The 64,246-nt window shown below is 37.5% G+C and overlaps 2 protein-coding genes across 4 annotated transcripts; one reads left to right on the top strand and one right to left on the bottom strand.

The window, feature by feature from the left end:
- Positions 1-9,560: 9,560 nt before the first annotated feature.
- LOC104229810 (replication protein A 70 kDa DNA-binding subunit D-like) lies at positions 9,561-14,853 on the bottom strand. Its single transcript, XM_070167392.1, has 10 exons — positions 14,547-14,853; positions 13,755-14,025; positions 13,571-13,667; positions 13,360-13,484; positions 13,197-13,281; positions 12,976-13,111; positions 10,436-10,599; positions 10,240-10,360; positions 9,981-10,175; positions 9,561-9,869 (listed from the first exon to the last, which is right to left on the bottom strand). Exons 1-10 carry the CDS (start codon positions 14,745-14,747, stop codon positions 9,762-9,764), a joined length of 1,503 nt encoding a protein of 500 aa, XP_070023493.1. The 5' UTR covers positions 14,748-14,853; the 3' UTR covers positions 9,561-9,761.
- A 900-nt stretch (positions 14,854-15,753) lies between these two features.
- Positions 15,754-19,733, top strand: LOC104245639 (G-type lectin S-receptor-like serine/threonine-protein kinase At1g61500). 3 transcript variants are annotated; one of them, XM_070167792.1, is made up of 7 exons: positions 15,754-17,468; positions 17,551-17,667; positions 17,802-18,013; positions 18,225-18,435; positions 18,568-18,805; positions 18,989-19,139; positions 19,236-19,733. In XM_070167792.1, exons 1-7 carry the CDS (start codon positions 16,163-16,165, stop codon positions 19,536-19,538), a joined length of 2,538 nt encoding a protein of 845 aa, XP_070023893.1. In that variant the 5' UTR covers positions 15,754-16,162; the 3' UTR covers positions 19,539-19,733. The 3 variants fall into 3 exon arrangements, with proteins under 3 accessions (XP_070023893.1, XP_070023892.1, XP_070023894.1); XM_070167791.1 differs by having other exon boundaries at positions 19,218-19,733; XM_070167793.1 differs by having other exon boundaries at positions 19,262-19,468.
- The last annotated feature ends 44,513 nt before the right edge of the window (positions 19,734-64,246 follow it).

Here is a 64,246-nt window from a genome sequence, read left to right as displayed (position 1 = left end):
ATTCCTGCATAAATAAAATAATCCAAAATTGTGAAAATAAGTAGTGAATTTACAATTTCTATATCTTTATGAATTTATAGCGTGAATTTTTATTTTCTTGATGAATCAATAATGTAAAAAATATTAATAATGAGTTTGCAACTTCCTATAGAATAGAAAAAGAGAACATTCACAACTTTTAAAGATATTAAAATATCTCCACAACCGTAAATTTATTTGGTAACATATCATTCTAGGTATATAAGTATGTGTCATCTTTAAGGAACAAATAAAAGTGAGCGATCACTACAACATTATACATCTACAGCTACGAATTCTTTGCTACGAATAAAAAAAGTGTGGCTATTATCTAGCAATAGCCATAAAAATTGAAATTCCGTGGCTGTTCACAATTTGGTAAAATTTCTTAGCTACAAAAAGTAAATTGGCAAAGCTAGTTCCTACTTTTTGCTATAGTTGGTTAGTATCGTGACAATAACTGCGAAAATAGCTACACATTTACTGCTACATTATAAATTTGTAGCTAATTGTTAGTTTGTCACGCATTTAATTTATTGTAGCAACAACTAATATTTAGCCACAATAAATTATGTCAAATAAAATACCGAATATATTTGCTTCAAGTTATAAAAATCGTGGCAATAATTGGCTCAATAGCTACGATGAATATCATGGCAAAATAATATATCCACGAATTTATATAGCTACAATAAATATTGTAGCTAATTCTAAGTTTTGCTATGCATATGAAGTCACTGTAGCAATTGTAATCTTTTAGCCACGATACATTTGTTTGCACATAATTCCATAGCTAAAAAAAATAGTCTTGCTACAGTTTTCAAAGATTGTAGCAACTGTTGGGACATATGTGCTCAGGAAAAGCCTACACGAAACAACTCAACGAAAAATCTATTTTAGAAGCTTATTAAAAATTTTGACACGCAAAGAGTATCTAAAATTATAAAACTTCATAATAGATAATTTCTTAATTGAGTTTTTCCTTATCAAGAGACATAGATATATTTGTATCTATAAAAAGAGGACAAATATTTTACACGCCTTGCGACAATTATGAAACAAAATTATAAAGAGTAGGAAGACAAAAGTTTAGTCACTAATTCATTAGTTGGAATGAATGCAAGGGACTTTGGTTGAATTTATTAGAGTTTATAAATTTAAGTGTGAAATTTATTAAAATTCTTATAATCACATAGCTATTCCTAAATCAAGTGTCATGCATCGAGAATCTATTTCTATAAACAACTATGCTATGTTTAACAATATTTATTTATTAATTTAATAAAAAATTCGGCATAGTTTCCCCTAAGAATCCATCAACATAACACCTGGTAGAAAAGATCATTCAACTCAATCCAATACTATTGAATATTAACTCATATTCAATTAGAGTAATTCACCAATATAATAAAGTAATACATAAATTCTTTAAAATAATAAAGAACTAAACACCGTCTCTCAAATAAATAAGTAAAATTTTAACATTACTTGAGGATAAACAAATATGCATATAAGACTTCTAAATATTTTACAGTAATAAATCTTCATCATCAGTTTCAGGTTCTGATTCGATATCTTCAATAATATCATCATCTAAGGTAACATTAGTGCTAATAACGTCAAGATCATTTCTTCTCCAGTTCATAAAGTCTTCATCTTCATCAAATGTACCCGAGAACTCTTGAGCATTTTGTTGAAAAGTTTCTTCACTGAGAGCACCACCAGTAAAATAAGTAGAATGACCCTTCAAGACAATGGACCAATTGGGATGAAGATTATCCTTGACATAAAAAACTTGTTCTGCTTGAGATGCAAGAACAAATGGTTCATTTGTTGCTAACTTTCGTTTAGTATTGACACTAACAAATCCATGTTTATCTATCTTCACTCCTTTTCCAATGTGATCAACATCCAACCAATCACATTTAAATAAAACAATTCGTTTACCTTCAAGATATTAAAGTTCTCCTATTTCGGTTAGAGTACCATAATAATTTATATTTTGGCCATTCATTATTCCTCGTACTAAAACACAACTATTTTGCTTCACCCTATTTCCTTCGAGTTGTTTAGTATGAAATCTAAAATTATTTATATCATACCCTTTGAATCTTTGGACTCCATCAAAAGGACCTCTAGCCAAAGAATACAACTTGCAACTTACTTGTGAATTTCCTTTCTTGCGCATTTGTACAATCTGTATAATAATAAATAAATAAAATAATGATGCTAAAGAAGTATTACAAATAAAAATTAACAATGTAATGAAAACTTACTCGATGGAAAAACCAATCATCGAAGTTCATGTTCCTATTATTCTGCTCATACTCACTCTCGTACTTACTGTTTAAAATAACCATAATAATTGAGAAAAGGCTAACAAAATCAAGCAGAAATGTACAGTGGCATAAAGAAACATACCGTAAAAATGGTTGAACTTCTTCACAATTTCTCAAAATATAAAGATGAGCTTGTTTTCGCTCAAGCTCTTCAAGATTTCTGGATGTATCTCCTAATAAAGGATAACCCTTTGTTCAAAAATTGATAATTTACTGAACGGCTCAACCTGATCACCTTCACAAATTTTGTCCACTGGATTATTCTCTTTCCCACTTCCATGTAAATACCTTGAACAAAATATCACACTTTCTTTAACAATATATCCTTCTGCAATAGTATATAAACTAATCAATACATACTTAGAATGCTCCCGGGTCATCCAAAATCCGATCCGAGCATACGCCCAAGTCTGAAATCATCATGCGAACCTATTGGAACCGTCAAATCTCGATTCCTAGGTCGTTTACTCAAAATATTGACCAAAGTCAAACTTAGCCTTTTTAGCTAACCTTAAGGAACTACCTGTTCCGATTTCCACCCGAACCCTTCCAAATCCCGAACTAATCATCCCTGCAAGTCATATAACAATAAAATCACATAGGGGAGTCTTATTTAGGAGATCAGAGTTCTAGAAAGCAAAACGATCGGTCTGGTCCCTAAATGAGAGTTTAAATTTTAGAAATCAGACCGTAGTCGGAGCAGTGTGAAGACGACCTCGGGATGGAATATCGTTGGTTCTGTTAGCTCCATTGGGTGATTTCGAGGATATCGAGAGATCCCCAGCATAGATATCGAGGATACTAAGAGATCCTCGGGATACTGAGAGATCCCCGACACACATATTGAGGATACTAAGAGATCCTGGGGATACTGAGAGATCCCCGGTACACATATTGAGGATACTAAGAGATCCCCGGTTGCTATCTTTATGTTGAGTTGTACTCCTTTCCGTGATTATTTTGTGTCTGTTATAGTTGTTGTTGTTCTTTCTATTCTGTGTTATTTCTTACTATTGCACTTAATTATGTTGTCTTGTTCTACATTGTTATACCTTATATTTTATTTAATCTCAGTAGGGCCCTGACTTTTCTCGTCACTACCCGACCGAGGTTAGGTTTGGCACTTACTGAGTACAGCTGTGGTGTACTCATACCCTTTCTGCGCATGTTTTTTATGTGCAGATCCAGGTACTTCGACTCAGTCCTATCACCCTTGAGGCGATGCGTTTTCATAGAGACTTCGAGGTATATCTGCCGCATCTACAGACTGAAGAGTCCCTTTTCGCAGTATTAATATAGCCCTTCTGTATTTTCATTTTGATAGACATTCTAGAGTTAGAGCTTTTATGTATCTCTTAGCTTGTGATTCATGGGGTTCCGTATTTTGGGAGTGTTAGATTGAGATTTTGTATTGTTAAATGTCAGGCGGCATCTTAAACACTGTTTCTTTTTGTTATATCAGATTTTAATTATTTTCCTTTCGCAATTGTTTTCTTTTCCGCATTTGTTAGGCTTATCTAGTCGTAGATACTAGGTGTCATCACGATAGTTCATGGAGGGCGAACTGGGGTCGTGACACTTTCACAATAGACAAAATTATAATTTAAGTTACTTTCCTAATATTTAGGACTTTGAAATTAATTTAAATTTTAAATATTAAATATTTTCTTATTAATCTACAATTAACTATATTTGTGTCTTCTTGAATGAACTTGAGAATAACTTTTGAATTTTTTTTTAGAAAATTCTTAAATCATCAAGGGTTGTGTGTTTTTACTAATGTCACGACCCAAAATCCATTAAAGGGTCGTGATGGCGCCGGACATCACTGTCAGACAAGTCAATACATACTTAAAACGCTCTCGGGTCATTCAAAACCCGATCCGAACATACGCCCAAGTCTGAAATCATCATACGAACCTGCTGGAACCTTCAAATCCTGATTCCGAGGTCATTTACTCAAAAAACCAATCTTAGTCAATTCTTCCAACTTAAGGTTTCCGAAATGAGAATTCTCTTTCCAAATCGACTCCGAACTTCCCGAAATTCAATTTCGGCCACGCATACGAGTCATAATACCTGAAATGAAGCTGTTCATGGCCTCAAACCGCAAATCGACGCGCTAGAGCTCAAAACGACCGGTTGGGTCGTTACAACTAAAAGTAAAAAGAAAGCACGATCACTTGTAAAGTTGAATTGATAAAATTATAATTATATGGTTGGAAATGTCGTTCGCCTTTTTTACCCTTTAAAAATTATAATTGTAACTATATTAAAAGCACGAAGGTCCTTTGTGAAATGTCGTTTGCCTTTTTTACTCTTTAAAAATATATTATACTAGGATAATATTGTAATTTAACTATTCTCCTAATATTTAAAATTTTTAAATTAACTAAAATTTTGGTTATAATATTTTTTCATATTTGAACTATACAAAAACTACTTATATTTAAAATTTCAAAATTTATTATAAATACACCACTTCGACTCTTCTAGATCTTTTTACCTAACTAATAATCGTGCTCTAAAATTTACAAAAAAACTAATATTTAAGAATTTGGATTCAACTATAATTCCTTTAAAATGGTAAGAAGGAAATTGTCCCAACTTTTGCCGTGAGATATTTTTTCCTAAAACTTTGCTGCTCAACAAACAAAAAAAGAAAAAAGGAAATCTTTCAACAATTTCACCTTCCTTTTTGACAACCAAACGGCACCAAAGGATTCTCTAACAAAATTTTATTGTTAATTTAATTCCTTTGAAATATGTTCATTAAGCTTAGGTTTTTTTTTTGCCAAAATATCAGAATAAATTTTTAGAAAAACAAAGTATCCTAAAAATAAATAAAAAAGGAAACTATATTTCCAAAAGGAACAAAATTGCCGTCAAATAATAATTTGTTATACTTAAAAAAATATGGAGCTTCTTTTTTGTGGTTATTGATTATTAGGAGGGAAACATGAATTCTCTTTTTGAAATACGTGAATTAACAAAAACAAAAGAATTCCCTCCATATTATTTCCCTCTAAATATTTTGTGCCTAAATTAAAGCCTCCTAATTCTATTAGAGAGTAATATGCTGTTTCTTTTCTATAGAAAGATTAGAGTGCAAAAAAACCTTAAAAAAAAAGCACAAAAGAAAGCCAAAAAGTGAGGTGTAGATTTTTTATTACTTGTCTGAATCAACTTGTCATCACTAGAAGCAAATGTTCTAATTTCTTTCTATATCTCTGTTTCAATTTATGCATTATACATTTAAATTTTTGTTATTTTGTTTAATTCTGCAGACTTAGGCAAATTTTCTTGTTCTTAGATTATCGGCACATATCCCTTTTTTTACTTTTTGGTTCAACTTTGTTAAGAAATGGAATCCTAGTGATTTCTTTTTGTGCTATCTTAAATATATGAAATTTACTTCTTCTTCTTTGTTACTTTTGAAATTTTGGGGCTGTAAGTGTGTGTTGATTGGTCTATATTTGTTTCCTTTCATGTCTGTTTGATTTTTTATTTTAAAGCACTATGAAGAATTTGTTCGAAAATTCTGAATTCTTAAAGTTCACTGTTAGATACCGTGTATTAATTAAAAAGATGTGGTTATACAATGAGTACAATATTTCTGAAAGTTCAAATGATATATAAACTCTGTTACTATAGTATTTATCATGTTATAAGTATACAGTTTGAGGTTTTATTTAATTCTTAAAGTTGGCTACTAAGTACTTACAGAAAATATCATTTATATTTGTATTTATGATAATTTATTTTAGTGTCTTACAAATTCTTATTTGTAACCAGACATGGGTAAAATGATTTTTGGAAAAAAACTAATCGCTTGACTGATAATCGTGACTCGGAAACTGTTAAGAGTTCTAAGAAGCCGTCTATTGACGAAAACTTGCTCACGCAATCTGTAGAAGAACTTGTTTATCCGGGTAATTGTAATATGATTATTGTGCAATATTGAATTTGTCATTAAATCTTTTTTCTCATTATATAAATTTGTGTCTTTGTTTATTCATATTTAGCTAATTCATCTTCAATAATTTTCTCGGAAGTGGACATGATAAGGGAGAAAGAAATTAGCTATCACTATGGTGGCCATTTTGTATTCTCCCCTTCTAGAAAATATGTAGATGGTCATTTGAAGAAAACAAATATTGATGTTGATTTTATATCTTTCTTTGACCTATTGGATGACTTAAAAGAGTATTGTAACTTCAATATTTGTGAGGGAGACAAGTTCTTTTATTTGAGAGGTGATAGAATTATTAGTGATTATGATGGGGTAGTTGAATGTCATGACGATCAAAATATTAAAAACATGCTTGTTAGTTATAGAATGCATAAAGAAAGACCTATTGAGATTTATACATTGCTGAAAAATGATATTTTTATGAGTACTTCTCTTGGAGAAAATAGTTCTAGGGGTAATGAGTCTGAAGAGGTGACATAATCAGTTGTAGGAGCACACGAATCAGCAAATTCAGTAGGTAATCACTATTTTTATTGATCTTAATTACTTCTATCGATATTTTTACTTGACGTTATTTATTTAACCTTCGTAGGTTCCAACGCTGTGAAAAGAAAAACTAGAGGTCCTACATGGTGTGTGAAAATAATTAACTTACAGGAGGAACAAAAATTACCCGTGGAATTTGATGAAGATCATCAAGCTATCGGTGAGAATGCAAGCAAATTAATTTGGTTTTTGGGACAAACAGTTAGAAGTCGAACTTGTTTCTCTTTAAAGGTAAATGGTTGGAAAGAGATTGAGCCAGATAAGATCGACCATATGTGGGAAATTGTCTTGGTAAGAAAAACTAATAAACTAATAATTTATAATATTTTATAATTTCTTATGGTTTAACAATTACTAGAATATATGATTATAAACTTTGATTGTATTTTTTTTATATAGGAAAAGTTTAATTTTGATGTGTCCGAGGGAAGAAAAAGCGCAATTCTTATTAAAATGAGTGACCTCTACAGAGACTATAGGTACAAGTTGAAGAAGAAGTATTTTGATTCAAAAGTAAATTACCAACTTCGCCTATGAAACAAGCCTAAACTTGTTGCCGCAGATGAATGGAAATATTTGGTCAATCTTTGGAGTGATGCCGACTTTCAGGTATTTAAATTGTAAATTAATTTGTTTCAGCCTTTTTATTATTATGTGTTTCATATTTTGAGGATCTCAAGTTTATTTAGGAAAATTAATTATGGGCGTGTTTGAGATAACTAAAACTGTTTTACTCTGAATTATTATTTTTGTGATCCATGATTTGGATTCCAAATAAAATTAAGCTCTCTTTTTATCACTAACATTTCCTTATATAAGAGCACGATACTTTTATTGTCTTTGTATTTCATATTCGATTTGCTAGTTTTTATGAGTAAATCCAAGGGCATAGTAAGCTCTCTTTTATCACTGGCTTTTCTATAGAAACTAATGTTCTTAATTTTTTTTTTCAATTTTTATTTAGGAGAAGAGCACACAATACAAAACAAATAGATCGAAACGTTCCTTGCCTCCATACATTGGGACCAAAAGTTATGCAAGACTTAGATACGAAATGGTATGAACGTTGTAATAATATTTTTAGAACAAATTTAGAAGAACTATATTCACATATTTTATTCATTTGATGATTATGATTATTTTTCCGCAGGAGCAAAAAAATAGAAAAGCTCCTTCTCGTGTTGAAGTTTTTATGGAATCCCGCAAGAGAAAAAAAGGAAAACAAGTTGATGCTTTTCAACAAGATGTTATTGTAATGTCAATGTGTTCTCTTTTCTTTTTGTCTCCTTTTATATTACACATTTGTACTTATATTTGATTGATTTGCATTTTTTGATTGTAGGACCAATTTTACCAATTTAAAAAGCAGCAAAAGAAGGAGAAATTTCTTTAAATGATGATGATATCTTCGAAAAAGTACTCGGGGCCGAAAAAAATCGATATCTTCGTGCGTATGGCCCAAGAAAAAATATCAGTGAATATTTTGGTGGTAGACCAACAAAAGTACAACTTATAAAGCAACTAAAATTGACCAGAAAAGAGACAAATGAGCGTGTGGAAGAAGTTAAAAGGGAAGCTAAGGAACAAGTTGAAGAAATCAAGAAAGATATGAATAATCAACTAGCATGGATGAATAAATAATGGGAAGAAAAATTTCGAATGATACTTGCAGCACAAGGTATTCAACAAAAAGATATATATCTAACGGTAAGTAACTTATTAGACTTTTATTACTATCTTTTTATATTAGTAATTTAGAATATATGTGATTTCTTTTAGGTAATATTCATATTAAAAATAAAATTTAATTTTTTATATAAAAAATACTTCATTGTATCATTTAGTTTTATGCTTTTTTTTTCTATTGTTATTGCAGCCTCTGGAGGAATTATAAAAGCATCAAGGCCGACGGGCACATGAATAATGTTTTTCCTCTTGTCAAAGCTTATTGATATGTTTCAAACGATGTTTTAATATTTGGAATGATATTGTTGAACCTTTGTTAAATTTTGTTTATTAATATATTGTGTTTATTACGTAATTGAAGATCTTATGCTACAGTTGCCTATGTGTTTCACTGTCAAAATTTGATTGTATTTCTAAATAGGCTTTATATGAATTATTGTGACTAATAATGCTTGTGACAATTTTTTAATTAGTAGTAATGAATTTTTAAATTTGTAGCTAAACATATATATTGCAACATAATAAAAACGTAGCTATATATATTTTTTATTTTCATTGCAAAAATGAAGAAAAATTATTGCTATGATTTTATGCTTCATGGCAAAAGAGAATGAAATATTAGCTATGGGTTTTTCAATTTGTAGCTAAACATATACTCCTACAATAGCCACGTATCAAGAACATGGCTATTCATTTTCACTTTTCGTAGCAAATGATGAAAATCATTCGCTATAGTTTTATATATTTCATGGTTAAAAGTATGGAATATTAGCTACAATATGAAAAGGTTTATGGCAAATACTTCAATTCATAGCTACGGAGTTTTTACATTGTAGCTAAACATGAGTACTATTGCCACGAGACTAAGCTCTCGAAATAGCCACAAAATTTGAGTTTGCATAGCAAATAAATTAAATCTTTTGCTACAACACAACAATTCGTGGCTACAATATGAAGATAACTACAAATTTGTTCATCGTGGCAAAAGAATAAAATCACTTGCTATAAGTATATTTTTTGTAGCAAAAACCTTTTACCATCATCGCTACAACATAAAAATTTCCGTAGCAATAAGTATTAGTCCTTAGCCACGGATCATATAAAGTCTGTAGCTGAGTTTTAGCTACGCTACATTTTGCTACAAATGCTACAGAAAACAATATTGTGGCTAAAGTGTTTTGCCATGAAAATTTTCATATTTAGCTACAATGCTTTTCATAGCTATAAATGTGTAATGTTGTAGTGGATGTATTTACCTCGCATTCCTTCTCTCCATCAAAGACTTGGTTATTATTGAAGTCAGGGTCCTATCACAAAATAATAAATAAAAAAGTTTGAAATTATGATTCAAATTATGCAATTTATTAGAAATTAGCTTTTGAAATATGTTATGAAGTTTGTAAGCAAATACGACATACAGTTAAGTCATTTGTAGGTGTATCAAGACTATATTTCTTTATCAGTTGCTCCTCATCCGTAAGCTTCACAACACTATAAATTTCCTTTTGCAGTTGAATGTTCTCGCTCTTCACAATAACCTTAAACATGAGTTTTCTTTGGAGAACATTGTTCAGCTCTTCCGGATACAGATACATATCAACACCTCCAGTATTCTAGAATGAAAATTTCCGTTAGAATTGTTAAAAAAAGAAATATGAATATAATTAGTTGATATACCTCAAGAAATCCTTCCTTCAATTCTTTTGCGGATTTGCCAATGAGAAACATAGCTTCGCGGTCCCAGAGCAATAGGGAAACAGATCCAGTAGTATCCATTACCCTAACCTGAAGCTTGTACCTAATTCCACAGGAAACATTTGAGATATAAATGTAACCAATTGATGGAATAAGGAAATAGAGTTGCTGCTTTTACCTAATAATTGCTGAGTAATCTTCATTTTTGCATTTGGGGTTTGGGCATTGATAAATGTTTCCCAATTTATCCACCTTTTTTTGACACTTCTTGCAACTGACATAACACCATCCTTTCTCAAGTTCTAAATTTTCTATACTTGCGACAATCCAACAGGGACCTTCCTGTTTAATAAAATGATTAAATTTTAAATCGTCACGTATATAGAGAGCGTATATATGCAAAAATAATAATATATAATTTGCATACTTTATATTTCAAAAATTATGGTAGTCAACCAATATGTCATCTGAGAGATGATAATATAAAGTATGAAATTCATATATTTTAATGGACTAAGTGCTGAAGAAAAGTGGAATATGTTGTATGTTAAAGGGAAGGGGAAGATTTCACAAAATGTGGGGCAGGGAAAGAGCAATCTATACTCTCCGTTTGTGTTTCCATTGAAAAATGGTTATAACTAATAAGATGGAGAATGGTAGTCTAATTTAAAGCCAGTGTTAACAGCAAAAGAACAGATTCATTGATTGGGTAGCAACTAAAAATAGATTGCTCATATAAGAAATATTACGGCAAATGCAGATAACAGTGACGACAACATAGCTTGTTGTTTATGTGATGATCAAACAATTGAAACAATCCAGCATTTATTTGGCAAATGCGTTTGGATATACGGTATTAGTATATGACTATTGAAATGGACAGATACGCAGCTGCATTATGGTGAACCAAACAATGATCATAAATTCATATAATTTAAATTTTTCATAACGGATCTATTTAATTTATAGCAAGTTCACTACGTAAGTGAGTTCTTATAGAATATAATGTATCCAATTCAATGTTAATTAATAAATTCAATCGTTGCTTTGTTGAAGTTGATACAACTTTATGTAACTTAATACATAATTTGGCTTTTGTTGACTGAAGTTTCAGTAAGATGAGATTTGGCGTCTTTGTGTACTATATAGTATTATATAGTAAGAGGCATAAAAAATGGCAAGCAAAGGGCTCGACATGGCAGGGGAGGCTGTTCAGACTGCCTGGACTGTATTTAATAAATGAAAAACCTAAAAGTTTGTTTAATCGCGCGACGCAAATTAATTCTGATGCTAAAGCTGCTACGACTAAGAATGGCAAGAGCTCAACATACTGACAGCGAGGGGTTATTTTGTTGGACAATGTGTGAATTCAGGCCCTATTGTAGAGCTCAGGCTTTGTGATTGCTGTAAGAAGCTCAGTGTTGGAATTGCAGGAACCTATGGCCTTTTTAGGGGAGGAAGTTCTGTTTTTGACAAATTTGAGATCTCAGTCTTTGGCACGAATGTAATCTAAGGCTTTGCCACTGTTGGGATCTCAGCTTTCCGGATCGTTGCTCGTATGAAAGTTGATACAACTTTATGTAACTTAGTACATAATTTGGCTTTTGTTGACTGAAGTTTCAGTAAGATCAGATTTGGCGTCTTTGTGTACCATCAAGTATTATATAGTAAGAGGCATAAAAAATGGCAACTCATTGTCAGCATTCTGCATGACAATAATCCTTCTGCATTCTGGTTGAGGAACTGCCATTTGGCAGTCCATGTGCGCCACCCTAAAGATCGTATTGTACATTGAAAGTAAGATATTGGGGGTAGTTTGTTATCCTACATACTAATATATGTCTTTACATTTTCTTACCAGGTCATTTTAATTATGGACGCAAACTTGTGGTACATAATAGATGAAAATATTGAACACAATAGAAACTCATTGTCAGGCTTTGGTTTGTTTGGTAAATCAGGTTTTGGCATTGCTGGGATCTCAACCTTTGGCATAGCAGCAAGCTTGGGCTTTAGCACAGCTGGGATATAAGGTTTTGCCAAAGTTGGTAAGTCAGGTATTGGGATAGCTGACAGCTCAGGCATCGGCACAATTGGTACTTCAGGCGTTGGCATAACAGGAATTTCAGGCTTTGGTATGGGTAGAAGCTATGGATTCGGCACAGTTGTGATCTCAGGGTTTGTCAAGCTTGGAACTTTTTGTGTACCATATAGTAATATATAGTAAGAGGCAGAAAAATGGCAACCAAAGGGCTCGACATGACAACAGACGCTGTTCAGACTACCTACACTGTCTTTAAAAGATGAAAGACTCTTAAATCTAAAATTTGTTTGATCGCGCCACCCAAATTAATTCGACTACTAAAGCTGGTAGTCTTAAGAATGCAAAGAGATCAACAAACTGATAAGAGTGGTTAGTGATATTTCCCTTGTGTGCATTAATATGAAGAAAGAAACTACAATCTGGGCCAACGATTACATTGAACAAACATAAGTGACATGTGTTCCATCCAATATTATAACAACTAACATTATTTCAACTCTACATATTTATGCAAATGGAGTACCAATCATATAAAAAGTCTTTATTTTATAAATGTATAATGGCATTTTAATGCAGTAAAATAGGATAACCAATGGCTTAATATCAGAAGAAAACAAATAGAAAAGATGGTCTTCTGAAAAATCAAAGAAAGAAGATAAAAAGAGTGAACTCACTTGCATCGACTGGACTAATTGGGAAATTGTTTTAACTTCAGCAATGCCCTTCTGTAACTCATCCGAAACAGAGAAACTTTGTTGAGAGATGGTTTGAGTAAGCCTCTCAGAGCAACTATCTCGAACAGAAAGTAATCTATATGTATAAATAAGGATTACAGTTAGAAATATACATCAAAAGATAAATATGAGTGTAGATACATTATTAAAATATATTTAACCGTGTTTTAAACTCTTCAGGTTGAGGAAAAGTAGGATTAATCCACAACTTTGATGTATTCCAAGTGTTGCGCACAGAATATGAATCTGAAAAAAAATAATTATATGTAACATGTGATGAATAACTTTCAAAAAGTTAAGTGAAATTTAATAGTTGCATGTTACCTTGAAATTTATGCGCTTTTATGAGCTGCATAACAACAATAATAGGCTGGTTGTTAGAACTTAAAAGGTGAAGTATAACTTGATCAACAAATTCCTCCCAGAATGTAGCAGATAACTTGTTCCTCCTGTGAAATAGAAGTAGTGTATAATGTTTAGTATATGTATTTATGAAAAATATGTATTTAATAGATGGTTGTCTGTTTATTCTTACTCATCATCTTCTAGTTCGATATCCATATACTTCCTAGTAATTTCACCTTGTTTTTGCGTTTGTACCTCACTAAAATTGACAATTTCTCCGATAACATCTAAAGAATATTAAAGATGTAAAAATAATTAGCATCAATCTATTAAAAAAATATGTAAAAATTAATTAAAATAAACACAAATATTACCAAATAATTCACTCTCGTTGACATCAACTTTATTTATCAATTGATGATATGGTCGCAGCTCAAAGATATTCATTGGAAAAAGTGGATCAATTGTTTCAGCCACTGTTGTCCGTTGAATAAACGTCAGCATCAATCTATGTTTTGTGGTGTTGAACCTCTCCTTGTTTTGGCAGGCGATAAAGTTCGCCATAAGATATAATCCAAGCTCATTAATTTTTTTGTTGAAAATATGCAAAACAGACTTGCCAATAGAAGCATGTATACGATCGCCCTATAAAGAAATTACAATAAAGGAAAGATATTACAAATCTGTATAGTTTAGTATTTATATTAGCTTTAGTTTTAAACAGTAGAGTTAAACAATTTAATTAGTGACACTAATTCCACAAAAAAAAACAGATTTGCAAGTCATGTAAATGTTTATAAAAAATACAAAAAAGCGGATGTGCAAGTCATGCAAATGTTTATAAAACATGCTTAAGAAAATCACCTGTTTCTAGTAATGTAGAAACAACAACTACAAATTATCCACATGTATACAGGATATAAAGCTGAGCATTGGTAATAAACTTGTTTTACAGTTCGAACTAAGCGAAATCTAAAAATCTGGAAAAGCAAAACAAATGTTTGGATATTGACATTTAAATTATTCCTATAAAAATCTGGAAAAGCAAAACAAATGTTTGGATATTGACATTTAAATCTGAAAGAGCAAAACAAATCTATGGATATTGACATTTAAATTTCGAATAGCAGAAAGGAATTAACAAGCCAATAACATAATAAAAATACCTTTTCATCTTGTAGAGCCAATTCAATTGAGAATATAGAGCCAGGATTAAAACGATCCGGTTTTTCCCACATACGGACAACACGAACTTTCAACTTCCATTGCATCTTTGATATAGTTATATCCTTGATGAAATCATTGTTAGCGGCCATCTTTTGGGTAATTCGTAATTTTTGTTGAAATCTTGGTAGAAGAACGAACATTAAAATTGAAGCAGTTGTACATGTGGAAGAAACATATATTTTGAGCTTTGAGCAGTTGATACCCAATATAGTAAATCATGGGTTTGACAGTTCAAAATAAGGTGACTTTGCAGAGAGAAAACGTGACTTTGCAGATAAAATTTAGGGTTAATTGAAGTTAAAATTTGTTTACCAAATTTTGTGGAATAAAACGATTGTGGAGCAGTTGAAGTTTTTTTTTTGTTTTACCCACGTTCAATTAATGCTTAGAAACTGACTTTTAGTGTGAGAAGTTGTAAAGCCGCCTGTTGAAGAAAGTGCAGTTGATGATATTTTACGCCTCTTTTTCGCAGAGGAAATAACTGTGCCTCTTTGTTGGTTAAAATATGGTATTTGTATTTTAATGCCGTCTTAATTCAATAAATTCAATATTCAATAAATCTCTATTAAAAAAGAAGAAGTTCGGTTCTTCATGTTCAAAGTTAAAGAGTGAAAAAAAGTTTATTTTAAAATCAGTTAATCTTTTATAAATAAAGAAATATTTAATATTTTAAATATGAAGAAATCTGGAATTGTGAAGGAGTTTTTTTTTTCAAATAATTTTATAGCTCCTATTTTTTTGGAGGACTGTCCTAAAGGGCCAAGGGGCATATTTTAATGATGCCACTTGGCGAAGTGAGAATGCTTTTTCCCTGCTTTTAATTATAGATAGATAGGAGTAATTTCTTTTTTCTTTTTAAAAGGTACTGATACTTTTATATTCCAAATCACATAAAAAAATTAAATTGGTTGATTTTCAAACCCTAACCCGACTATGCTTTTTAAGAAGGAAACGGTGTATCAGATCCGAAATCTACAGGGAGAGAGTTGTATATTGTAGAGTTGGTGTTTAGGAACTTGATGAGCTACAGGGGAGAAATTGACTACTGCTGTATTCAGATCAACCTATTTTCCTATTGTTCCTTTTTTCTTTTCTGTTTTTCTTTTTAAGTTGCCGTTTTAAAAATAACATCTTTATTCCCAAATGTGTACTTTAGTCTTAAGTCCAAAATAAGCTCAGGATAAAGTAAGACAAGTTATAGTGACTTCTGTCCGAAGTTTTTTCCCTTAGAGTCCCTCGCCCTCTTACCATATGCTTATGGCTTAATACAGGGAAAAGTTTAAATTTGACTTCAAATGCTTATTTTTATCTAAGGGGGAAAGAAAACCAATCACAGTCCAAAATGCTCTGAATAGTTTTTTGGACATCCTGGTAGACTTGATACTTCTTTTTTTATATAATATTATCAGTCACCATGTTTGAATTACTTGGCGAACTCCAGCTATGTTCGTTCTTGTTTCCAGTCCCTATTTTTGGTATTTGTTAATTGACCTGTGACTCTCTCTTTTAAGTGTCTCTTGATGTTTGTTATTATAGAAGTCTATCATTTAAGAAAATGGGATTCTGTCAAGCTTGGAAAATACTTTTGATCTCTCTTCTTTCGTACTGTATCGTCCAGTCATATTATTGCAATGCCTCAGACACCATTCTGCAATCACAAGAGCTCTTAGTAGGGGATACTTTAACCTCTGCTAGTCAGGTTTTTGAATTTGGATTCTTTAGTCCTGCCAATTCCAGTAAAACGTACCTGGGGATATGGTTTAAGAATATCCCGCCTCGTAAAGTTGTGTGGGTTGCAAACAGGGAAAGTCCACTTAATGTTTCTGATTCCACTGCAAGTCTATCGATTAGCAAAAATGGAAACTTGGTGATTCTTGATGGTGTACAGAATGTTATCTGGTCAAGCAATGTCTTTGTCCCCACTAATAACACAGTTGAAGTTGTTCTCCTGGACAGTGGGAATTTGGTGCTTAAAGATAATATCTCAGGACAATGCTTCTTTGAGAGTTTCGATTATCCTTGTGATACTTTCTTGCCTGGAATGAAAATAGGTTTCAACAGGATAACTGGGAAGAGATGGCTCTTATCTTCTTGGCACAAGGAAAATGACCCCTCACCGGGAAATTTTTCTGTTGGAATCTCGGAGCAACTTCCTTCTCAGTTTTTCATATGGAACAAATCTACTCCCTACTACAGAACCGGGGAGTGGAATGGACTGAAGTTCATTGGTCTTCCCTATATTGATTCAGCAGCCTATATAGTTCAGTTTGTCTTTCAGCAAGATTTTCAACAGGGAACTGCATACTTCACCTTTCTTCCAAATACTTCATTTCTAACTTTGGTGGAACTTCAGTCAACAGGATCTGTTCAAGTTGTTCAGTGGACCGATGGGGCTCCTGCTTGGGAAGTCTATGCTAAGATGGTACATCCACCATGTGATATATATAACACTTGTGGACCTTCAGCAATCTGCAGCAAGAATAAATATCCAACTTGCAGCTGCTTAAGAGGGTTTGTGCCACGGTCTAGTGACGAGTGGAGCAGAGGGAACTGGACAGGTGGTTGTGTGAGGCGAACTAAATTACTATGTCAGCGGAAGGGAATTAACACGTCTCCAGGGGTTGGACAGCAGGACGGTTTTTTGAAGTTTAGTGGACTGAAACTGCCTGATCTAGCTGCTATTTTTCGCCTTGATAGTGCTAGTGAATGTGAAAGGTTATGTTTGAACAATTTCTCTTGCACTGCTTATGCTTATGTGGCAGGAATTAGGTGTATGGTGTGGTCTGGAGATCTTTTAGATATGCAGGATTACTCATATTCTGGGGAAGATCTTTTCCTTCGGCTTGCTTACTCAGAATTAGGTAACTATTACATTAATTTTGTTTTACACTAACTTTATGATGTAATCCATCTACTGCAGTAGCTTATTGAAATGTCGTTCAGTTTTTCCAGGTAAGCGGAAGCTTAAAAGAGCACTAATCATATGTTCTGCAGTATTTTCCAGTCTCTTGTTGGGGATTGCTTTATATTGTTTGCTCAAGAATAAGATTTATCAAACAGGTAATGATATATGTCCCCCCAAAGTGAATAAGAAAAAAATGTTTTTGACAAATGAAACTACCTTGATGGTTTTGTTGACACAGCTATGCAACGAACGTCAAGCCTGATCTTTAATTATTTGCTTCCTTTAACAGGACAAAAAAGAAAAGGAACCATAAGCTTTCGTATAAGTGATTCATGCAACATTTCAAAAGAATATGCACTGGAAAGTTTCTGGATTGGCAATTTAAAGAAAGAAGATCCAGTTGAGCTTCCACTGATTGAATTTGAGCTAATTGCCGCTGCAACAAACAACTTCAAATTAGACAACAAACTTGGGGAAGGAGGATTTGGCCCTGTTTTCAAGGTAACTACTCTTTTCCTCAAGCACTTAACCTACTATGTGGTCAAATACACGAAAGTCCATAGCGGAACTTGCACTACAAGGGATTTGATTACTGAAATTATGTATTATCCAACTTCTTTTACCCTTTATTTTTTTTCTTTTGAGAGAGCTGGAGGGGTTTGTAAAGTAAGTTTTCTGATCATTTGACTTTTAATGGGCTGACCTTGCATAGGGAAAGCTAAAAGGTGGACAAGAAATAGCAGTGAAAAGACTTTCTAATCGAACAGGGCAAGGCATAGAAGAGTTCAAGAATGAAATCGTATTAATATCAAAACTCCAGCACAGGAATCTTGTACGACTCCTGGGATGCTGCATTGAAGGGGAAGAACTTCTTATAATTTATGAGTACATGCCAAACAGAAGCTTGGATAAATTTCTCTTTGGTATGGCTGCTCTTGTTTTCTCTCTTCTAATTCTTTTCTCCATCTTGTAGAGTCAATTAGAAAATATAGTTTCCATCATGTTTAACATGTCCAAGGGATACTTATTTAACTCTTTGTACATTTAATGATCAGATATATCACAGAAAGAACTGCTAGATTGGCCTAAACGGTTCAACATCATTCAAGGTGTTGCTAGGGGGCTACTATATCTACATCGAGATTCCTGTCTGAACATTATACACCGGGATCTGAAAGTAAGCAATATCCTTTTGGATGAAGAGATGAATCCAAAAATTTCAGACTTTGGTTTAGCAAGAACGTTTCAGAAGCAGCAGCAGCTTGTGCATACTCACCGAGTAGCTGGAACATAGTAAGCGACCTTATTTCCGTACTTCTCAATTGATAGACGTTCAGAACCGCCAATTAACATGCATTCAAGATGTAGAAGTAAAAATTGGTTATAGCCTCATCCTGCTACTCTTTTATAATTCGAATTTGCATCATAAAAACATATGTCGTTTTGATTTACTTTTGAAAGTACTAATATTTGCAGTGGATATATGTCTCCTGAATATGCTTTGAGGGGGGTATTCTCTGAGAAATCTGACGTCTTCAGCTTCGGAGTCTTGCTATTAGAAATCATAAGTGGCAAGAAAAATTCAAGTTTTCATTACGTTGAAGAGAATCTTAACCTTCTCAATTATGTTAGTACACTCTTTCTTTGATGCTCCATTACTATTTGATCAACTTCACTCATTTTTATGTATTGAACCCCATGACAGTGTGTACCAATATTGCAGGCATGGAAATTATGGAGTGAACAAAGGGGATTAGACTTTATGGATGGGACGTTAATCAACTCATTTTCTCCAGAAGAGATAACGCGATGCTTACATGTTGGCCTTCTCTGTGTTCAAGAATGTCCTAGGGATCGTCCTACCATGGCAGCCATAATTCTCATGTTAAACAGTGAAATGAAATGCTCAACTCCTAAACAACCTACATTTAAGTTTGAAACATATTTGGATCTTGCCGGTTCGGCAAAAGATAATGACAAATATTCTGTTAATGAGTTTAGTGCATCTTTGTCTCAAGGACGATAGAACATGTCAATGTACATTCTTAAATGTTGTTACTTAAGTACAAAAATCCAGTCATTAGCCTCCTGATGATGTTTAGTATCCCTCACAATTTGTAAATGAACCATTCCAGGGGATGTAATTCTTTTCTAAACCCAATTTTACAGGGTCAATCTTGTACTGGTTAACATTATTTTTTAATAAGATGACTTTGTTTTATTCTCAAGCACCATTTAGTGTAAGTTCAACATTGCGTAATCACTACTAGAAAATTGCAAAAAATAGTCTAGAAATGCTGACCGAAATCGATCGGAAAACTAGAAAAACCGACCGATTTCCGACGAGTTTAAGTCGTCGAAATTAGGCTGGTTGATAATAAATAGCGACCGAAGTCGGTCGTAATTTTTGACCGATTTCGGTCGGTTTTATTAAAAATATAAAATTACGACCGACTGATTTCGGTAATTTTTTAATTTTAATTTTAATTTATTTTACATGAAAAAACGACTAAAATTGGTCATTTTCTTAAAAAATAAATTTCGCGGGACGCCAAAATAGTTTCCCATATTTTTGCGCCAAAAAACCGACCGAAGTTGGTCGGTTTCATAAAAAAATTAAAATAAAATATTTTAAAAAACCAACCGACTTTGATGAATTTTTCGATCGATTTTTTATTGATGGAAGTCGATCGGTCGGCCGCGGTCGGTATTGGCCAAATTTCTAGTAATGTGCTGAACATAATTCCAAACAGTAGTACCAAGCTTAATATCAAGGTAGCAGTCTCATATCGTTGTTAAGATACCCTTCATATCTTTTTTTTTTGGTTCCAGATGCTTATTTTCGTCTTTTTTTAAATCATAAAACAAATCCTATTATCAAACTTCAACTAATATTCTTTTTGCGTAGAGGGTTGGGGTAAAGGGTACTGCAGCAGATTTATAGACATTCCTTGTACATACTTCCAACTGCCAACTATAAAACATGACACTATTTGGTTCATGAGCAGAGCCATATGTCTCTCTGTGGTACCCCAGCTACATTTATATAATTCAAAGAATACCCAACTCATTTTCCTCTAGGATGAATTCATTCAGCTTGCTGCACCTTTTTATTTTTGGCCCCCCTTGCTACATTTGTTTTCTAGTATTTAGTACACCCTCCGTTACTTTTACCCATATCAATAGTTAATAATTTCTCAAATTTATTGGAGTACTTGTAGTAAAATTTGGATTTCCAAAACATAGTAATTCACATAAATAAGGGTGAGTATTAAATTAAACCCTTAATTAATATTTTAAAATACATATTTGATAAGGAATTTTTACCTAGCTCTACTATATTAGAAATTTATTTACCTATTTTCTCTATGTTTTGTAGTTTTTAATAAGTATCTAGGTTTTTCTTAAAAATTATATACATTGCTCCTTAAAAGGCTCTCACCCTATTATTAGTGCCTTCAATTAAGCGATTCAATTATATCATTTCCTTTTTTTCCCTTCTCCTCCTCTCTCTTCTCTTTTTAAACATCAAACTCCCTTAACCTACGCCTAGAATCTCCATCTTCTCTCATTCCACCATTGCCGTTAACTTTATATTATTAAAAAATTGTCAATTGCAACGTTCTTTTGCTGGAAGATTGGACAACACTGAAAATAAAGAAACATTCAAATTGTTGCCAGAATTATTCCCAATGCCTTTTCATTAAAAAGTTGTGAATTCGATATTTATATTTTTAGATTCTGTGATTTATTTGGATTGGATATTCTTGCAAATGATTGAGAATATACTTAGAAGTTTATATCTCAATTTTGAGGGAGATTAGTTGAGTATAAAGTTGGTTTTATGTGAAATTTGATATTGAACTCGAAAAAGAAGAAGTTGCAGAAATTGTATGATAACTGTATCATAATTGTATTTGAATTGTATCAGATACATCAATGCCTAAAACATAATTGTATCATGCTTGTATCACATTTGTATATAATTTGTATCTGGTACATTAATACCCAAAATAATATATGATACAAAACTAATAAATTAATATACAATTGTCATATATTTGTGATACAAATTGTGAAATTGGTCACGAACTCACAACTACTCGTAACAATATACAATAAATATACAAATACCATACATTTGTAATACAATTCCTGCAATAATTATGATACATATACAATTATAATACAATCGCGATGCATTTCTGAAAAATTGTGACACAATTTATAATCTTCATTTTTTTCAATTTTCAATCATAACTCTACACTAAAAAAAATAATATAACCATATTATAATTATAATAGTATTGTATCAAATATTATTTTGGATATTAATGTATTATATACATGCCACATACAATTTTGATACAATTGTGATATAATTCTAAAATAAATATGGTACAATTATCATATAATTCAGAAAAAATTACTTATCGGTGAAGAGAACAACTGCAAATCGAAGTTCAAACCTGTAAGATTTTAGTGGAGAGATAGCAATTTGGGAAGATTCTATAGAAAAAAGTCATATAATGATTCTTATTGTTAGTGAAGCCATTGTTAATGTGGAGTAAAGCTTGAAAAAGAGACAAAACAAAAGAAAGAAAACAAGATTTTAGAGCAATATTCTGAATTTTATCTGCATTATATCGATAAGAAAGAGAGATTTTGGATGATAAATTAAAAAGAAAGAAATTGGGTTTGAAGACCTTTGAAAAAGGAAAGGAATCTGCAATGGGTGGGGGTGGGGGTGGGGGGGTTACAAAAAAAATAAGAGTAATTTTGGGTAATTATTAGAAAAGAGTGAAAACTTTTTTGAAATCCTTTGGAAAAAGAACAATCTTAAATGTAAGGGGTTTATTGGAAATAAGAGTGGGTGTCATGTAACTAGGGTTGGTAGTGGGGCGGGGCGGGTTTGGCTTAACCCGCAAGAATTTCAACTCGCCATGCCCCGCCCCGTATAGCTTTTTTTTTCAACCCTCCCTCGCCCCCCCCCCCGTTTAAATTTTGTCCTATTATTTTTTCTTTTTTATTATTTATTTTTTTAAGACAAACTGGTTTGATATTTTATTATTATTTTTTAAATGATGAGTTTAATATTATTCAAGTGCTTATGTTTTTCTTTTGTCGTCCAGTGAAATTGTACATTGTCCATGAAATAAGAGAGACTGGATTCTATTAACTAATTAGTCAGTTGCTATACGCATAATATTTTATTTTTCAGTTCGTTCTTCCTCAACTAAGAATCTTTAATTAGTAAAGAGAAGAAAACTTGCAAATAGGTACATGAGGATCAAAAGAAAATGGAGTAGTTCTACTATTTCTGAACCCATAAACCACCAGTCAGTTGATTATTTTAAGAGGACATAATTACATGAGACATAGGGTAGGGATGGAACAAAACAAATCTTAGAAATATAAACCATTCGGCCATCCCTTATAACGATTCGTAATATTAATGTTTATCGATATGAACATTGTTGAATAGCAACCATTATATATTTTTAATACCAAAAATATTAATGAAAATATAAATAATTACAAGATACAAAATAAGAATACTTTATTTGGACAAAAACCTAATGCCAATGATATGATTTAAACATGAGTTATATAAAACAGCTATAAGCTCATTATTTTGAAGTAAGTAAATAATTCTTTAATAATTTAAGAAATCTCCAATTTTACTTATCACTATTTAACAATTTATTTCAGGCCAATGAAGCAATATCATTTATTATAAATTCAAGCAATCAACTAAATCATGCCGAGATTGTGCAGCGCGATCCAACATATAAATATAAACTATGCACTGCCGAGGGTCGAACGGCACGAACCAACATATAAATATAAACTGTGCACTGCCGAGGGTCGAACAACACGAACCATAGATAAAATAAAATTGTGTAACGACCTGACCGTCGTTTTGAGCTCTAGCGCGTCGTTCGACAGTGAGGCCATGCACAACTTCACTTCAGGTATTATGACTTGTACGCGTGGTCGGAATTGAAATTGGGGAAGTTCGGAGTTGAATTGGAAAGAAAGTTCTCATTTTGAAAGCCTTAAGTTGAAAGAATTGACTAAGGTTTGATTCTTGAGTAAACGACCTTGGAATCAGGAATTGAAGGTTCCAGCAGGTTCGTATGATGATATCGGACTTGAGCGTATGTTCGGATCGGGTTTTGGATGATCCGGAAGCGTTTCGGCGCCTATTGTGAAAGTTAGTATTTTGGAAGAATTTCATAAATTTGGATTGAAGTGCATTTCAATGTTATGTCCGTTTGGAATTCCGAGTCATGGAATAGCTTCGTATGGTGATTTTGGTACTGAGAGCGCGACGGGATATGGATTTGGAGGTCCGTAGGTCATTTCGGGATCATTTGGCGAAAGTTAGAAATTTGAAGGTTTTTGAGAAGTTTGATCGAGAGTGAATTTTTTTATATCGGGGTCGAATTCCGATTCTGAAAGTTGGAGTATGTCCATAATGTCGTATATAACTTGTGTGCAAAATTTGAGGTCAATCAGACGTGATTTGATAAGTTTCGGCATCAAATGTAGAAGTTTGAAGTTCTAAAGTTTATTAAGCTCGAATTGGGGTGTGATTCATGATTTTAACGTTGTTTTATGTGATTAAAGGCCTCGAGCAGGTCCGTGTAATGTTTCAAAACTGATTGGTATAATTGGATGGGGTCCCGAGGCCCCCGAGTGGACTCCGGGTGGTTAACAGATCAAATTGGGAATTTAAGGAAGAGTTGAGGTAGCTGATATCTGGTGTAACCGCACCTGCGAGGTTTTAGCCGTAGGTGCGGAGCCACAGAAGCAGTCAAGGGAGGCACCGAAGCGAAGGCCATCGCAGGTGCGCACTGTCCATCACAAAAGCGGTCTGCGCAGATGCGGCCTTTTTGTTTGCAGGTGCGAGCTTTGGCTGGGTAGCGAGGACCGCAGGAGCGGGATTTTGACCGCACCGGCGGAGCCGCAGAAGCAACTGTTGGTCCGCAGGTGCGAAAGTTGGTTGGGCAGTGAGGTTTCTTTAAAGACGGGACTTGGCCCATTTTTCAGTTGGTGGAGGCGGTTGGAGAGCTTCAAGGAGGTATTTTCATCAAGCAACTCAAGGTAAGTGGTTCCCACCTATTGCAAGTTAAATACATGGATTCTATAAAGATTTGAGCATGAAAATTTGTGAAAATTGTGGGGTTTAAGGTAGAAACCCTAAAAATTGGTATTTTTGGTGTTTCACCACGAAATTGGACATGGAATTGGGAATAAGTTATATATTTGAGTTCGTGGTGTTATGGGTAAAGTTTATTTTCAAAAAATTTCGGAATCTGGGAATGTGGGCCCGAGGGTGATTTTATCGACTTTTCAAACGCAGTTGGAAATTGTTGTAAATAGGATTATAATGAATATTAGAGTATATATTTATGAATTTGCTCATTTATTGACTAGTTTCGGAGCGTTGGGCATCGATTTGAGTCGTTTGAATTGCTTGGGAGCCGGCTATGGAACTTTGGAGCGAGATAAATCTCCTTTCTAATAAGAGAGAATTAACCCAATAGGTGAACTAAATTAATACATGCTTCTATTTGTGGGGGCTACGTACGCACGAGGTGACGAGAGTCCGCAAGTAGCTAGTAATTATGCCTATGTCCGGGTAGTTCTAGGTCTACACCGTAATTTGCTAATACCGTTATTTGATCTTGTTATTTATTTGCCTTGACAGGAATTTATAACGAGTATGCTTATTAAATGCTTTGAAAAGAGTTGAAATTGAGGATTTTGGAACTTGAAAGTTTTCATTTGAATTTCATATGTTGAAAAGAATCAAAGAATATTATGATAATAATTATTTAATAAATTCTATGTGTAACCGCGTCAGAATTATATTCCGCAAGCGGGGTAAATTTTTACTACTCTCATGGGAGTGGGCCGTTCACCTCGATAGGTTAAATAGATTATTTATAGCCCATAATAAGTGTCTGAGTCGACCACTCATTACTACTTCTTTGAGGTTAGACAGGATACTTACTGGGTACGCAATGTTTTCGTACTCATACTACACTTGCTGAATATTTTGTTGTAAATGCACATGTATTTCTAGTGGCCTTGTTGGTGCAGCGGTGTGGTTAATACAGGGACTTAGGTGAGTTGCATCTTATGTTACGATCCGCATCTAGTAGAGTCTCTTTCAGAGTATTTATATTTCTCTCAAATTGTATTCCGGATAGATGATGTATTTTATTTTATTTTTCCTAGTTGATGCTCATGCACTTGTGGCATCGGATTCTGGAATGATTATGGGTTTTTCAGTATTGAGATTGTGAAAAATATTATTATTTACTCTGAATTTTTCCACCTTCTACTATTTAATTGAAGTAATACTATGATTTCAACAATATTAAAAAGAGACCTAAATTAAGTATTTAAATTGTTGGCTTGCCTGACAGCGATGTCCGGTTCCATCACGACCTTTAATATATTTTGGGTCGTGACAACATGGTACCAGAGCGCTAGTTCACTTAGGTCTCACGAGTCATGAGCAAGTCTAGTATAGTCTTGCGGATCGGTATAGAGACTGTCACACCTCCTTTTTCACCTACACCCCGCAAAGGGCGTAGAAGGGAGTTTTTCCAATTAAAGGACAATCGAAACAGAATTTATTTATTTATTTCAGAGTCGCCACTTGGGAGATTTATGGTGTCCCAAGTCACCGGTTGAATCCCGAATCGAGGAAAAGAATGACTCTATTTAACAGTCTGCGCACCAGAAATCCGGATAAGGAATTCTGTTAACCTGGGAGAAGGTGTTAGGTATTCCCGAGTTCCGTGGTTCTAGCACGGTCGCTCAACTGTCATATTCGGCTTGATTATCTGATTTTATACAAATATGAACTTATGTGCAGATTTTAACTCTTTACCGCTTTCATTATTATTATTATTATTATTATTATTATTATTATTATTATTATTATTATTATTATTATTTTACAGGAATTGCAACGTTGTGAAAATGTATCTCGATCCGCGTCACAATCAATGTACCCGTGGTCGTCGACACACTTTGACTCCGTTGAGATTTGGATTTGGGTCACATCAATGTACACCCACATTTTAAGAAAGTAAATTATTAAAGGCGCGCCTAAAGCGACTAGCGCATTATTATTTTTGAGAAGGCCGTGAAATCTTGCTAAAACGGCCCATCCGAAGTTCAATTAATTATTAACCATTTATTGAGGGCCCCGTATCTTGCGTTTTATTTGGCGAGGCTCGTCTCATTTTTTTTTTAAAAAGGGTAATCCTAAAGTGACTACATTTCTATTAAGTTTGTTTCTAAAATAAAGGAGGAATCCTAGTTAATAATACTTCCTAACTCATGTTGCAATTAACCTTAATTAATTATCCACAATCATTCAAATATCCAATTATCAAAAAATGCAAGTCCAGAATCAATTTCCAAACTTATTTCCTTTAACAGAGTTAATCAACAAACTATTCTAGGCTAATTAGTGTTAAGCAAATCCAACAGTCAAATTATACCTCCAGTTTTGAACTAACTCACAATTGCCATTACTAAGTACAAAACAGTATGACTCCGGGATTGCACTGCCGATTATTAGGACGAGTGAGGACTGTGAATCACAAGATCGCTTTATGTTTTGAATAACTTCTGATTTTTAAAGCTTAACTACACTAAATGAAATTAAATTACCACATGTCTTAACAAACTATCAAATGTCCCGAACAGTCCATGAGTTCGACAGTCCGAGCCAATCTAAATCGTTGTAAAACAATTTTAATCACATTCCAAACTACTACAATCCATTATGATAAAATACGGCAAGAACTAAAGCTTTCAATGAAGTTATATTTCCATTTTTCATTTCATTCCAAATGGACAGCTACATGGTTTGAGATTCAGGACATGTACCTGGAAATGACAATACAAGAAGAAAAGAAGGAGGAGTCAGCAACAGTAATAATACAACAACCCAACAGCAGCAAGTCAAACCAGATTCGAGGCCCGAGAAAGTTTGAAGAAAACCAAACAAGCTCGATAGAACAACCCCAAAAGGTTGTAAAAAGACTAAACAACAACAACCCATATCACCACAAACAGACTCAACCCGGCGTGTATTAAACCCGAAACTAAACTCGTCTCTCACTTTGTTTTTATTTTCTCTTTTTAAACTCTCCAACACTCTCTTAATATTTTCAGAGAAATGTTCAACCCTTCTCTAGATTTCAGAATGTCTTCCTCTCTCCAAAAAATCCTCTCCAAAAACTTCCCCCTTTGTGTCAAAATGACTCTTATTTATAGTAAGACTCTTTTCTTGAACCACTAACCCGAAATATTCCCATAATTGCATGCTTTGTTCCCCACTACCCTATGTCTTCTTTATTTTAAAACCCTTGTCCCCCATGCCTACATGTTTTGTCCCCCACTATATTAAACTAAAGAATTATTCCCCCTTATCTTGTGTCTTGTCCCCCACCATGTACTATTTTAATATTGTTAATGCCTAGTGGACAGAGCACTCAAATTAATTATTTTTTAAGACTTTAAATCCCAAAAATACCCCTGAAGCTACTGAAATTACCCTTCTACCCCTATCAGCTATATCCAATCCTCCTAATTAATTACCCAAATTACTACAGCTATAGCCAAATTCCTAATCAAATTCAACTAATAAATCCCATGAACACAGATTGAATCATACAATATCAGATTAACGGGAATAAGTTAACCAGAGCAAGGAGACAACAATATTAACAACAAAAGTGAACTGAAACAACATGAATCACAATTAACTGAATCGAAATGCAAACTGAAATCATATGATGAACAACAAAGAGCAGGAAACCAAACAATACACAAAACGAAATTATCCGAACCAACTCAATATTAGCAAAGATACTATACATTCTACAACTAATAATCACGAATGACAAACCAATCGAACTCATATTTGACTAAACAGAATTCAAAGATTTTTTACAACCAAGATTCAACTACGAACGATTCAAACTCCTTAACCAATAATATTTAAACAGATTTTAGCGGCTCTTATCTTACTCACATATAGATCATAAAAATGAGAAAGGGAGATGAGACAGACCTTAAAAGCCTTTAACAATCTGGACCTTGACGAACAAACGCCGAACGGGAACCTCAAGAGTGGTTTCAGGGCTACACTGTTGTGGATGGGAAACGGCAGAAGAAGCGACGATGATGGTAAAGCTCAGAGATGACGGGGCTGGTCGCTGCTGGGCAGGGTTATGGGCGACGGGGAAGAGAGCTGGGAAGGTTTGTTGGCGGAGCTGCTAGTCATTTGGAGACGACAAAACGCACGTGTCGAAACTGCGCGCAGCAGCAGCTCACGTCGACGAACTTGTAGTCGTCCATGGCGGGGCTGTGCGACGAAGAAGCAACATCGTTTGAATGGTGAAGCAGAAAAAGCAGCAGCGGTGGGGCTGGACGATGGTGGTGGTTGTGTGTTCGAGATGGACGGTGGGTCAATCGGTCAAAATCTAAAAAAATGACCCCAAAAGTGGCTGTTTATGCAAAGTCAGCCTTCCGGCGTCCCTTTCGGGAACATTCGGCTATATTTTGACAAAACAGCGTCAACCGACATATTTATGACCTTTTCTTGTTTTTCAAAATAGAAAACTCAATATTGCAAACACGGCCTTTCAACGCCTCGGGGACGAAGATTTTTAAGGCTGTGTGGGTCAACTAGACCAAATCTAAAAAATGACCCAAAGGTGGCTGTTTATGCAAAGTCAGCCTTCCGGCGTCCCTTTCGGAAACATTCGGCTATGTTTTGATAAAACAGCGTCACCCGACTTCTTTATGATGAAATTAAAATTTGACATATTTTTTGGCTATTTTAGCAAAAGGGGAGGTTGGACCCGATTAGGGCTGCCTACGTATCTCACATCCGGTGAGAATCAAACCAGCGTAGTTCGCCCATAAAACAAACTTCTTTTGAAAACAAGACTCTTTTTTATTGGCAAATAAAAATATTTTTCATAAACAAAAACTCTTTTTTTTCTCGTTTTCTCAAAAATTCGACAGAGTTTCGACGCTATTCAAACATTGATGATTTTTCCCAAACATGCGATTAACTCTCTTTAACCCTTACACAACTATTTCTCTTTCCTCAAAAGTAGGTCAACATGCAAGTCCGAAACAAATAAATGCACAAGTAGAAACAAGTTGGATGCATCAGGATGGTCTTTTGTCATTTTGGTACACCTGTCCTAGATAGACCCAACCCCTGTGTTGAGCCTCCAAATTCAAATGCACATGATGCAAACAAACGCTCCTACTAGAGATCCGGCATGAAGTTGAGTTATTCTAGGTTCATAACCTGGGTATTTGTTCCAGACAGTGCACCCGAGCGGATAACTCGAGTCGAGGAGGGGGCTAAGTACCGGGGACCCGCGGGATCGTCCGACTTTGTAACTGGTCCGGCCTCTTTCTTATTGGGTATGACGCTAACAGAATAGGGAGTCTCAAACTAGTGAGCAGCATCCCCGGAGGTAAGAAGAGAAGGGTTCGACACAATTTATATATACAGTCAAATAATATCAAAGCGGTAACACACATCATTTTGCACATGAAACACATATCACATGAAAATATCAGATAATAAACAAAGCCAAATAAAACAATTATTCTAAGCTCGGATTTCTAACCCTGAACCAGTGGTTCTGGGTTATATCCCCAGCAGAGTCGCCAGAGCTGTCACACCTCCTTTTTCACCTACACCCCGCAAAGGGTGTAGAAGGGAGTTTTTCCAATTAAAGGACAATTGAAACAAGATTTATTTATTTATTTCAGAGTCGCCACTTGGGAGATTTATGGTGTCCCAAGTCACCAGTTGAATCCCGAATCGAGGAAAAGCATGACTCTGTTTAACAGTCTGCGCACCAGAAATCCGGATAAGGAATTATGTTAACCCGGGAGAAGGTGTTAGGCATTCCCGAGTTCCGTGGTTCTAGCACGGTCGCTCAACTGTCATATTCGGCTTGATTATCTGATTTTATACAAATATGAACTTATGTGCAGATTTTAACTCTTTACCGCTTTCATTATTATTATTATTATTTTACAGGGAATTGCAACGTTGTGAAAATGTATCTCGAACCGCGTCACAATCAATGTACCCGTGGTCGTCGACACACTTTGACTCCGTTGAGATTTGGATTTGGGTCACATCAATGTACACCCACATTTTAAGAAAGTAAATTATTAAAGGCGCGCCTAAAGCGACTAGCGCATTATTATTTTTGAGAAGGCCGTGAAATCTTGCTAAAACGGCCCATCCGAAGTTCAATTAATTATTAACCATTTATTGAGGGCCCCGTAGCTTGTGTTTTATTTGGCGAGGCTCGTCTCATTTCTTTTTTAAAAAAAAAGGGTAATCCTAAAGTGATTACATTTCTATTAAGTTTGTTTCTAAAATAAAGGAGGAATCCTAGTTAATAATACTTCCTAACTCATGTTGCAATTAACCTTAACTAATTATCCACAATCATTCAAATATCCAATTATCAAAAAATGCAAGTCCAGAATCAATTTCCAAACTTATTTCCTTTAACAGAGTTAATCAACAAACTATTCTAGGCTAATTAGTGTTAAGCAAATCCAACAGTCAAATTATACCTCCAGTTTTGAACTAACTCACAATTGCCATTACTAAGTACAAAACAGTATGACTCCGGGATTGTAATGCCGATTATTAGGACGAGTGAGGACTGTGAATCACAAGATCGCTTTATGTTTTGAATAACTTCTGATTTTTAAAGCTTAACTACACTAAATGAAATTAAATTACCACATGTCTTAACAAACTATCAAATGTCCCGAACAGTCCATGAGTTCGACAGTCTGAGCCAATCTAAATCGTTGTAAACAATTTTAATCACATTCCAAACAACTACAATCCATTATGATAAAATACGGCAAGAACTAAAGCTTTCAATGAAGTTATATTTCCATTTTTCATTTCATTCCAAATGGACAGCTACATGGTTTGAGATTCAGGACATGTACCTGGAAATGACAATACAAGAAGAAAAGAAGGAGGAGTCAGCAACAGTAATAACACAGCAACGCAACAGCAACCCAACAACAGCAAGTCAAACCAGATTCGAGGCCCGGGAAAGTTTGAAGAAAACCAAACAAGCTCGATAGAACAACCCCAAAAGTTGGTAAAAAGACTAAACAACAACAACCCACAACACCACAAACAGACTCAACCTAGCGTTTATTAAACCTGAAACTAAACTCGTCTCTCACTTTGTTTTTGTTTTCTCTTTTTAAACTCTTCAACACTCTCTTAAGATTTTCAGAGAAATGTTCAACCCTTCTCTAGATTTCCAGAATGTCTTCCTCTCTCTAAAAGCTTCCCCCTTTGTGTCAAAATGACTCTTATTTATAGCAAGACTCTTGTCTTGGACCACTAACCCGAAATATTCCCATAATTGCATGCTTTGTTCCCCACTACCCTATGTATTCTTTATTTTAAAACCCTTGTCCCCCATGCCTACATGTTTTGTCCCCCACTATATTAAACTAAAGAATTATTTCCCCATATCTTGTGTCTTGTCCTCCACCATGTATTATTTTAATATTGTTAATGCCTAGTGGATAGAGCACTCAAGTTATTTATTTTTTAAGACTTTAAATCCCAAAAATACCCCTGAAGCTACTGAAATTACCCTTCTACCCCTATCAGCTATATCCAATCCTCTAATTAATTACCCAAATTACTACAGCTATAGCCAAATTCCTAATCAAATCAACTAATAAATCCCATGAACACAGATTGAATCATACAATATTAGATTAACAGGAATAAGTTAACCATATTGGGAACCAATCCTGGTTAACTTAGACAAAAATGAATGAGCAAGGAGACAACAATATTAACAACAAAAGTGAACTGAAACAACATGAATAACAATTAACTGAATCGAAATACAAACTGAAATCATATGATGAACAACAAAGAGCAGGAAACCAAACAATACACAAAACGAAATTATCCGAACCAACTCAATATTAGCAAAGATACTATACATTCTACAACTAATAATCATGAATGACAAATCAATCGAACTCAAATTCGACTAAACAGAATTCAAAGATTTTTTTACAACCAAGATTCAACTAAGAACGATATAAACTCCTTAACCCATAATATTTAAACAGATGTTAGCGGCTCTTATCTTACTCACATATAGATCATAAAAATGAGAAAGGGAGATGAGACGGACCTTAAAAGCCTTTAACAATCCGGACCTCGACGAACAAACGCCGAACGGGAACCTCAAGAGTGGTTTCAAGGCTACACTATTGTGAATGGGAAGTGGCAGAAGAAGCGACGATGATGGTAAAGCTCAGAGGCGACAGGGATGGTTGCTGCTGGGCAGGGTTATGGGCGACGGGGATGAGAGCTGGGAAGGTTTGTTGGCAGAGTTGCTGGTCGTTTGGAGACGAAGAAACGAACACGTCGAAACTGCGCGCAACAGCAGCTCACGTCGATGAACTTGTGGTCGTCCATGGCGGGGCTGTGCGACGAAGAAGATGAAGAAGCAACAGTGTTTGGATGGAGAAGCAGAAGAAGTAGCAACAGTGGGGCTGGACGATGATGGTGGTTGTGTGTTCGAGCTGGACGATGGTGGTGGTTGAATGTTCGAGCTGGAGGTCGTGAGGACGATGAAGCTACTCCAGTGGTCGTTTGGTTTTGACGACGGGAAATGAGGGGTAAAGGCTGTTACTGTGGCGAAGAAGATGGTGAGGGGCAGCCATGGATGAGCTCGAGCTCGAACTCGACTGGAGAAGACAAAGACGAGAAGGGGTGGTCATGGGGCTGCTCGTGCGTGTGTGAGTGTGTGTGTGTGTCGACGATAGAGATGGTGAAAGAGCTGTGAGGAAAAAGCCATGGACGCTTGGAGGGGTTGTTCATGGTGAGGGTGAAGAGAAAGAGAGGGGGGGGGGAGGATGGGTTTAGGTTTAGGTTTAGGAAAAATGAAGTGAAGATATGAGGGGTTAGGTCATTTGGGGTTATGGGGCGGACCGGGTCGACCCAGGTTGAAATGGACCGGGTCATGGGGAAGGTTGGGTATCTTTGGGCCTGTGGTTTGAAATTGAAGAAAGGCCCAATCCGATTTTCGTCTTCTTTTTGTTCTCTTTTCTTTTGTTTTACTTATTGATAAAACTAAAATGTTAAAATTAAATTATAAAAACCAAAATTATCTTAAAATACTAATTAACTTCTAATATAATTATCACCCAAAATTAACCATCCATAAAATAAATTCACACAATTTGGACATTAAATGCTAAAAATGCAAAAGATGCCTATTTTTGTAATTTTCATTCTTGTAAAACAAACTTAATTACTCATAATTGCAAACCTAAATCCTAAATGCAAATGCGACATATTTTTGTATTTTTTATTAATTTAGCAAATAAACATGCACAGACAAATGCAAACAATACAAGAAAAATAACACAAAATTCACAACAATTGCAAACAATCAAAAAATTGTTTTATTTTTGGAATTTTTTGGGAGTAATTCTCATATAGGGCAAACATCACGTGCTTACAAAGACGTCAGTACTTATCTTTGAGAGGCTACATTGCTGTTAGGAGACCTTCCCTTCTTGATTCCTCATCGTGCAATTTGATTCCTTTGAGGCTTATGCCTTTGTTTCTTTCCTATTCAATCTTATGCGACGTGAAGTGCTTGTTATAAATCGGAAGGAATTGTAATGGTGGTACAGATATGGTGCAGGATGTTTCTCTCTACGTATTTGATTGGGCTATTGTCGTCGCCTTGCGGAAGGCCGTTCTATTGTTTCAACTCAGTATCAGCAGTACCTAAGGCTTTGATATTTGGCATTGATTGTTATGACGATTCGTACGTTGCTATCGCAAAGTATTGGTGTAACGGTAGGGTTCTTGCCTATGCATCGAAACAATGAATAACTTGAAAGGAGGTTTGCTCAGTGCATGATTCAGAGATTCAGTATTTTATTTTCGGTAGAGAAAAGGCAGTCGGACTATGAATGTTCAGGTTTAGGTTGATGGAGTGACGAGACTAGGTATTTTCGAGCGCGGTAGATTATCATCAATAAGGTGGTGCCGTAGCCCTCGATTGAATGTGTTAAGTTCGCCGGCTTTATGGTCTTCGTTAAATCTCCCTCAGGGTAGGGAAGTGTGAAATAGTGCCGGAGAAGCGCCTATTAGAGATCGCAGTGTGCGGTGGTTCAGGATTGAATCAGTGTTCCTGGCCCAAGAAAGATGATCTTCAAAGGGGTTTAAAGTTGGTAGCGATCTATTAGTTCAAGTGCTACAGAGATGGATTGTGACTTAAGGCAACAACTGGGCAGCGAAGGATGAGGAAGGGCATGTGAGAGGTGTCTTGCGGTGGATAAACTTCTAGAAGGCCAAGTGCAAGAAATAGGAGTCGAGTAGTTGCTTTAAAAGAGTATTCTTAAAAGAGTGAGTTTGACTGTTGTAACGACCCGGCCAGTCGTTTCATTAGTTACCGCTCCGTTTTCCCTATTTCTGCTTCTTTATATGTTGTTCAACTGTATTTCATCGCATCATGTTGGTTAGTTTTGGTTCGGGGTGGTTTTTTGGAGAGATGAGACACTTAGTCTCTTAAGTTGACCTTTTAGTTGGAAAAGTCAATCTGACTTGTTAGTAAATGATCTCGGAACTTGGTTTTTATGATTCAGATAGCTTCGTGAGGTGATTTGGGACTTAGAAGCGTGATCGGAATATATTTTGGAGGTCCGTGGTAGATTTAGGTTTGAATTAGCGAAATTGAAATTTTGGCATTTTCGGGTTGGTAGTGGAGGTTTTGATATAGGGGTCGGAATGGAATTCCAATAATTGAAGTAGGTCCGTTGTATAATTTGGGATGTGTGTGCAAAATTTCAGGTCATTCGGACGAGGTTTGATAGACTTTTTGATCGAAAGCGGAATTTGGAAGTTTTGGAATTCATAGGCTTGAATCCGAGGGTGATTTGGTGTTCCGGTGTTGTTTTGAACGTTCCGAGGGTTGGTACAAGTTTGAATAGTGGTAAGTGACTTGTTCGTACTTTTGGTTGAGGTACCGAGGGCCTCGGGATGATTTCGAGAGGTTGTCGAAAAGATTGGAGTTGAGTTTGAGCATGTTTCATTTGCTGAAGTTCCTGTCATAACAGCACCTGCGGATTGGGGACCGCAGGTGCGGGCTCACAGAAGCGAAAAAGAAGTCGCAGATGCGGCCAAAGTGGAAAAGGACTGGAGCCGCAGATGCGGATATTTGGGCGCACCTGCGATAACGCAGGTATGAGTGTTTGAGCGTAGGTGCGAGTTTGGGCGGATAAGTGATTTCCGCAGGTGCGCACCTGGGTGCGATATTTTTGACTGCAGATGCAGTATTACTACAGCAGAACATATAAATAATGGCCTTCACGAAATTTGATTTGTTCTCCACCATTTTATCCGAGATTGGAGCTTGTGGGCAATTTTGAAGAGGGAATCAAAGGGGTTTTCATTGAGGTGAGTTTCTTGGACCTAAAACTCAATTCTATGATGATTTTTACTTGTTTAAGCATGAGATTTATGAGATTAAGGGTGAAAAATTGGGGGTTTATGGTTTGAAATTGGAGTCCTTTGATTAGGGATTTGAGGGGTCGTTTGTGATCGGATTTTGGTATATTTGGTATGCATGAACTCGTGAGAGCGTAAAGATTTTAGTTTTTTGAATTTTGTAGGAATTCGAGACGGGCCCGGGGGTCGGGTATGGTCAATTTCGGGATTTTGGTGTAAATTGGTTATTTTCGAGTGGGTTTTGTTCCTTTAGCGTATATTGATGAGTACATTCTGGTCTTGGTTAGATCTGGAGCATTCGGAGGCCGAGTCGACAGGCAAAGGCATCGCGGGCTAGAGTTTGGACCAGATTGAGGTAAGTAATGATCGTAAACGTTGTCTTGAGGGTATGAAACCCCGGATTTCACATCGTTGTGCTACTTTGAGGTGACACACACGCTAGATGAATAGCGTGGGGTCATGCACCGTTGGGGATTGTGACTTAGTCCGTCCCGTATGACTGTTAAGTCGTGTATTTGATTGAAAACTGTTTGATATCACAGTGTTTTGGAAAGTATTACCATGTTTTGGGTTGAGTGCCATATCTGGGCCTCGTGCCAATTGTTTTGGACCCTTAGGGGATTTTTACTACTATTTCCTCACTATTTGACTTCATATTTGTACTCAGTCATGCTGTATTCTACTGTTTTCATAACTCAATCGTATTTACTCCATTTTGACATTTTAAATGATATTTAGGGCTGAGCATCATGTTTTACTATTGCCCGAGGGGCTTGAGAGATTCTGAATGAGTGAGGCCGATGGCCTGTACTATGAGGATATTATGGGATCAGACTGTGCGCCGCAGCATGTGTACTGATTGTGATATATGAGAGGCTGAGGGCCTGATTTGTTATGCCACGAGATGGCTTGTGATAGCGCTTGGGCTGTAGGAGCTCCTCTGGAGTCTGAACACCCCTAGTGAGTGCGGGTACCAAGTGTGAGATGTGATATTGCCTGAGGGGCTGTTGTTGTTCTTGTTGTTTCCCGAGGGGCTGATTACGAGTGACTGTGAGGTAGCCCGAGGGGCTAGTTTCTGTTGGTATTTGGCCCGAATGGCTGTTTAAGTTTCTATCCTTTTACTTGCTATTTTCATCACTCATTTTGAAACTATTGAAAGATGTTTTAAAGGGTTTTTACTAAACTGAGTTGTGGTTACGAGTTTCATTGTTGTACTGCATTATTCTGGACTTATACTATTTTTGTTGTATCATATTGATGTGGTTTACGTGTTTTTTTACTGCTCAGTTACTTTTACTTTTATTACTTACTGAGTTGGCGTACTCACATTACTCCTTGCACCCTATGTGCAGATCCAGGAGTCTCGGGTCGCAATAGCGAGTGCTGATTTGGCTTCCAGCAGGCCTTCTGAGTTGACTAGGTAGCTGTTTGGCTTTCGCAGCCCAGTGCTTCTCCTTCCTATCTTATTTAGCTTTGTATTAGCATTATTTCCAGACTATGTTGTCTTTTCTCGTTCTTAGACGGGTTGTAGTTGCTCATGACTGGTGACACTCCGATGTCGGGCTGTGTTATAAATTTTCCGCATTGTTTAAACTTATATACGAGATTTTAGCTAATTAAATGGTTTTAAATGACTTGTTATGAACTTATGGTTGGTTTGGGGTTTGTGTCGGCTGGCCTAGTTTCACGATAGGCACCATCACTGCCGGGTCCATTTTAGGGTCGTGACAAGTTTGTATCAGAGCCTAGGTTACATAGGTCTCACGAGTCATGAGCGGGTTTAGTAGAGTTTCGTGGATCGGTACAGAGACGTTTGTATTTATCCTTGGGAGGCTGTAGAACCTTTTAGGAAAAACTTCTTGTTCTTAAATTCCTGTCGTGCGAATCGGTTGATTCTAGTACTAAACTTCTGTTATTCTATTCTCTCATAGATGGTAAGGACACGCGCTACCGGTCAAGATAGACGACCACCAGTAGCACCAGCTAGGGCCACTAGAGCCGAGAATGCGGTCGAGGCCGTGGTAAGGGCAGGGGTGTGGCCCGCATAGCAGCTAGGGCAGCACCTGCAAATCCACCAGCTGCCCCAGTTTAGGATCAGGTCCCGGTTGTAGACGCTCCAGCAGCACCAGCTCAGGCACCCGATATGCCTATTGTGATTCCAGGCCTTCAGGAGGCCCTAACCCAGATTCTATCAATGTGCACTGGCCTAGCTCAGGCGGTCTCAGTTACTATAGTCGCAGCTACTTCTTAGGCCGAAGGAGGCACTCAGACTCCCGCCACTTGCACAGCAGGTCGTGCAGGGACTTCAGATACCGGGGGTACATCCAGCCCAGCCGGTTGCAACTGCTCAGGACTATGTAGCTCCTGTTATGCCAGAGGACGAGCAGCGCAGATTAGAGAGGCTTGGTAGACTTCAGTCTCTGACTTTCAGTGGCGGAGAGGGCAAGGATGCCTAGGGTTTCTTGGACAAGTGTCAAAGGATGCTTTGAACCGCAGGTATTCTAGAGACCAGTGGGGTCTCATTCACTACTTTCCAATTCTCAGGGGCTGCACTTAGATGGTGGGAGGCTTACGAGAGGTGTAGACTGGTTGACGCAATGCCCCTTTCTTGGCAGCAGTTCTCTATTTTCTTCCTGGAGAAGTTTGTACCTAAGTCTTGCCAAGAGGAGATGTGCAGGCAGTTCGAGCAACTTCGTTAGGGTGATAGATTTGTTACACAGTATGAGATGCGGTTCTCTGAGTTGGCTAGTCATGCGGTCTAGTTGGTTCCCACAGATCGAGAGAGGATCAGGAGGTTTATAGATGGCCTCGGTTTTCAGCTTCAGTTGTTTATGACTAGAAAGATAGTGTTTGGTGCTACCTTTGACGAGGTTGTTGACATCGCTCGACAGCTTGAGATGGTTCGTGGTTAGGAGAGGTTTGAGCGGGAGGCTAAGAGGCCTCGTAGTCAGGGTGGATTCAGTGGTACTCCTTATGGGCGTCGATTTCAGCATGGCAGAGGCCGTCCATTCAGGCATGCTCAGTCAGCTCACCTAGGTTATCGCGGGGCATCATCGAGCCATGGTTCTCACAGCTCTCCTCAGGGCCATTCATCACTTACTACCCTTCCAGCCTAGAGTTTGTCCCGTGCTCCATCAGTTCAGGGCTTTTCTATGCCAGGTTCTTCGGCTAGTCATCCCGGTGCTAGGGGTTCTCTTCAGTCCCCGTCTCCAGTACCAGGGAGTTGTTATGAGTGTGGAGAGATGGGTCACATGTGGAGCAGTGTCCTCGTCGTCTTGGGGGTTTATCCCAGCAAAGGAGTCAGTCATCGACTTCAGCACCAGTTACTTCACCACCCACCTAGTCAGTTAGGGGTAGAGGACAGTCAGCGAGGGGTCGCCCCAGTGGGAGAGGCCGATCAGGTGGTGGTCAGGCCCGTTTCTATGCACTCCTAGCCAAACCCGATGATATTGCTTTAGATGTTATGATTACAAGTATTGTCTCAGTCTGCCACAGAGATGCCTCTGTGTTATTTGATCCCGATTCCACTTTTTCATACGTGTCATCATATTTTGCTCGTTATTTAGATACACCCTGTGAGTCTATTGTTTCATCTATTCGTGTATCTACTCCGGTGGGTGATACTATAGTTGTGGACCGTGTGTACTTATCGTGTGTGGTGACTATTGGGGGTCTAGAGACCCGAGTGGACCTTCTGTTGCTTTGTATGGTTGATTTTGATGTGATATTGGGCATGGATTGGTTATCTCCGTGTCATGCTATTTTGGACTGTCACACTAAGATAGTGACGTTGGCTATGCCGGGTGTGCCATGGATTGAGTGGCGAGGGTAGACTGATTATGTTCCTAGTAGGGTGATTTCATTTATGAAAGCCCCACAGATGGTTGGGAAAGGTTGTCTTTCATACTTAGCTTTTGTGAGGGATGTCAGTGCAGAGGCTCTTACCATTGATTCAGTCCCGGTAGTGAGGGACTTTCCGAATGTGTTTCCTGCAGACCTGTCGGGCATGCCATCAGATAGGGATATTGATTTTGGTATTGATCTGGTGCCGGGCAATCAGCCCATTTCTATTCCACCATATCGTATGGCACCAGCAGAGTTGAAGGAGTAGCTTATGGAACTCCTTGATAAGGGGTTTATTCGGCCTAGTGTGTCGCCTTGTGGTGCGCCTGTTCTATTTGTGAAGAAGAAGGATGACACGATGAGGATGTGCATTGATTACATGCAGTTGAACAAAGTTACAATCAAGAACAAGTATCCTTTGCCTCGTATCGATGATTTATCTGACCAGCTTCAGGGAGCGAGAGTGTTCTCCAAGATTGATCTCCGTTCAGGGTATCACCAGTTGAAGATCAGGGACTTGGATATTCTTAAGACAGCTTTCAAGACCCGCTATGGTCATTATGAGTTCCTTGTGATGTCTTTTGGGATGACCAATGCCCCATCAACTTTCATGCATTTGATGAACAACGTGTTTCGTCCTTATCTCGACTCGTTCGTGATTGTTTTCATTGATGATATTCTGGTGTACTCGCGTAGTAAAGAGGAGCACGCGGGTTGTAGTGGAGAGTTATGTTGTAGAGATTGAGGGAGTAGAAGCTTTATGCAAAGTTCTCCAAGTGTGAGTTTTGGATCGGTTCCGTGGCTTTCTTGGGGCACGTGGTGTCCAGTGAGGGTATTCAGGTTGACCCGAAGAAGATAGAGGCAGTTCAGAGTTGTCCCAGGCCATCCTCGGCCACAGAGATTTGCAGTTTTCTTGGTTTGGCGGGTTATTACTGTCGGTTCATTCAAGGATTTTCATATATTGCATCACCCTTGACCAAATTGACTTAGTGGTTTGGCGGGTTTATTGTATTACCCGATCAATTGTTTCATGATTTACCACTCTGTTTCCCCTATTTCTGCTTCTTTATATGTTGTTCAGCTGTATTTTATCGCATCGTGTTGGTTAGTTTGGGTTTAGAGTGGTTTTGTGGAGAAATGAGACATTTAGTTTCTTAAGTTGGTCTTTTAGTTGGAAAAGTCAACTCGAAGTTGACTTGTGAGTAAACGATCGCATAATTTGGTTTTTATGATTCGGATAGCTTCATGAGGTGATTTGGGACTTAGGAGAGTAATCAGAATATATTTCGGAGGTACGTGGTAGACTTAGGCTTTAATTGGCGAAATTGGAATTTTGGCATTTTCCGATTGGTAGTGAAAATTTTGATATAGGGGCCGGAATAGAATTCCGAAAATTGGAGTAGGTCCGTTGTGTCACTTGGGATGTGTGTGCAAAATTTTAGGTCATTCGGACAAGGGTTGATAGACTTTTTGATCGAAAGCGAAATTTGAAAGTTTTGGAATTCATATGCTTGAATCCGAGGGTGATTTGGTGTTCCGGCATTGTTTTGAGTGTTTCAAGGGTTGATACAAGTTTGAATTGTGGTAAGTGACTTGTTCGTACTTTTGGTTGAGGTTTCGAGGAGCCTCAGGATGATTTGGGGAGGTTGCCGGAAAGATTGGAGTTGAGTTTGAGCATGTTTCAGCTGCTAAAGTTCCTGTCATAACCGCACCTGCGGATTGGGGACCGCAGGTGCGGGCTTGCAGAAATGGAAAAGGCGTTACAGATGCAGCCAAAGTGGAAAAGGACTGGAGCCGCAGATGCAGATATTTGGGCGCACCTGCAATAGTGCAGGTGCGGGTGTTTGAGCGCAGGTGCGAGTTTGGGCAGATAAGTGATTTCCTCATGTGTGCACCTGGGACCGCAGGTGCAATATTTTTGACCGCAGATGCGGTATTACTGGGGCAGAACATATAAATAGTGCCTTTCAAGAAATTTGAGTTGTTCTTCACCATTTTTATCCGAGATTGGAGCTTGTGGGCGATTTTGAAGAGGGAATCAAAAGGGTTTTCATTGAGATGAGTTTCTTGGACCTAAAGCTCGATTCTATGATGATATTTTACTTGTTTAAGCATGAGATATATGAGATTAAGGGTGAAAAATTGGGGGTTTAGGGTTTGAAATTGGAGACCTTTGATTAGGGATTTGAGGGGTCATTTGTGATCGGATTTTGGTTTATTTGGTATGTATGAACTCGTGAGAAAGTAAGGATTCTAGTTTTGTGAATTTTGTAGGAATCCGAGACGTGGGACCGGGAGTTGGGTATGGTCAATTTCGGAATTTTGGTGTAAATTAGTTATTTTTGATTTGGTTTTGTTCCTTTAGCATATATTGATGAGTATATTCTGGTTTTGGTTAGATTTGGAGCATTCAGAGGCCGAGTCAAGAGTCAAAGACATCGTAGTCTAGAGTTTGGATCTGATTGAGGTAAGTAATGATTGTAAACGTTGTCCTGAGGGTAGGAAACCCATGATTTTACATCATTGTGCTACTTTAAGGTTACACACACGCTAGATGACGTGCGTGAGGTCGTGCACCATTGGGGATTGTGACTTAGTCCGTCCCGTATGACTGTTAAGTCACGTATTTGGAGGTCCGTAGGTCATTTTGGGATCATTTGGCGAAAGTTAGAAATTTGATGTTTTTTGAGAAGTTTGATCGGGAGTGAAATTTTTCATATCGGGGTCAGATTCCAATTTCGGAAGTTGGAGTAAGTCCATAATATCGAATATGAGTTGTGTGCAAAATTTGAGGTCAATCAGATATGATTTGATAGGTTTCGGTATCAAATATAGAAGTTTGAAGTTCTAAAGTTTATTAAGCTCGAATTGGATTGTGATTCATGATTTCAACGTTGTTTGATATTATTAGAGGCCTCGAGCAGGTTTGTGTAATGTTTTAGAGCTGATTAGTATAATTGGATGGGGTCCCGGGGCCCCCGGGTGGTTAACGGATCAAATTGGGAATTTAAGGAAGAGTTGAGGCACCTGATATCTGGTGTAACCGCACCTGCAAGGTTTTGGCCGCAGGTGCGGAGCCGCAGAAGCAGTCAAGGGAGGCAAAGAAGCGAAGGCCATTGCAGGTGTGCATTGTCCATCGCAGAAGCGGTCTGCGCAGATGCGACCTTTTTATCTGCAGGTGCGAGATTTGGCTGGGCAGCGAGCACCGCAGGAGCGGTATTTTGACCGCACCGGCGGAGCCGCAGAAGTGGTTGTTGGTCCGCAAGTGCGAAAGTCGGTTGGGCAGTGAGGTTTCTTTAAAGACAGGACTTGGCCCATTTTTCTTCCATTTTTCACTTGGTGGAGGCGGTTTTGGAGAGCTTCAAGGAGGTATTTTCATCAAGCAACACAAGGTAAGTGATTCCCACATATTACAAGTTAAATACATGGATTCTATAAAGATTTGAGCATGAAAATTTGTAGAAATTGTGGGGATTTTTGGTAGAAACCCTAAAAATTGGTATTTTTGGAGCTTGACCACGAAATTGGACATGGAATTGGGAATAAGTTATATATTTGAGTTCATGGTATTATGGGTAAAGTTTATTTTCAAAAAAATTCGGTATCCGGGAACGTGGGCCCGAGGGTGATTTTATCGACTTTTCAAACTGAGTTGGAAATTGTTGTAAATAGGATTATAATAAATATTAAAGTATATATTTATGGATTTGCTCATTTATTGACTAGTTTTGGAGCCTTGGGCATCGATTTGAGTCGTTTGAATGGCTTGGGAGCCGGCTATGGAACTTCAGAGCGAGATAAGTTTTCTTTCTAATAAGAGAGAATTAACCCCATAAGCGAACTAAATTAATACATGCTTCTATTTGTGGGGGATACATATGCACGAGGTGACGAGAGACTACTAATTATGCCTATGTCTGGGTAGTTCTAGGTCTACACCGTAATTTTCTTATACCGTTATTTGATCTTGTTATTTATTTGCCTTGAAAGGAATTTATATCGAGTATTCTTATTAAATGCCTTGAAAAGAGTTAAAATTGAGGATTTCGGAACTTGAAAGTTTTCATTTGGATTTCATATGTTGAATAGAATCAAAGAATATTATGATAATAATTATTTGATAAATTCTATGTGTAACTGCATCGGAATTATATTCCGCGAGCGGGGTAAATTTTCACTACTCTCATTGGAGTGGGTCATTCGCCTCGACAGGTTAAATAGATACATCTATGATTCGTGTCGCTCGACCCTCGACAGTGCACAATTTATATTTATATGTTGGTGTTGAGACCTAATTTTTCCTTATGTATTTTTAATATGCAATATAATTTCAAAATAACATATATATGAATATATAAGCACGTCCAAGGGTTTTATTATTTTTTTTACAATTTGTAAAGGTTTTTTAATTGATTTATATCCCCCTTTTATCCATAAAATCCCAATAATTATTTTTCAAAATTATTATTTTGCTAATTCATCTATTAGATTTTTATATTTATGCCAAAATATGGCTAAATTAATTTTTAGATATTTTTACAATTTCATTTAGTATTTTTAAAGCTAAATTGCACATAATCGCCATATTAGCCCTTTTAAGGTTTAATTTTCATAAAATTGGGTCCTGCATTTTTAAATTATTAATTATGTGTTATAAATCATTTCAGCTTTTTTATATTAATTTTCAAAAACTATTTACTATTTTCATAAATTAAAAGGAAAAAGTGGCTATTTAACTTGTAGCCAAATTTGGCTTTCAAATCTAGCCCACACTAAACCCCCAATTCCCCGGCCCCATTCCAATTTTAATCGACCCACACCCAATTTTAACCCAAGCCCAAACTGGATCCCCACCTACCCCATTCAATCTGGACCGTTGATCATTCAGATCAACGGTCCCCGTTCCACCTGCCGTAATTAAGCCCAAACGACCCCTAACCTAACTCATTTCCCACCAACTTTCCCCCCTTGAATCCCCTTCCTCTCCAATTCTCTCTGAAACCTCATTCAAACCCTAGCCACCGCCACCCAAACCAACCCTAATCCCCTTCGATCCTCACCTAATCCATGGACTCCCATGGCTGTTTGAGACGTGTACTCGTCTCCTATGTCTCCTGGTTGCCTATTTTCGTGATTTCATGGAAAGATCTCGAAGAGATCTAGTCCAGACCTTGCTCAACTTCTATCTATGGTTTTTTTCCGTCCATCCATGGCCGTTCAAATCAGATCCATGGCTTTTCCTGCTAGATCGGTAACTTTTCAAAGTTTTCTCACTCTTCTAGGTTCTCCGAAACCCTAAATTTTAAGACTTTCCGATTTTTCTTTCAGATCTGTCTTAGATCTGTGTATGTTATGAACCTCTTGGTGTTCTTCTCAAAGGTTTTTTCGATTTTCTTTCAAAGTGACTCTCCGTCTTCAAAATTAGGGTTTTCTTAACCTCTTTTAAAGGACTTATCCTCTAATTTTCAGTGTTGTCTTATGATTCTATTATGTTTAAACAGGTTGTTTATGTTTTCTTCTGCCATGTTCATTGTGTTGAAAACCCTAAGTATTTTGGTTTTATCCGAGGTTTGGAACTGTCTTTGTTTATTTTGTATACTTGTTTCGACTAAGTTCTTTGTCTTTAGATCCTTTTCTTTATTTAACTTGACTGATTCTGAGTTCTTACCTTTTTAACTTAATTTTGTTGAAATCCTAACTTCTTAAAATTTTCCTCACTTGTTACTGTGAACTTTTAAAGACTTCCTTTACTTATTTCGGTATGTTGGTATGATCTCCTCTACCTGTTGCTATGTGTTAGACTGGTTCCTTCATTTTGGTTCTATGTGTGAGCCATGACTACTTGACTTCGTTGATTACCATGCTTCGAGTAGTCCTTAGCCTATTTATGTCACCTTTGTATGTTTGTGTTCATCCAGTTTGCTTCTTTTGTCAATATGGCTGGCCTTGCATGCCTGATACTCTTGTTAATTCTTTTCTATCTATATGACGAAATGCAGAGTCATGATTCCTTCTTGATTGATCTTGATTTCCTCAAGTTACGACTGATTGCAAAGGTTTTCTTATAAACCCCTAATTTTACTCGTTTGTTTAAGTTGATTGATTCCCTCCCTTTATTTGCTATGATGTTTCACCCATGCTGAATCCTTTCCCCAAAATTAAGTATACTCTGTACCTAGACTCAATTATATACTCTATACTTTTACATATCCCTTATATGGTAAGAATCAATCTTTCTCAAATTGATTTTTGTTCCTTAATTATCCCTGTAGTATCCGATTGAGTTGTAACTCCTTGATTAAGGGGAAGTACTTGTATTAATTGATTCTGATGATGATTATGTTCATATTTGTGTTAAACCTTTACTTGTTACCTTATTTTCCACTTCTTTTCAAAGCTATAAATACCCTGCCCTCTCTTCTTTAAAGGGACAAACAATTTAGTTCAGAACACACACTTACACACTCAAACTCTCTCTTTCTCTACGATTACTTGTGTTACTGCTTTGTCTAGCCGGCTGAAAGCCAGGGCTAGACTGTGGAACTCTGATTGCTTTACTTTTTCTGCACTTTGCTTCTTCAACTGGTACGTCCCTAGTTTAAATACTGAAACTCAACTCTATGTGTTTCCTTGTTTGTCAACCCCTGTCTCTTGCACTAACTTAATGGCTCATGCTGTTAAATTGTATTCTTGTTCACTGCTTTACTCAGCATGTTTAAAATTCTGCCCTCCTTTTGTTCAAATGTAATCAACATGTTTACTTGTTCTTGTTTATGTCCCTCAACCAACATGTCTCCTAATGTACTTGATTCATGATTAATTATGTGTTTTTGATTTGGGTCCTCTATGTCTCCAACCCCTACTCCTCTGTTTGTAACTGCTGAAGCTGTACTACTCTCTGAACTTATTCTGCATGTGTTGATTGTTGCTCCTATCCCCTGTCCCTTTCAAAACTATTTTCCCTAAGCAACTTTTCTGTTGTTGCTGCAAATTTATTTCAAACCAATCATTTTCAAAACTGTTTTTTAACTCAATTCTCTTAAATCTATGTCAAGCACTCTCACGTGCACTCTTAGATCATTAGGTTCTGCCCCTCTTGTGTGAGCTTTGCTTTGGTACCCTTGAGCTCCCTCTGAACCTGGACACATAAGAGTTGACCCTTCCACACTGCATTTACTCTTGGTTATGAAATCTGGGTGTGAGCACTACCTATGATCCCTTGAGGTCCTTAGGGAACTCTGACACACCCAGATATGAGAAAGGCTTTGGAACAATATTGGCTTTTGAGGTGGTTTATTACATAACTCAGAGAGGAAGTCAGAATCAGGCTTCCTATAGTTGTAACTTCTTATTCTTCATTTCTTATGTAATTCTATCACATGGTCTGTAATAATTTGTAAACCAGTATTGGGTTGGCTAGTGAAAAAGGATAAGGAAATATGCATGCTATAGTTGTTCAGGGTAGAAAACATGTTATTAGGTTTATGTTCCTAATTGCGCAATAGAAACCATGCTTAGGGTTTATGCATGCATTAGAAATCATGCTCTTAGGTCTCATGTTTATTGTTTCAGCATGTGCACCTTTACAACATCATGTTTTAAAATCTGCTAATAATTAGCACTTTACCGCATTCCTTCCATATACACTTAGGAATCCTGCTCTTAGGAAATTCCGCATTCCTGCCATACGCACTTAGAAATCCTGCTCTTAGAAATTCTGCATTCCTGCCATATGCATTTAAAAATCTTTCTCTTAGGAATTGTGCATATTAGATACCATGATCTAGGATCTTGTTTGCATTTTATTGAAAACGCCTAGCTACTTACTGATTCATGAAAAGGTAGTAAGTAGTAATTTTCACATTGTGATATTTTCTGAATAAAATTGGCAACAACCTTTGCAACTAGAACAACATGTTTTAGGTAATAAAAATAATCTTCAAACTGCCTTAATGACTTGGAACAACTGCTGCATCTCGCTTTGCGCCTAGGCAAGCCTTAGGTAATAACTTAAGTAAAACTGGAATTGCCTTTATTTAATTATCAACTGTTAAAATCAGTAGGCAAACCTGATTCGGGCTTCTTTTCTAAGTCATGTAATAAATCTGGTTCTAATGTTACCATTTAAACACCCTGTTTTAGGATTTTAAATTAAGACCTTAACTGTGTATAAGTCATGCTGTCTACGTGCATTATTTGTGGAGGTATAACAGAGCCTTTTGCTTGTTTTCTGTGTCTTCCCCCTTTAAATGCAGTCCTACTTGTTTTGTATGTTGCCTTAGTATTTTGCCATTAAACCTGAGGGTCTACCTAGAACCTCCTTATAGGATATGAGTCCTAAATTCCTCCAGGAATGATAGGAAGAGACGGGTAACATCATGAAATAAGAGTCGAGACCAATCTTTGCTTAATTACCTTTACGGGGCGGGAAAGGGTAGATATGGATATGATGGCCGGTGCGCTAATACCACGTGTATCCCCTCTTTTGAGGAGTGTCATATCGGGTATTGCATTGATGTGATCCATATTACAAACAAACCTAGGACACTCTTTTACATTTATAAGCATGCTTCAGATTGTAATTCTTTTCAAAATTTCGCCTTTCGCTTACTGTTTTCAAACACTCGTATATTTAAACTCAAATCTCCTATTATTTGAGCCCTAATTTCTAATTGTACAAATTCGCAAAAAACTGTCTAGCCGGGAACCACACTAGTGGATCCTGAGGGGTGCCTAACATCTTCCCTTAGGATAATTTTAAGCCCTTACTCTATCTCTGTTTATCAAATGTAGTTGTAGATAAACCTTGTAGGTGCCCTAACCTACCTTAAAAATCGTTAGATGGCGACTCTTCAAAAACGTAAACCCCGTTCCCAAAAGTAATGAGTTGTCCCAAAAATGTCATAAACCCTATTTCTGCGGAAGGGGAAAAATGGGGCGCGACAGTTGGTTCATGCCATTCGACCCTCGGCAATTCATAGTTTATATTTGTATGTTGGATCGCGCCGTACGACCTCAAAATAAGTTGCGCATGATTTAGTTGATTGCTTGAATTTATAATAAATGATATTACCTCATTGGCCTGAGATAAATTGTTAAATGGTGAGAAGTAAATTTGGAGATTTCTTAAATTATTAAAGAATTATTTACTTACTTCACAATAATAATCTTACATCTGTTTTATATAACTCATGTTTAAATCATATAATTGGCATTTTATTTATAGCCCACAATAAGTGTCGGAGTCGACCCCTCGTCATTACTTCTTCGAGGTTAGACGTGATACTTACTGGGTACGCGTTATTTTCGTACTCATACTACACTTGATGTACATTTTGTTGTAAATACACATATATGTCTAGTGGCCTTGTGGGCGCAATGGCGTGGTTGATGCGGGGACTTAGGTGAGTTGCATCTTATGTTACGGTCCACAACCAGTAGAGTCTCTTTCAGAGTATTTATATTTCTCTCAAGTAATATTCCGGATAGATGATGTATTTTATTTTATTTTTCCTAGTTGATACTCATGCACTTGTGGCACCGAGTTCTGGGATGATTATGGGTTTTTCAGCATTGAGATTGTGAAAAATATTATTATTTACTCTGAATTTTTCCACCTTCTACTATTTAATTGAAGTAATACTATGATTTTAACAATATTAAAAAGAGACCTAAATTAAGTATTTAAATTGTTGGCTTGCCTGATAGCGATTTTCGGCGCCATCACGACCTTTAATGTATTTTGAGTCGTGACAACATGGTACCGGGGCGCTAGGTTCACTTAGGTCTCACGAGTCATAAGCGAGTATAGTATAGTCTTGCGGATCGGTACAGAGACGTCTGTACTTCTCTTCGAGAGGCTACAGTGTTGTTAGGAGAACTTCCCTTCTTGATTCGTCATCGTGCGATTTGATTCCATTGAGGCTTATGCCTTTGTTTCTTTCCGCTTCAATCTTATGCGATGTGAAGTGCTTGTTGTAAATCAGAAGGAATTGTAATGGTGGTACAGATATAGTGTAGGATGTTTCTCCCTGCGTATTTGAATGGGCTATTGTCGTCGCCTTGCGGAAGGTCGTTCTGTCATTTCAGCTCAGTATCAGCACTACGTAAGTTTTTTAGATTTGGCATTGATTGTTATGACAATTCGTGCGTTGCTATCGCACAATATTAGTGTAATGGTAGGGTGCTTGCCTATGCATCGAAGAAATAAATAACTTGAAAGGAGGTTTGCTCAGTGCATGATTCAGATATTCAGTATTTTATTTTCGGTGGAGAAAAGGCAATCGGACTATGAATGTTCAGGTTTGGGTTGATGGAGTGAAGAGACTTGGTATTTTCGAGCGCGGCAGAATTATCATCAATAAGGTGGTGTCGTAGCCCTTGATTGAATGTGTTAAATTCATCGGCTTTATGGTCTTCGTTAAATCTCCCTCAGGGCAGGGAAGTGTGAAATAGTGCCGGAGAAGCGCCTATTAGAGATCGCGGTATGCAGTGGTTTAGGATTGAATCGGTGTTCCTGGTGTTGATAGCCCGAGAAAGATGATCTTCAACGGGGTTTAAAGTTGGCAGCGATCTATTAGTTCAAGTGCTACAGAGATATTGTGACTTAAGGCAACAACTGGGCATCGAAAGATGAGGAAGGGCATGTGGGAGGTGTCTTGCGGTGGATAAACTTCTAGAAGGCCAAGTGTGAGAAACATGAGTCGAGTAGTTTCTTAAAAGAGTGAGTTTGACCGATGTAACGACTCAGTTGGTCGTTTCATGAGTTACCGCTCTGTTTCCCCCATTTATGCTTTTTTATATGTTGTTTAGCTATATTTTATTGCATCGTGTTGGTTAGTTTAGGTTCGGTGTCGTTTTGTTGAGAAATGAGACACTTAGTCTCATAAGTTGGCCTTTTAGTTGGAAAAGTCAATCAAAAGTTGACTTGTTAGTAAATGATCTCGAAATTTGATTTTTATAATTCAGATAGCTTCGTGAGGTAATTTGGGACTTAGGAGCGTGATCAGAATGTATTTTGGAGGTCCGTGGTAGATTTAGGCTTGAATTTACAAAATTGGAATTTTGGCATTTTCCGGTTGGTAGTGGAGATTTTGATATAGGGGTCAGAATAGAATTCCGACAATTGGAGAAGGTCCGTTGTGTAATTTGGGACTTGTATGCAAAATTTCAGGTCATTCGGACGAGGTTTGATTGACTTTTTGACCGAAAGCGGAATTTGGAAGTTTTGGAATTCATAGGGTTGAATCCGAGTGTGATTTGGTGTTCTGGCATTGTTTTTAGTGTTTCGGGGGTTGGTACAAGTTTTAATAGTGGTAACTGACTTGTTTGTACTTTTGGTTGAGGTCCCGGGGGCCTCGGGATGATTTCGGGAGGTTTCCGAAAAGATTGGAGTTGAGTTTGAGAATGTTTCATCTGCTGAAGTTCCTGTCATAACAGCACCTGTGGATTGGGGATCGCAGGCTTGGGCTTGCAAAAGCGGAAATGGAGTCGCATATGCGGCCATAGTGGAAAAGGACCGGAGCCACATATGCGGATATTTGGGCGCACATGCGATAGCGCATGTGTGGGTGTTTGAGCGCAGGTGCGAGTTTAGGAGGATAAGTGATTTTCACAGGTGCGCACCTGGGTGCGATATTTTTGACCACAGATGCGGTATTACTGGGGTAGACCATATAAATAATGGCCTTCATGAAATTTGAGTTGTTCTTCACCATTTTTATCCGAGATTGGAGCTTGTGGGCGATTTTGAAGAGGGAATCAAAGGGGTTTTCATTGAGGTGAGTTTCTTGGACCTAAAGCTCGATTCTATGATGATTTTTTACTTGTTTAAGCATGAGATATATGAGATTAAGGGTGAAAAATTGGGGGTTTAGGGTTTGAAATTGGAGACCTTTGATTAGGGATTTGAGGGGTCATTTGTGGTCGGATTTTGGTTTATTTGGTATGTATGAACTCGTGAGAGCGTAAGGATTCTAGTTTTTTGAATTTTGTAGGAATCCGAGATGTGAGACCGGGGGTCAGGTATGGTCAATTTCGGGATTTTGGGGTAAATTAGTTATTTTCGAGTGAGTTTTGTTCCTTTAGCGTATATTGATGAGTATATTCTTATTTTGGTTAGATTTGGAGCATTCTGAGGCCGAGTCGAGAGGCAAAGGCATCGCGGGCTAGAGTTTGGACCAGATTGAGGTAAGTAATGATTGTAAACATTGTACTGAGGGTATGAAACACCGGATTTCACATCGTTGTGCTACTTATAGGTGACACACACGCTTGATATCACTGTGTTTTGTAAAGTATTACCATGTTTTAGGTTGAATGCCTTATCTGGGCCTCGTGCCAACTGTTTTGGACCCTTAGGGGATTTTTACTACTATTTCCTCACAGTTTGACTTCATATTTCTACTCATTCATGTTGTATTCTACTGTTTTTATAACTTAACCATATTTACTCCATTTTGATATTTTAAATGATATTTTGGGCTGAGCATCATGTTTTACTGTTGCCCGAGGGGCTGGAGAGATTCTGACTGAGTGAGGTCGATGGCTTGTACTGTGAGGATATCATGGGATCGGGCTGCGCACCGCAGCATGTGTACTAATTGTGATATATGAGAGGCCGAGGGCCTAATTTGTTTTGCCATGAGATGGATTGTGATAGCACTTGGGCTGTAGGAGCCCCTCCGGAGTCTAAACACCCCTTGTGAGCGCGGGTACCTAGTGTAAGATGTGATATTGCCCGAGGGGCTGTTGTTGTTCTTGTTATTGCCCGAGGGGCTGATTACGAGTGACTATGAGGTAGCCCGATGGGGCTGGGTTTTGTTGGTATTTAGCCCGAGGGGCTGTTTACGTTTCTATCCTTTTACTCACTGTTTTCATCACTCATTTTGAAACTATTGAAAGATGATATAAAGGGTTTTTACTGAACTGAGTTGTGGTTACGAGTTTTATTGTTGTACTACATTATTCTGGACTTATATTGTTTTTGCTGTAGCATCTTGACGTGGTTTACGTGTTTTCTTACTGCTTAGTTACTTTTACTTTTATTACTTACTGAGTTGGCATACTCACATTACTCTCTGCACCCTGTGTGCAGATCCATGAGTCTCGGGTCGCGATAGTGAGTGCTGATTTGGCTTCCAGTAGGCCTTCTGAGTTGACTAGGTAGCTACTTGGCGTTCGCAACCCAGTGCTTCTCCTTCCTATCTTATTTAGCTTTGTATTAGCATTGTTTCTAGAATATGTTGTCTTTTCTCATTCTTAGACGGGTTGTAGTTGCTCATGACTAGTGATACCCCGATGTCAGGCTGTGTTATACATTTTTTGCACTATTTAAACTTATACATGGGATTTTAGCTAATTAAATGGTTTTAAGTGGCTTGTTATGAACTTATTGTTGGTTTGGGGTTTGTGTCGGCTGGCCTAGTTTTACGATAGGTGCCACCACGACTGGGTCCGTTTTACGATCGTAACAAGTTTGTATCAAAGCCTAGGTTACATAGGTCTCATCAGTCATTAGCGGGTTTAGTAGAGTCTCGCGGATCAGTACGGAGACATTTGTACTTATCCTCGGGAGGCTGCAGAACCTTTTAGGAAAAACTTCTTGTTCTTGAATTCCTGTCGTGCGAATCTGTTAATTCTAGTACTAAACTTCTGTTATTCTATTCTTTCACAGATGGTGAGGATACGCGCTACCGGTCAGGATAGACGACCACCAGGTACACCAGCTGGGGCCACTAGATGCCGAGGATGTGGTCGAGGCCGTGGTAGGGGCAGGGGTGTGGCCCGCACAGCAGCTAGGGCATCACCTGCAATCCACCAGCTACCCCAGTTTAGGATCAGGTCCCAGTTATGGACGCTCCAGCAGCACCAGCTTAGACACCGGCTGTGCCTATTATGATTCCAGGCCTTCAGGAGGCCTTGGCCCAAATTCTTTCAGTGTACACTAGCCTAGCTTAGGCGGTCTCAGTAACTACAATCGCATCTACTTCTCAGGCCGAGGGAGTCACTCTGACTCCAACTGCTCGCACACCTGAGCAGGTCGTGTAGGGACTTCAGATACCGGGGGCACATCCAGCCCAACCGATTACAACTACTCAGGACTATGTAGCTCATGTTGTGCCAGAGGACGAGTAGCACAGATTAGAGAGGATTGGTAGACTTCAGCCTCCGACTTTCAGTGGTACAGAGTGCGAGGATGGCTAGGGTTTCTTGGACAATTGTCAAAGGATGCTTCAAACCGCAGGTATTCTGGAGACCAGTGGGGTCTCGTTAACTACTTTCCAGTTCTTAAGGGATGCACTTAGTTGGTGGGAGGCTTACGAGAGGCGTAGGCTAGTTGACACATCGCCCCTTTCTTGGCAGCAGTTTTCAATTCTCTTCCTGGAGAAGTTTGTACCTGAGTCTCACCGAGAGGAGCTGCACATGCAGTTTGAGCAGCTTTGTCAGGGTGACAGATCTGTTACACAATATGAGATGCGGTTCTCTGAGTTGGCTCGTCATGCGGTCTGGTTGGTTCCCACAGATCGAGAGAGGATCATGAGGTTTATAGATGGCCTCGGTTTTCAGCTTCAGTTGTTTATGACCAGAGAGAGAGTGTTTGGTGCTACCTTTGATGAGGTTGTTGACATCGCTCGACAGATTGAGATGGTTCGTGGTTAGGAGAGGTTTGAGCGGGAGGCTAAGAGGCCTCGTGGTCAGGGTGGATTCAATGGTACTCCTCATGGGCATTGGTTTCAGCATGGCAGAGGTCGTCCATTCAGGCATGCTCAATAAGCTCGCCCAGGTTATCGCGGGGCATCATCGGGCCATGGTTCTCACAGTTCTCCTCAGGGCCATTCATCACTTACTGCCCTTCCAGCCTAGAGTTTGTCCCGTGCTCCATCAGTTCAGGGCTCTTCTATGCCAGGTTCTTCGGCTAGTCATCCCAGTGCTAGGGGTTCCCTTCAGTCTCCATCTCCAGCACCAGGGAGTTGTTATGAGTGTGGAGAGATGGTTCACATGTAGAGGAAGTGTCCTCGTCATCTTGGGGGTTTATCCCAGCAGAGGAGTAAGCCATCGACTTCAGCACCAGTTACTTCGCCAACCACCCACCCAGCTAGGGGTGGAGGACAGTCAGCTAGGGGTCGCCCCAGAGAGGGAGGTCGATCAGGTTGTTGGGTCCTTGTTTCTATGCACTCCCTGCCAAACCCGATGCTATTGCTTCAGATGTTGTGATTACAGGTATTGTCTCAGTCTGCCACAGAGATGCCTTTGTGTTATTTGATCCCGGTTCTACTTTTTCATATGTGTCATCATATTTTGCTCATTATTTGGATACGACCTATGAGTCTCTTGTTTCATCTGTTCGTGTATCTACTCCAGTGGGCGGCACTATTGTGGTGGACCGTATGTACCGGTCGTGTGTGGTGACTATTAGGGGACTAGAGACCCGAGTGGACCTTCTGTTGCTTTGTATGGTCGATTTTGATGTGATATTGGGCGTGGATTGGTTATCTCCATGTCGTACTATTTTGGACTGTCACGCTAAGACAGTGACGTTGGCTATGCCGGGTGTGCCACGGATTGAGTGGCTAGGGTCGACTGATTATGTTCTCAGTATGGTAATTTCATTTCTGAAAGCCCCACGGATGGTTGGGAAAGGATGTATTTCATACTTAGCTTTTGTGAGGGATGTCATTGAAGAGGCTCTTACTATTGATTCGGTCCCGGTAGTGATGGACTTTCCGAATTTATTTCCTGCAGACCTGCTGTTGATACTCAATTTTTCTCTATATATTTTCAATAAGCAAAATAACTTCAAAATAGCATATGTATGCATATATAAGCATGTCCAAGTGTTTTATTATTTTTCCATAATTTTTAAAGGTTTAAATTAATTTATTTTCTCCCTTTTTATCCATAAAATCCCAATAATTATTTCCAAAATTATTATTTTGATAATTCATCTATTGGATTTTCATATTTATACCAAAATATGGCTAAGGTAATTTTTACATATTTTAAAATTTTATTTAGTATTTTTAAAGCTAAATTACATATAATTGCAATATTAGCCCCTTTTAAGGTTTAATTAGGTTTTTTATTCATAAAATTGGGTCCTGAATTTTTAAATTGTTAATTATGTGTTAAAAATTATTTTAGCCCTTTTAATTTAGTTTTCAGAAACTATTTACTATTTTTTATAAATTAAAAAGGGAAAAAGTAGCTATTTAAATTTTAGCCCAAATTGGCTTTCAAATCTAACCCAAATCAAACCCAATTCCCCAACCCAATTTCTAATTAAATCCGACCCTAAACTTTTTAACCCTACCCAAACCCGGATCCCCACCTACCCCATTTAATCTAGGCCATTGATCATTCAGATCAACGGCTACCATTCCACCTGCCTAAAATAAACCTAAACGACCCCCTTAACCTAATTAATTTCTACCAACCTGCCGCCCTTGAATTCCTCTCCTCTCAAACCCTCTCTGAAACCTAAGGTTAATCCTAGCCGCCGCCGCCACCCAAATCCACCCTAAACCCCTTTAATCCTCACTCAATCCATGGACTCCCATGACCGTTTGAGATGTATACTTGTCTCCTATGTCTCCTGGTTGCCTATTTTCGTGATTTCATGGAAAGATCTCGAGGAGATCTAGTCCATACCTTGCAAACTTCTATCTATGGCCTTTCTCCGGCCATCCATGGCCGTTCGAGTCGGATCCATGGCTTTTCTGGCAAAATTGGTAACTTTTCGAAGTCTTTCTCATTTTTCTGGGTTCTCCGAAACCCTAACTTTAAAGGCTTTTCGATTTTCTTTCAGATCTGTCTTAGATCTATGTATGTCATGAACCTCTTAAGTGTTTTCCTTAAAGGTTTTTCTATTTTTCAAAGCGACTTTTCGTCTTCAATGATTTGGGTTTTTCTTAACCTCTTTTAAAAGACCTCTTCTCCAATTTTCAGTGTTGTTTTATGATTTTACTATGTTCAAACGATTTGTTTATGCTTTTCTTCTACCTGTCTCAGCATGTTGAAAGCCCTAAATATCTTTGGTTTTATCCAATGTTTTGAAAACATTTTTTATTTTGTATACGTGTCTCGACTGAGTTCTTTGTGTTTAAACTTTTTTCTTTGTTTAACTTGACTGAGTCTGAGTTCTTACCCTTTTAACTCAGCTTTGTTAAAACCCTAGTTTCTTGAAATTTTCCTCACTTGTTACTGAGAGTTTTTAAAAGATCTCCTTTACCTGTTGCTATTTGTTACACTGTTTCCTTTATTTTTGGTTCTATGTGACTACATGACTTTGTTGACTACTATGCTTCGAGTAGGTTCTTTTACTACTAAGCCCTAGCCTACTCCTGTTACTGCTGTATGTTTGTGTACATCTAGTTGTTTCTTTTGTCAATACGGTTGGCCTTGCATGTTCATTCTTCTATATTTATATGGCGAAGTGCAGAATCATGGCTCTTTCTTGATTGATATTGATTTCCTCAAGTTACGACTGATTGCAAATATTTTCTTATAAACCCCTGGTTTCACTCGTTTTGTTTAAATTGATTGATTCCCTTCCTTTGCTGTGATGTTTTACCCCTGTTGAATCCTTTCCAAAATTAAGTATATTTTGTACTTAGACTCAATTATTTACTCTATATTTTTACCATCCCCTATATGGTCAGAAATCAATCTTTCTCAAATTGATTTTCTTTCCTTAATTACCCCTATTAGTATCCGTTTGAGCAGTAATTCCTTGATTAAAGGGAATACTTGTATTAATTGATTTTGACTGTGAGTACTTCCATATTTGTGTCAAACATTTACTAGTTACCTTATTTTTCTACTCGTTTTAAAGGCTATAAATACCCTAATGCTTTCATTAACAAGAGACGAGCAACTGAGTTCAAAAACACACACTTACACATTCAAATTCTCTTTCTTTCTCTACTGCTTGTGCTACTGCCTTGTCTAGCCGGCTAAAAGCCAAGGCTAGACTTTGGAACTCTGATTGCTTTACTTTTCTGCACTTTGCTCCTTCAACTGGTATGTTCTTAATTTAAATTCTGAAACTCAACACCTATGTGTTCTCTTATTACCAATCATTATCTCTTTCTGCACTAACTTAATGGCTCATGCTGCTGAGTTGTACTGTTTGTTTATTGCTTTACTCAACATGCTTAAAATTCTGCCCTTCCCTGTTCAAATGTGATCAACATATTTACTTGTTCCTGTTTATGTCCTTCAACTAGCATGTCTATAATGTACCTAATTCATGACTAATTGTGTGTTTCTGATTTGGGTCCTCTATGTCCCCAACCCCTACTCCCCTGTTTGTAACTACTGAAGCATGTAATTCTCTCTAAACCGGTTCTGTGTGTGTTGTTGTTTCTCCTACCCCCTTCCCCTTTCCAAAAACTATTTTATTAGGAAATTCTTCTGCATTTTTACAAACTCACTTCAAACATGTTGTTTCTAAAACTATTTTCCAACTCAACTTCTTTGAGTCTATGTCCAGCACTCTCACATGCACTCTTAGATCATTAGGTTTTGCCCCTCTTGTGTGAGCCTTACTTTGGGACCCTTGAACTCCCTCTGAACCTGGACACAAAAGAGCTGGCCCTTCCACACTGCACTAACTCTCTTGGTTATGCAATCTGGGTGTGAGCACTGCCCAGGATCCCTTAAGGTCCTTAGGGAACTCTGACACACCCAGATGGAATAGTATTGGCATTGAAGTGGTTTATTACATAACTCAGAGAGGAAGTCAGGATCAGGCTTATTATGGTTGTAACTTCTTATTTTGTGCATTTGTTCTTATGTAATTTAATCACATGGTCTGTAATAATTTGTAAACAACTCTAGGGATGGATAGTGACAAGGGAAGGGGTGACTATGCGTGCTTTAGCTATAAAAAGGGGTAGAAAACATGTTATTAGGTTTATCTTCCTACTTGCGCAGTAGAAACCATGCTTAGGACTCATTTCATGCATGTTCCCTAGGATTTACGCTTATTGTTTTAAGCATGTCCATTTCATTATCATATCACTTATAAAATCTTGCGTTAATTATGTTAACAACCGAAGTTTCTACGATCATGTTCCTACTGCCATGCATACATAGAGATCCTGTTTTAGGCTAAACAACACTAACAAACATATCATTTCTACATATTCTGGAAATCATGTTTAAACGCTGTAATATTTGTACATATAGAAATCCTGCTTAGGATTCTACATCATTCTACATCTCTGTACATTAGATACCATGTCTTTCGGATTTTATTTATATTCGCTTAAGCACGCTTAGGCTAACTATGAATGCACAAAAAGGAATAAAATAATTTTACTTAGTTTTTACAATCAACTGGCAATAATTCTATGTGCTGAACACCTAGAACAACATGTTTTTAGGTAATAAAAACCGTCTTAATGATTCAGAACAACTATTGCATTGTTTTACCCCTAGGGAAGCGCTAGGTAATAACTTGAATAAAACTGAAACTGCATTTGTTTAATTATTAGCTGCTTCAACCAGCAGGCAGTCCTGGTTCGGACTTCCTTTATGAGTTATATAATGAATCTGGTTCTGACTTAAACACCCTGCTTAGGACTTTAAATTCATATCTTAACTGTGTATGAGTCATGCTATCTATGTGCACTCTTTGTGGAGGTATAACTGAGCCTTCTACTTGCTTATATGTCCCCCCCAAATTGCAGTCTTATATGTTTTTGTATGTCGCCTTAGTATTTTGCCTTTAAATCTGAGGGTCTGCCTAGAACCCCCTCCTTATAGGAATAGTAGTCCTAAATTCCTCCGGAATTGATAGGAAGGGATGGGCAATAACATGTAATAAGAGTTGAGACCAACCCTCACTTTAATTACCTTAACGGGGCTGGAAAGGGTAGATATGAATATGATGACCGGTGCGCTAATACCACGTGTATCCCCTCTTTTGAGGAGTGTCATGCCGGGTATTGCATTGATGTGATCCATATTACAAACAAACCTAGGACACCCCTTTACATTCATAAGCATGCCTTAGATTATAACTCTTTTCAAAATTTCACCTTTCAATAATTATTTTCAAACGCTTGTGTGTTTAACTTAAATCCCCTATTACTTGAGTCTTACTTGTTTATTTGCTAATTGCACAAATTTACAAAAAAATATCTGGCCAGGAACCACACTGGTGGATCCTGAGGGGTGCCTAACACCTTCCCCTTAGGATAATTTCAAGCCCTTACCCTATCTCTGGTTATCAAACATAGTTGTAGTTGAACCTTATAGGTGCCCCTAACTCACCTTAAAATCGTTAGGTGGTGAATCTTCAAATACCCTATTTCCAAAAGGAAATGAGTCATCACACCCCATAAATGTCGAAACCCAGACTCCTCTCCGCTGGAAGGGGAAGAAAGGGGCGCAACAGCATGGCGACTCTGCTGGAGATTTTTAGGCTTTTACCGTTTCAGATTGTTCTTGTGAATTTGTACCTCCCTATGTGCATTTACTTGTTTAATTTCTTTAAAGCATTTAATTTCTTCTTCAAAAGCGAAACTGACATATCTTCCTTGTTTCTTTCCTTTATTGTTGCTTTAAATTATAAAACTGTTGTATTTATTGCTTTTTTAACGTGCAAATACATGTCAACATGCTTTTAATTATTGCATAATCATGCTCAACATCATACTTCACTCGTGCCAAACAAATTCTATAGCAACGCTTGATGAGTAGTTGCACTCTTCCCATATCGTTACCCCTAAATTCAGAAAGGCATATTTGCGGTAATACTAGTCGATCAACGGTGCAGTCGACTGTTCTATGCCTTCCCACTTGGGTTGTCCGCTCAAGGGTACCAATCTAAAACCCCATAGAAACCATACTCTGTTTAAATTGTGCATGCATCATGGTCAAATCTAACCGGGTCAGTTATGTTATCCACATAATGATCCTTTAAGATAGCCTTGTCCAAAAGTCCACTGGGTTTCCCTAAACCCAAACGGACATCATCATATTCTGTGCATTTATTTGGAGAACTAAATGCTTCATGCTAATTGTTGATATTAAATAGCCAAGTGTGGTGGGGGTAAGGGCCTAACCTTGTTTGTTTTACAGAAAATGAGGCACGAGGTCCCTAGTTTCGGTATGGTTAGCACACCCTCACTCTTACTAGACTGGTGGAGGAGTCTTCCATCAAATGACCAAATCAACGAATAGAAAGTGAGGGCCGCCAAATCCAACGAAAAGCTGGAGTATCTGGAATACAGCCTGTTGGAATTGGAAGGAAAGGTGAGGAAAAGAGTCACTGATTGCCAGAACGTCGAGGGAAATGAAGGAGAACACCTAAAAGGCATTTTTACTAGTGAACCTATGCGAACTGGAGGATTTGATCAACGAGAGCATTCAACCTGAGGAAGGTCCTTCTGGGACCAAATAGATAGGAATTTACTTTTTTGCTTTATAGATGTAATAAGGCCAATGACCATTAGTGACTTTTATTTCTTGCTTATTTAGTGTCGTTTTGAGATTCGCCTATCTTTATCAATAAAATTAGGCATTTAGCATTCTAAGTTCTCCAAATCAATTTGTCGCTAGGCCTACCTGGGGAACAAAGAGGTTTCCCAAATTAGGACACGTTTTACATTCTCGCACTATATGTTTAAATATTACAATACTTTTTATAATCCTCACTGACTTGGTTACCTTTTTGTTTTTATTTTGTTTTTATTATCCCCCTCCCCAAAGGTTAGTTCATGCATTCTCGCATCGTCATCTTATTTCACAAGATCCAGGGGCCCTCCACCCACCTCTCCTCTTAGTCCTATCAAAGGCAAGAACAAAGGCAAGATGGAAGATTTGAACAACATCAGGAAGGAGAACACAGTTGAACGAGTTGAGGCCACTAATAGCCAGGGTATTCGGGTTCCAAAGGAGAATGTGTCACAACTTGAACAGAAATTGTTGAAGTTCCAAGAAGAGCTCGATCATGTTCGGAATCTGGCAAGCCTATCATTTTCCCTCAGCACCCCAGATGTCAACTTCCCCAAAACTCAAAACCCTACACCTCCTCAAAATATCCCAAAACAGCAGAATCATCCCACACCTCACCATAACACAGCTCCACCAAAGAACCTGCCATACCCCAAACAACACTCCACTACTCATCCCAGAACCTCAGAACTCTACAAACGACCATTTCCACACACCAGACCACCATAAGACTCCTATCTACGTGGGATATGATTACACCTGGGAAGAACTCAATAATTGGTCGCCACCATGGCGCGGTATTTACTATCCACTAGAGCAGCCAATACCGCATCTAGAGCAAACTTTCCAACAGGCTGACATTATTTATGGGTCAGATAAAGAAGAAGAGCTTGCAGCAGTGAAGAACTTGTTCCTAGAAGACAGTGATATGGGCTGCTATGTTATTCTCGAGGAGGAGGGGGAGGAAGGCCCTTCCATACAGGATGTAAGAAGAGGGTCATATCTCAAGAATTGGACCATCAGGACAACCAAAGCCCGACGAGCCTCGAGGTAGCAAGGCTAACCAAGCATCATTCACTGTTTTTATTTACTAAATAATTTTCTTCTCGTATTTTTCAGTTCTCGCAATAAGATCTTCAATGTTCAAAATAGTTATTCAATTTATCAAAGCATATTTGATTTTTCTTATGAATTGATATTTATTGCTATCATTTTCTCTCCTTACTTTACTAATACAACATTAGTATTACTTGTCTTGATGAACCAATGACTGTGACATGCAATGAGACAACACAACAAATGGACATTGATTCAGAGGAAGATGACATACCTAACGAGATTGTCAAAGAAGTTGAGAACTTTGAGAACAGATCTATGTCCAACCTGGACAAGACCGAGATTGTCAACCTGGAAGATGCAGAAAATGTCAAGGAAACGTGAATCAGCATCTACCTATCGCATCAGAAAAGAAGGAATACACAAAATTTCTAAAGGAATATGAGGACATATTTGCCTGGTCGTATGATGACATCACTGGGAAGAGTACGTCTATTGTGGCTTACAAACTACCAACCGATCCAACGTGTCCACCGGTAAAGCAAAAGCTCAGAAAGTTCAAACCTGATATGAGTCTGAAAATCAAGGAAGAAGTCACCAAGCAGGTCAATGCTAAAGTTTTCAAGGTAGTAGAATACCCGACATGGTTAGCCAACATTGTGCAAGTGCCAAAGAAGGATGGGAACATCAGAGTTTGTGTCAACTACCGAGATCTCAACCAGGCCAGTCCGAAAGACAACTTCCCTTTGCCGAATATACACATCCTGATTGACAATTGCGCCAAGCATGAGCTGTAGTTATTTGTAGATTGCTTCGCTGGTTATCATCAGATGTGGATGGATGACGAAGATGCTGAGAAAACGGCTTTCATTACGTCATGGAGAATGTACTATTACAAGATGATGCTAGTCGGCCTGAAGAATGTAGGGGCCACCTACATGAGGGCCATGAATACCATCTTTCATGATATGATACACAAGGAGATAGAGGTATATGTGGATGATGTTATTATCAAATCCAAGAGGGCCACTGACCACATGGGAGATCTAAGGAAGTTCTTCAATAGATTGCGAAGGTATAACCTGAAACTAAACCCTGCAAAGTGCGCATTTGGGGTTCCTGCTGGGAAATTGCTTGGGTTTATTGTAAGTCACTGAGGAATAGAACTGGATCCATCAAAAGTCAAAGCCATTCAAGAACTACCACCGCCAAGAACAAGAAGGATATGATGAGTTTCTTGGGAAGGCTCAACTACATCAGTCGATTCATATCACAGTCTACAGTTATCTGTGAGCCAATCTTTAAGATGTTGAAGAAGGACGCCGCTACCAAATGGACCGATGACTATCATAAGGCCTTCGACAGAATCAAGGAGTACATATCAACACAGCTAGTCTTAGTCTCGCCTGAGCCAGGTAGACCCTTACTACTCTACCTTGTAGTGCTAGATGGAGCTTTCGGCTGTGTTCTAGGACAACATGATGAAATGGGGAGGAAGGAACATGCCATTTATTATCTCAGTAAAAAGTTCACCCGTACGAGGCTCGGTATTCTCTATTGGAATGCACCTGTTGTGAATTGACTTGGGTTGCTCAGAAGCTGAGACATTACTTCTGTGCCTATACTACATATCTCATATCGAGGATGGATCCTTTGAAGTACATCTTTCAGAAGCCCATGCCCACCGGCAAGCTAGCCAAGTGGCAGATCCTGTTGAGTGAGTTCGACATTGTCTACATAACTCAGAAAGCGGTCAA

The sequence above is a fragment of the Nicotiana sylvestris genome, chromosome 2 (assembly GCF_000393655.2).
Source record: "Nicotiana sylvestris chromosome 2, ASM39365v2, whole genome shotgun sequence".
NCBI classification, from domain to species: Eukaryota; Viridiplantae; Streptophyta; class Magnoliopsida; order Solanales; family Solanaceae; genus Nicotiana; species Nicotiana sylvestris.
The sequence above is the reverse complement of the archived record's forward strand: the minus strand, read 5'-3'. Positions and strand labels throughout refer to the sequence as shown.

Bases quoted from the DNA above. Each gene is read 5' to 3' on its own strand.
- LOC104229810 (XM_070167392.1), bottom strand. From the start codon at position 14,747: ATGTTCGTTCTTCTACCAAGATTTCAACAAAAATTACGAATTACCCAA. The intron at 13,485-13,570 runs GTAAGAATAAAC...TCTATTTCACAG, and splicing joins ATCGAACTAGAAGATGATGA to GAGGAACAAGTTATCTGCTA. The intron at 13,282-13,359 runs GTAACATGCAAC...ATTTTTTTTCAG, and splicing joins AAAAGCGCATAAATTTCAAG to ATTCATATTCTGTGCGCAAC.
- LOC104245639 (XM_070167791.1), top strand. From the start codon at position 16,163: ATGGGATTCTGTCAAGCTTGGAAAATACTTTTGATCTCTCTTCTTTCG. The intron at 17,469-17,550 runs GTAACTATTACA...AATGTCGTTCAG, and splicing joins GCTTGCTTACTCAGAATTAG to TTTTTCCAGGTAAGCGGAAG. The intron at 18,806-18,988 runs GTAAGCGACCTT...TAATATTTGCAG, and splicing joins CACCGAGTAGCTGGAACATA to TGGATATATGTCTCCTGAAT.